Source organism: Carya illinoinensis, chromosome 12, assembly GCF_018687715.1.
Source record: "Carya illinoinensis cultivar Pawnee chromosome 12, C.illinoinensisPawnee_v1, whole genome shotgun sequence".
Taxonomy (NCBI): domain Eukaryota; kingdom Viridiplantae; phylum Streptophyta; class Magnoliopsida; order Fagales; family Juglandaceae; genus Carya; species Carya illinoinensis.
Window position 1 is genome coordinate 24,827,651 of NC_056763.1, and position 70,317 is coordinate 24,897,967.

The window sequence follows — 70,317 nt, forward strand, 5'->3', positions numbered from 1 at the left end:
AAGGTGATAGAACCAATCATATTTCACCTAAATTCTTTTATACTCATGAACTTCAAGAAAAAGGTGAAATTAAAGTCAAGCAGATACGATCAAGTGATAATCTGGCAGATTTATTCACAAAAGCATTACCAACTGCAACATTTAAGAAGATTGTGCAGAACATTGGAATGCGGAGACTTGAAGACCTTTTATCATGTATTTTTCAGGGGGAGTAACGTCTTGAAGACTTATGCTGATTGTACTTTTTTTCCTTCGCTAAGGTTTTATCCCACTGGGTTTTCCTTCGCAAGGTTTTAATGAGGCAATCTTAAAGCATTTTACGGTACACATGAATATTGTACTCTTTTTCTTTCGCCATTGGTTTTTTTTCCTACAGGGCTTTTCCTTGGCAAGATTTTAACGAGGCATATTCATTATATGTGGTCATCCAAAGGGGGAGTGTTGTAAAATAACATTGTAAAATTCTATGACCACCTTGAGCTAGCCGTCAAATGCACAGTGCATAGTGCCAGCATAGTACTGCATAGTAACTGGCATAGTAAATGGCCGACATAGCACAGTGTGCATAGTGTCAGCATAGTACTGCATAGTAACTAGCATAGTAAATGGTCGACATCGCACAGTGCATAGTGTCAGCATAGTATTGCATAGTAACTGGCATAGTAAATGGCCGACATAGCACAGTGTGCATAGTGCCAGCATAGTACTGCATAGTAACTGGCATAGTTCCCTTTATACGCCTATATATATCGTTGAATTCTTTAAGAAATTCATAAGTTTCATAACTTCTCTGAGTTCTATATCTCTCTTTCTCCTTTCGATAGTTTTATAACACACACTATACTTTTCATAATATATTTCACAATCATGTTTTACAATGAAGGGTATTATTGTAAAATATCATATAAAAGTAACACCACTTTACTAAAAGAACCTCATTTTATATTATGTGTTGTGAAATGTATTGTGAAGAGTGTTGTGTGTCTATCATTATTATAAATAAATAAGAAAGGGAAGGTTGACTAGTTGACTTTTAAATTTAATGCGAAGTTGGTACGATGTGGGATCGACTTCCCATGTTAAAGGGTAATTTTGGGAGATGTTTGGAGAATAAGGAAATATGAGAATTTTATGATATCATGATTTATGAATAATAATGAGATAGTTTGAATTAAGTATTTTTTAGGTTTTAAAAAATGAAAGAAAAAAATTGAATAAAAAATATAATAAAATTAAAATATTGTTAGACTATAATTTTTATTTTAGAATTTGAAAAAGTTAAATTATTTTGTTATTTTTTATTTGCAAATTTAGGAAAGTTATAATGATTAGTTTGAAAAATGTTTTAATTATTAGTTTAAAAATGTTTGTGTTTAAGTGATGTTTGTAAAAAAAAAAAAATGAAATGAGATAGGATAAGAATTATTTCCAAAGTCTCTTGTTGGTTCTTGTGGCCTTTTCTGATCCTTTTTTTTTTTTTTTGGGTTCTCTGAGAATCCATTGCTCTTGGTCTTGTTGGAATATCCCTTGTTGGAGGAAGAATAATTCAATCAGAATAAGCTGTTGTAAGTGTATCATTATTCTTGTTCAATTTTTCTATTTTCTTTTATGTGAAATTCTTCTTTTTTTTCCATTTTCTTTTAGGTGAAAATTTTCATCATCAATGATGAACTACAAAAGGTGGTATAATATTGTGATTCATTATAACTTTACACTTTGAATCTAACCACAAAGAGGATGTTTGCATCTTTAATTACAAGTTCATTTGTGGGGAGGTTTCATGTTTTATGGCCTCACCGGAAGATAATAAGATGAATTTGTAATTCTCCACTGTAGTAATTTAAAAAAAAAAAGAAAAGAAATGCAAATCCCTTTAATATGTTAAAGATGATATCAAATAAAAAATTATTCAAACATAATTGAGAAAATAAAAAATGTAGCGACGTTCAATGTCTTTTTTTTTTTTTCTTAGTCTCTCTTCTTCGTCTCTTTTTATATTGTATTAGTATCATAGCCTGTTAATGAGTGAGTAATATGATAAATGATAATTATAATTATAAAATACGTACAAACACTGCATATTTAAAAAAAATAAATAAATATAAGATCTATATAAAAAAATTATTTTGTAATGATGAATCACATTCATTTTTAAAAAAAATATGCGACGCTTGTATAATTTATGATTATATCTTGCATTACTTGTATAATATGTATGACTCCTAAGAGGTTGCCTGTGGCCTCTCGTCAAAGTTAGGCATTACTTGTCATCTATTTCTAAAAAGATTTATTCCTTTTTTGCTTTTAGAAAACTTTTCATCTCATTTAATATTATAATTATAATTTTTTTAAATTTTTATATAAAATAATATAAATAATTTAATTTTTTTAAATATTAAAATAAAAATTAATATTAAATAAATATATTATAAAAATATTTTATTTAATTTGTAATTTTTATTTCAACTAATTTCATCTCTACGAAAACAAACAAATCTAATTGATTTGAGAACGAGATTAACTCTGAAGAAGATTTGGAACGTATCGATTATAACGTCAAGTTTTTTGCAGTATCCTGGAATAACGTACGTAGGTAGGGAAGTCGTCTGGGCCACAAGCTTTTGATCATCAGGATAGAGCTAATTAATTTTCTTGATTTAGCGAAAATTAAGGTGAAAAGGTAATCAAGAGCTATAGATTAATCGTATTAGTATGACATTGATTAAAAGGCGACCGGAAACTGTAAGAAAGTAAAATGACACCAAAATAATTAGAACTTGAAAATAATGAGGGGAATTAATTTAGATAATTAGAATTTAGGCTTTATTTGGATATTAAAATACTTACTATCCTATCTAATTTTAATATCTAAACATTACAAATATAAATAATTTTTAATTTTTAATTTTTTCATCTAATCATTACAATTTTATCAAAACTTCTAAACAAAATATAAAAAATAATTCAATTTTTTCAAATTTTAAAACAAAAATTATATTATAACAATAGTTTAATTTTATAATATTTTTATTCAATTTTTTATATCTAATTTTTTAAAATCTCATAAAAGTATTAAGTTTATTATAATTTATAAATTATTTCACTACTATTTATATATCAACTCATCTTATTTCACTATATGAACCAGGTCTTGGTGACTCTTGCAAAACATCTCCTCGAGGTTTTGTCCAATTTGAAGCTTTTAAGTGAGGAGAGACATATGGAGTACTGGGTTGCATAATATTTACAGTTTACAAATATTTCGCATAACATTAAATGACTAATTAATCTATATGACCCACTTTACATGGAAATAGATTCCTTCAATTTATTACAAAGATCTCAAGTATGAGAGAAATAGAAATATAAATCAAGCCCTACAATATTTATTGATCCATACATGTACCATAAATGTTTCAAAAGGTATGAAACAAGTAGGGCTGAAAGTCGAACGGCCCGGACCGGAAAAATCGATCGGACCGGTCATTTTTGGACCGGACCGACCGAATAGATTAAAAAAAAATTATTATTTATATAATAGTTGAATTACTAATAGTCTAATACTAATACAATTATATAGTTATACTAATTATAAATTCATAATAACTAAATTATTGTAAGTCTATAACTATATTATATATATATTTAGTATCAATGTATTACTATATTCTTTAATATATAACTATTAACTATAATATATAGTATTAGTATAACCGATCAAAAAAAAATATAGTACTAGTATATATATTAATGTATTAACATATTATAAAAGTTATAGTATAAATTATAATATATCATATATTTGTAAATTTATAATAGTATTAGTATAGTTAACTTAATATGTAATATGTTAGCATTAAATCACTATAACTACATAGAATATTAGTAATAAGAGTATTACTATTATTTAATATAATATTACATATATTATCACTATCATTACATATATTTATTAGTTATAGTATTAGTACTAATAGACTAATAGTATTAGTTATTAATATTACATATAGTTACATATATTACATATATTACTATTATTATTACATGATATAGTTACATATATAATTATCACTATTACTAATAGTAGTAGTGTATTACTAATATATATAATAGTATAGTATATGTATATATATTAAATATGTCACAATATAATTACATAAGTATTAAACAAAATATTATTGAAAAAAAAAAAAAAAAAAAACTCATAGGGTGGATCGAACGGACCGACCGGACCGGACCGTATGAAGTTCGGTCCGGTCCAGGGTGGAAAAACCCTGGACCGAATAGGTCCGGTCCGGTCCGTAAAACCTCTTTGGACTGGACCGAATTCACCCCTAGAAACAAGTAATAAAGTTAATAATAGTTCACATAATCACATGTTTATTTATCTTTCACTTAAGACTTTTAAGTTTTGACAAAATCAGGAAGAAAGCTTAATCTTTTTACATATATATATTTTTTCTTTCAAGCCGAAACTTCAAGAATAAGATTTAGTTTGAATGTTGAAATAATATAAAAAATTTGTTAATATTATTGAAATAATATTATTTTTGTTTTAATATTGTAAAAAATTAAATTATTTTTATATTTTATTTAAAATTTTGTACAAGTTATAATAATAAAATAAAATAAAAATAAAAATATTGATGTTTTAATATTATTTAAAATTAGATAATGATTTCCAAAGTTAATCAATGTATCGAACAAACTGGAAAGTTAAAAAAATAAAAAATAAAAAAAAAATCGAAAAGTTAAAAGATGACAACCTCGTGTGTACGGAACGCATCTTGATGCAGTGACCAATATATTAATTATACCATTCCCACCCTCTTACTCCCACGCAATCTCTCTCTCTCTCTCTCTCTGCATATGTACCTACCTCACCTCGTAAGCCCAAAAGCCCGAAAGTCTAGAAAAGATTACCCTCTTTCTTATGTTTCAGCCGTCGAGCTCAATCGAAAGACAGAATCAAATGCGATCGATACCAGAACTAAAACCAGCGGCAGCCGCAACTCAATATGTAATACATCTCTCTCCACCAACATCTTCTCCAACAACAACAACATCAACATGCGAAGCACATGCTTGCAGGTGGCAGCCCTACTCTAATTCCAGAGATTTTGAAGCAAACGCTACTATAGTCCTCATCGTCCTCCTCTGCTCTCTCGTCTGTGCGCTGGCTCTCAATGCCACCATCCGCTGCTTCCTACGCGGCGGCCGAAGTCACCCACCACCTGACAGCAGCCTTCCCCAAAATGAACAGCAACAACATCATCAGCGGAAGACCTCCATGCAGAAAGATGCAGTTGAGGATCCATTGGTGGCAGCTCCCACGGTGGTCTTCTCGGTCGGGATGAATCTGGCTGGGGCGGAGGCCGAGTGTGCCATTTGCTTGTCGGAGTTCGTGGAGGGAGAGGGCATTCGGGTGTTGGTAAGGTGTAAGCATGGATTCCACGGGCAGTGCATCGAGGAGTGGTTGTCCTCCCGCTCCTCTTGCCCCACTTGTCGCAGCGGTTGTCTCCCTTCCCCTCCATCTTCACGAGAAGACACGGAACCCTGCCAAAGGAGTAGCATCCAACAAAACCTCCCAACCGCCTCCGCTGCAACTGCAACTCTCTCATGATTACGATTCGGAGGTGCTATATATGTATATTTCCATGTCCTACTGCAGCTGGCTCGCTAGCCAGCAATAATTACTAGGAGTAATAATAATTTGCATGATTTTCTTCCACTGGAGAAAGTAATGCTTATGCAATATTATCTTTGGCTATCAACTACATAAGCACAAAGAACCTGGAAATGTATCACATTTAAAGATCATCTATGTCGACATGAGTGAATTAACTTTGCTTTCCGACCATTTTAATCGTTTCGGGTTAAATAAGTACGGAATATGTTTGAGAAACTGATCCTTAAAATAGGAAGAAAGAAGGATCAGCAGTTTAAAGCTAAAACTCTCTGAACAGACAGGAATCGTTCCATCTTCACAGTAATCTGTAATGGTCAGAGAGCCATGTGAACACTAAGCGTTTCACCTTCAGTCGTTGTACAAACCGCATTCATGCATTATACCCAACACCTCAGACAGGCAAAGTAAAAGTAGTAGAAAAACGACAAGCAACTGTCAGTAGTACTGATTTTGTTGAACGTCCCAGTTGTCTCCGTCTGACACAACAGATCAACTACATCACCTTTCTGTTTCGGAGTTCCATTTGTGAGGTCTCGAATGTCTCGAAGACTGCAATTTGATCGTTTCCCGTGAGAAAGTGCAATCGGCCCTATCAGTTTGTTGGGATATTGGGCCGGAGAGATAAAATTATTTAATTCGATAATATTTAGACCTGTGCGAAGAGTACATTAATAAATTGTTTACGGAATATAATTTAATTAAGTAATCTATTCATTATTCAGATAGACAATTTCAAATATAACAATATTTTTTTATTAAATTTAAATCCATTAAATCAAGAGTAAAAGACAAAATAAAATTTAAAATAAAATTAATTTATTATGTAATTGTAAATAAATTGTTATACATTAGTAAATATATTATTTTTTAATTTAATTTAAAAGATAAAATTTAAATTTTATAAATTAAATCTTATATTTATGTAAATTACGCGTCAATTTGAAAATAGAACAAATCAAACAAACAAGATGCATTTTATAGAACAGTTAAATCCACTCCCCGCATTAATAATACAACGACGGAGATGCAATTAAACAGAGAAAGAAGAAGAAGATAATTAGTCGTTTCACTTGTCCTGGAATCCAGCCAACGGCACGGAACTCAAGAGACTCTAAACCCCACACCTTTATTTATTTTCGGGAGGAGGGATTAGACACATATATCAATGTAATCCTATAAATTAAGAAAAATAATAAACATATAATATTTTTTATAATATATTTCATAATTATGTTTTAAGGTAAAAGATATTATTGTTAAATATCATATAAAAGTAATACTATTTTATAAAAATATTCTCATTTTATATTATATATTGTAAAAAGTACTGTGAAGATTGTCGTGTATATGAATACTTATAAACTAACTCGAAACATATACTACCTGTATCTTATATTTTTTCTATCTCCCCTCCTCGCCTTCCCAGTTCCCTTCTCCAAACCCTCAAGCAACTGGCCTCTAACTAACGCTGCTGCTGCTACCCCTAACCAACATCGCCACCCCCACCTTCTTTGCCCCCATTGACGTCACTGTCGCACGCCTCACATTTCTCGCCCCACATCAATGTCGCTCCTCACTAGCAGTAGGTACGAGATATCTCTCTCTTTCTTCTCTCAATTAGGGTTAAGGGGGTGGGAGAGTAAAAGGTAAAAAAATATTAATTGGCGTGACATGTTCATGCTACGTCAGTTTGTAAAATCTCTTTATATTTATAGTATTTTTTTTCAAAAAATCATTGCTCGATAAGAGATATTAAAACAAAAATCTTATAATATCTTCTCGAGCAATGTTAAGTCGAAAAATATTTTTTCGTGTAAAATAAATTTGATAAATTAACAAAGATATATTAGTTTTTGAGCTTATTTTTGTAAATCGATCGAGTACTATTTTTCAATTTGTTCTCTCAAGTTTCTCCTTCATCGGTGGATGTAGATTCAACTTAGTTCTCTCCAACATGACCCCAAGGACGAAAAGTGGCATATTCAAAATTTTAAATTTGAAAACTTAAGTGACACGAAGTTAATCCTATGTATAATATAATTTATTGTTGTTAAAAAAAATAAAAAATAAAACAATAATTTATTGTTATTTATGTAAACTTTTTTTACAGTATTAAATACTCGATAAATATTGTTAGAGTTCATTTCATGTGTTTATGTTTATACCACTTGAGGCATTCAAATTCAAGTGAAAACTTGGTAAAATTTCCTTCCATGCAACATATCCTCAAGCATGTATTCTTGAGACAGTAGTACTTGTTATTTTGGACATCTGCGTATTTTGCATATCTAGAAGATGGTTGGAGAATAAGATAAAATGAGAATTTTGTAAATAATAATAAAATAGTTTTATAAATAGTAATAAAATCATTTAAGTTAATATGCTTGTTTTGGAAAAGGAGAGAGAATGTTGAATAAAAATATTATAAAGTTAAAATTATTTAGTCCCACTCAATCTAGTTTCCCATGCGTATACCTCCCAATGACATAACCATAAGATTGAAAATGCATTTCCTAACAGTATTGATGATTTTCTCCAACAATCAAGGGCACGTACACAAACTGTATCTAGATGTTGAAACCCAACCCCGTGTACAGGTATATACCGAACGGCCAATATCTTAAAAAAGTATTTTTTCTCTCCAAGAACTATTCATCGTTATAAATATTTTATATTAATTTTTCTCTCCTGCTATTGATTTTTTATTGAAAGAAAAATATTAAAAAATAAAATATTTAAATGATATGAAAAAATAGATAAATTGATGTATAATCTATTATAAAAATTATTATAAAAAAGAAAAAAAATATTTTAATAATATATTTTAAAAAATAAGATGAAAAATAAGAGTACTCTTAGAAATGGAAAAATTGTTCGATCTTGAAAAAAAAAAAAAAGAAGAAGTTAGGTTTGCGTTAAAATGTGATCTTTTCATAGATGGGTTTGCTTTAGTGGCTTTAATTTTTGCTTTAAAAAAGTACAGGTATAGAGGCTCTCGAAAAACGGCCAATTATCTTTTTTAATTATTGGAGGAGCTGAAAAAGCACTTGGAACAATAAGCTAAGAGGTGATTGTGAACCGTCACAACTCAACTACAGTGACCTCCAATGTTATTGATGGAGATGTGTATTGACGAGGAACAAGATGAGAATCAACCATTGCTATTAAAGAATTTAGTGCAAGTTTTAGAGAGGTTAGTCATAAAGTCAAAAGTTAAGGAGATAAAAGATTGATACAACCTATTTGGATAAGTTTTCAATGGTTATAGATCCTGATCTTAACTTGATTCTTGACTTTTTTAAATAAATTTTTAATTTAATTATAAGTTTAAGGGATTTCACTTTTATAGATTCACATCAGACCAGCATCTACAAACCTTTCAACTCATTCAATAGTATATGATGATAGTTGGGATACCTCTATTCTACATACACAAGGTTATTTAGATTTAAGCCCCCTTGTGGAAACTAGTGGAGCTCAAAGACCAACCGATCGAATTTACAGATAGCTGACGTTTGCTTACAATCTGGTTGGAAACTACAGAGATTGGAAGAGATGGTTGGAAATGAATTAACGAGACAAGTACTCTTATGCGAAGAATCTAATGTTAGGCGCTTGTGGTACGGGGCATACAATTACAACTAAAGTAGAAATGAGAAAGAATAAAAGAAATAATAAGGAACTTCAATTGTAGAAGAATTTCACTTATAGCAAAAGGATTACATGAATTTCTCTCTTGAATAAAGAGAGCACAATTGATAATACACTCTCTTATAAAATGAGAAAACTCACTCTTTCTTATAAAAGGAGAGACAATATATAGGAGAAACCTCACTATTTTTCTCTCTAAAACTCTCTCTCTTTCTCTAAATTTTTCTTTCAAAATGGGATAGATTTTTAAAAGCAAAAACATGTATTTATAGGAGTTAAAGGAGGTGGAAGATGGCGGAAGCAAGTGGAAGATGGCGGAAGCAAATGTGAACGCAAGCTTGATGTAGGTTGTCAACTAGCCACCATTTTTGACCCATAAAGGTGGCTTTGGCGGTGGAAGATGGCGGAAGCAAATGTGAACGCAAACTCAACTAGCCACCATTTTTGACCCATAAAAATTCATAAAAGTGGCTTTACCGCTACATAACTCCCACTTAAAGTCACTTTTGTAATCCTTCTATCTTTTCTACACTTTTCATCTCCATGCTGCTTACATATCTGCTAGGCCTAAGGAGGATCGACACCAGATAAACTTGTCATTATTAATTGGCTTTGTTAATATATCTGCTAGGTTGTCTTTTGTATGGATTTTTTGTATATCCACACTTCCTTTTTCCACCTTCTCACGAACGAAGTGATACTGAACTCGTATGTGCTTTGTCCTTGAATGAAATGCTGGATTCTTTGCCAAATGCAAAGCGCTCTGACTATCACAAAATAAATCAACCTTCTTTTGTACGTGTCCGAACTCTTTCAGTAGCATTTGCAACCATATTGCCTCTTTGCTAGCTTGTGTAGCTGCGACATATTCTGCCTCCGTTGTAGAAGTAGCCACGATAGACTGCAATTTTGAAACCCAGCTTACAGCTCCGCCAATAAGAGTAAACACATAACCTGAGGTGGACTTGCTCTTGTCAAGATCTCCTGCATAATCTGAATCAACATAGCCTCTGACAGTAAAGTCTGATCCTTCATAACAAAATGCAACATTTGAGGTACCCTTGACATATCTCAGGATCCTCTTTACAGCACTCCAATGCTCTTTACCAGGATTCGCCATGTATCGACTAACCACTCTCACTGGTTGTGCAATGTCTGGTCTTGTATAAATCATAGCGAACATTAAGCTACCCACTGCTGATGCATACGGTACTCGAGACATTTCCATTCTCTCTGCTTCATTGCTAGGACTCATACTTGAGGATAACTTGAAATTAATAGGAAGAGGGGTAGAAATTGGCTTACAATCTTGCATGTTGAAGCGTCGCAAGATTTTCTTCAAATAATTTTTCTGAGAAAGCCATATCTTCCTATTATTTCTGTGTCGGTAAATTTGCATCCCTAGAATCTTGTTTGCTGGTCCCAAGTCCTTCATTTCAAACTTCCTAGCCAACTGTGCCTTTAAGTCTGTAATACGATCTTTGTTGGGGCCTGCTACCAACATGTCGTCAACATACAACAACAGAATAATGAAATTACCATCACCAAATCTCTTATAGTAAACACAAGGATCTGAACTATGTCTGTTGTATCCAAGGCTCATGATAAAGGAATCAAATCTCTTATACCAACATCTCGGCGCCTGTTTGAGACTGTATAGAGATTTGTTCAACCTGCAAACCAAGTTCTCTTTTTCTTTTTCTTCAAAACCTTCTGGTTGGAGCATGTAAATTTCTTCTTCAATTTCTCCATGAAGAAATGCAGTTTTCAAGTCCAGTTATTCCAAGTACAAGTCAAATGTTGCACACATCGCAAGGACTGCTCGAACCGTTGAGAGTCAAACAACAGGAGAGAATATTTCGTTGAAGTCTATGCCTTCTTTCTGAGCAAATCCTTTCACCACCAATCTAGCACGATACCGCTCCACTTGGTCATTGCCATTTCGTTTGATCTTGTAAACCCATTTGTTTCCGATGACCTTTCTTCCTTGTGGTAGTGGTACAAGATCCCATGTTTTGTTTTTATGGAGAGCTTCAATTTCTTCTTGCATTGCAACCATCCACAGAGAAGCTTCTTGGCTATTTGTAGCCTCATGGAAAGTTGACGGTTCTCCATCTTCTGTTAGTAGACAGTATGCGACATTTCCCTCCATGATGTACTCTGAGTGCCAAGCTGGTTCTCTTCTCTTCCGAGTTGATCGTCGAACTTGTGGAATTGCACACTCAGCTTGTTCTTGTTCTTCGTGCTCTGATATTGCTTCAGAAGAATCTGGAACTTCTAATTCTTGTCTTTCTTCAACTTGAACTGTAGTAGTATCTGGTTTCTCTTTTGAAGTGCTATCATTTTCTTTTTCTTGTACCTTATCTCCTACAAATACAACATCCCTGCTGATTAGCACCTTGCGGGCAGTGGGATCCCACAGGCGATACCCCTTGACTCCATTAGCATACCCTAAGAAAATACATTTTCTGGATTTTGGATCTAGCTTTGATGTTTCTTGGGTGTTGTACATAACATAAACAGGACTTCCAAATGTATGTAAGTGAGAATAATCAGCTAACTTATCAGTCCACATCTCCATCGGCGTTTTCAGATCAATTGCGGTTGATGGTGACCGATTGATCACATAACAGGCAGTGTTGACTGCTTCTGCCCAAAATGACTTGGCCATTCCCGCAGTTCTCAACATCGCTCTTGTTCGTTCTAACAGGGTTCTGTTCATCCGCTCTGCTACTCCATTTTGTTGTGGAGTGTATGCCACCGTGAGCTGCCTTTTGATACCTTCTTGTTGACAGAAGCTATCAAATTCACTACCAGTATATTCTCCTCCATTGTCTGTCCTTAAACACTTGATCTTCTTTTCAGATTCAAGCTCAACCCGTGCTTTGAATATTTTGAAAACTGGAAATACATCTGCTTTATTTTTTATTGGATACACCCAACATCTCCTGGAGTAATCGTCAATAAATGACACAAAGTATTTTGCTCATCCTAGGGACAAAATTGGTGCTTGCCAAACATCAGAATGGATTAGTTCTAAGATAGCTTTACTTCTAGCAGAGGAACTACTGAATTTCAATCTGTGCTGCTTACTAGTAACACAATGCTCACAAAAGGGTAATGAAACCTTTTTGAGCCCTGGAAGAAGCTTTTGTTCAGCAAGAATCTTCAAACCTCGTTTCGACATGTGGCCAAGCTTACGGTGCCACATCATTGTTAATTCTTCTGCCGAACTTGTCAGCACAGTGGATGCTTCTCCTTCTTGTTGTGTTTCTCCTTTAAGCATGTACAAATTTGCAGCTATCTTTTCCGCTTTCATCATTACAAGCGCGCCTTTAACTATTTTCATGATCCCATCTTGAATATGGGTTTTACACTCACTATTATCTAATTGTCCTAAAGACAATAGATTTTTCTTCAGGCCTTTCACATGTCGTACCTCCTGAATGATGTGAACTGTACCGTCACACATCTTCAATTTGATGGTACCAATACCAGCAATCTCCAAGGCATGATCGTCTCCCATGAACACAGATCCTCCTGAGATAGGTTCATATTGATAGAACCATTCTCTCCGGGGAGTCATATGTCATGTTGCTCCTGAGTCAATAAGTCAGACATCAGCAAATCTTCTTCTACCTTCAGTAACTGTTGTTGCCTCACTGTATAAAATTTCACCATCATCTGAGGTGCTTGCTACACAACCCTGAGCTTTTGACAACTCAGGGCCTTTTCCTTTGGCTTCTTCGTTCTTTTTGAGATGCCAACACTCCCTTTTGTAGTGCCATTTCTTGCTACAGTGATGACACTTGACATTCTTCTTACTTCTGGATTTTGATCTACTCTGATTTTGACTCCCACTAGGGCCACGTTCCGTTGATCTCCCTCTCGTCATTACCAAAGCTTCAGCTTGTTGTGAACCTCCTGGTCTATCTTCTTTGCTTTTGCGCCGACTTTCTTCTTCAAGAACTGCAGCTGCAATATCATCGAAGACTAGAACTTCAATGTTGTTGGTTAAGTTGATGATGAGTTGATCATACGAATCAGGTAGACTTTGAAGTAGAATTTCAGCACGTTCACCCGTCTCTATGTTATGCCCCATTGTTGTGAGCTGTGAAAATAAAGTGTTGAGGGTGTTGATGTGGTCTGTCACCATAGTTGACTCCATCATCCGAAGGGTGTAGAGTTTTCTTCTCAAGAAAATTTTGTTGTGTAGTGATTTGGCTTCGTACAATTTTGTCAGAGTATCCCATATCTCTTTTGCTGTCTTTTTCTCCGCCACACTTGACAATACTCCATCAGCTAGTGCAAAGTGCAGATTAGCAATAACATTACCATCCATCTCGTTCCACTTGTCGTCATCAGTGATCTCATCGGGCCTATTATTGAAGATGCCTCCTTTCCACTAACTGGATCTAACTGTAGCACGAAAACCGGCTATAAACCTGATGCTTTGATACCACTGTTAGGCGTTTGTGGTACGGGGCATACAATTACAATTGAAGTAGAAATGAGAAAGAATAAAAGAAATAATAAGGAGCTCCAATTGTAGAAGAATTTCACTTATAGCAAAAGGATTACAAGAATTTCTCTCTTGAATAAGGAGAGCACAATTGACAATACCCTCTCTTATAAAAGGAGAAAACTCACTCTTTCTTATAAAAGGAGAGACAATATATAGGAGAAATCTCATTATTTTTCTCTCTAAAACTCTCTCTCTTTCTCTAAATTTTTCTTTCAAAATGGGATAGGTTTTTAAAAGCAAAAACATGTATTTATAGGAGTTAAAGGAGGTGGAAGATGGCGGAAGCAAATGTGAACGCAAGCTCAACTAGCCACAATTTTTGACCCATAAAAGTCCATAAAAGTGACTTTACCGCTACATCTAACGGCTGGAAGGGACATCTCACCATGGACTATGTCTCCTAAATCTCCTAAAAGGATCTTTCTCAACAAAATCTGCATGCCGGTTTTCTCGGATTCACAGTCAAAAGGTGGATAAATGGTTTTAGCACAATCTAATTCCTTGTAATATTTCCATCTTCACGTGGAGGGGTGCTTCCCAATACTTGTGGGTTCCTTTTGGCAACAATATAGTCCACTACTAGTGCTCTTAGCCTCAAAATATAACGACTGCAAGCACCCGAAATGTGAAGACATGGACTATTGTGATAGTTTTATGGAGAACGGACTTCGTCGGTTTGGGAAAGTAATAGAGATTGCAGGTTCCTGAAACGTCCCTATCCTTCTTTTATTTATTTTGCAAAAATAGTTTGGTGCTTTATAAATTAGGCCCCATTTCATGCTCATTGCATGCTCGTGCATGAGAGCTGCAAGCCTATAGAGAATCGTGAAGATTAGACATGGGTTCGTCACCGATTCAGCTTAGATCTCAGATAACATTTAGTCTCAGGCAATCTCAGCATTCAAAGATAAATTACATGAAAATTACTTTTTACCATTATTCAATATTCTATTATTACTTTTCACTTACTTTTTCACTACTATTCATAACATACCTCAACACTTCTCAACACCCAAACCCAACTGTGCCAGAGAAGAAATACGTATATGCACAGGGCAAACTTCACAGTGGAATGTATTGAATGAGCTCTTTTTTTCCTTTTTTTCTCAAATTCAACTTTCTTCTTCAAGTCATCAAATTCAAAGTTCAATAATACATGTGGCCATTACCAAGTAGCCAAGAACATGTTAGGGCTTGTTTGGGTAAATTCTTATCTCAAGATTTCTAATAATTTTCTTTCTAAACATCATTTAAACACAACGCTTTTCAATTTTAACTTTGCAATTTTTTGATCTAATCATTACTTAATCATTATTCAAGCATAAAAATCCAATACAAATTTTCTAAACTTCCAAACAAAACATAAAAAACAATATAATTTTTTCAAGTTTCAAAACAAAAATAATATTAAAAAATAACATTCAAACAATTTTTTTAACTTTATAACATTTAATTCAACTTTTTATATATTCGCAAAATCCAATAAAACATGTTAACTCTAACCATTTCATTACTATTTATAGAATTCTCATTTCATCCCATTACTCATCTCATCTCATTACTCAAACAAGCGTGTCCACAAGAATGTTGTCTATACAAAAAAGTTCTTCCTATCGAATAGTTCATAGTGTTCATGATACCAACATGCTGATGAGCTCTACAGCAAACTCATTTAGGATTTATTTTAAGAAGGTCCCAAAAACATTGCAATATTAACTCCATATTTGAAGTGCACAACTCTTACAACATTTTTGGGGAAGCCAACATTTTCTTGACAAGTAGAATTAAAAACGACTAGCGCTATTAAGCCATTGCTTACTTATAATAAAATGGGAATTAATCTTCCCCAGCTACTCTGCCTTTCTCACTGACATAGATACCATCAAGGAATTTCCTGATATCTTTGTTCTTGACATGGCATTTCTGTTTTCAAAAATGGAAAAAAAGTTTTCTCAGAGCAGGGAAGCCATGTAAAGTATAAACAAGATCCTTAATAAATAATTATTTTATCACTAATTATTTGCAAGCAGTCTCTTTGGTGGTCTCTCACATACACAAGCAAGTACAAAGGGAATGAGAGTACCTGGTTTATCAGGGCCGCGGAACGTGAAACAAGTTCGATATCATTCCCGTCCAAAATGAGTTCATCCTTCACCTTTTCAGATCGAAGGATTGAGACACCTTCAAGCATGTCCACTTTCCTGACCTGACATGACCCCAAAAACACGAGAACATGTACCAGGATGTGAATCAAACTTAGGTATCGCTTATTCCAGTCTGACGACATTAAGAAACAGCAAGTCCCGCACAACCTATATATTCCTATATATTCGTTAACGTTAACAAGCACAGAACAAGGATCGGGATGTAGCATCCAACTCTGTTAGAAAGATTTCGATTTTATGTTTATCCAATCGAATTGAGTCCAAAACAGTTGGAAACAGAGAAGAAAGAGAAAGAAACCTTCTTCTCGCCAAGGAAGTTACGGATCTCGATGGAGCGGTTGGAGTTGGTGATGGAGGCGTTGATGGGGAAGTGAGCGTAGACGAAGCGCATCTTGTAGCGGTAGCCCTTGGTGACGCCGGTGATGAGGTTATCGACGTGGCTGAGAGCGGTCCGAATGGCAGCGGAGGTCTTCCTGGAGCCGAACCATGCCTCGACTTTGAGCTTCTTCTTGCCTTCCTCGTCAGTGATCAGCTGGAAGTCCAAATTAAGGTGCTTGAAATTACGGGTCAGCTTGCCGCGCGGGCCCTCCACCTCTATCAACTTCGCTTTCACCTTTATCTTGACCCCTTCCGGGATCTCCATCGTCTCCGAAGACAGTATGCTCTTCATCTCCGACGCTTCTACTTCAGCTACTGCTGCCGCTGCGACTCCTCCACCACAGATGCAGATGCCCTGGTACAAAAAGAAGGTCACGGTTTAAAAGGGCTTGGATGTGTCTCGGGCCTAGGGCCCAACTTTCACGGGGCTTCTTAAGTACCATTTATGTTTTCACCATTTTAAAATTTATTATCTTAGTATTACCATATCCAACACATTTTTTAAAGAGAATTATTATAGATATAAAAAGATTACATAAAATAAATTCACAAATTAATATAGTTTCATGAAATTTATTAGATTTATTTTATAATAAAAATAACTTTACAATCTGACGTACCATATCAAACCACATCAGTTTGTGAGTTTACTTTTGTGTCATCTCTTTATAACTAAAATATTTTCTTTTTTAAAAGAGTCCATCTTCTCAATAGGTATGCCGTTCTCAATAGTTAAATGACAACAAATGAAATTCCAACACATCATCAATCCTCCTATAAATTTCATGAGCCACATTACAGGATAGTAAAATCAAATGCACTCCCTCCTGATTTCCACTACCCACCCTCCTGCAACCCCCTCTGCACTCCACACCACCGTAATCCCATTTGCACTCCACACCACAGCATTGTCGCAGCCTAGCAAATCTCTCTATCTTATCATAGCTAGCTTCTCTCCCCAGCCCGTCGCACCCTTCACTCGTCGCAGCACATTGCATCCTTCAGCCAGTCGCCCTCCTTTAGCCATCGCACATGGTAAATGATTTTCAGATCATATTAAGCATCATGTACTTCCTGTGTTTCATAGCAAACCAAGGCATTTTCAAATCGTATTAAGCATTACCTGCTTCTATTGTATTCGCAACAAAAATTGATAAGCCAAGTGTGGGGCTAGGGCTCGATGGGAGGGAAGGAGGGAGTGGCGCTCAAGCTCAAAGGGAGGGAATGAGGGGGTGGGGCTAGGGCTCGAGGGAGGGATTCGTGGTTCTTGAGGGAGAGGAGAGAGAGCGGGTGGGAGGAAAAATGAGATTTCAATCCTATACAGTGCGGCGCCTCTGTTTGTAAATGAAGTGTCTACGTGTAAACTTTCTATTGTATGCCATTTTTTAGGGGAGAGCGGAGTGACTTGCAAGAAGATATTCTCTTTTTAAAATAATATTTTCAAATTAAATAGTTGATTTTTTTATTATAAATTATTGTTTCCACCAATATCAATATTTACCATGTATCTCTAGTTAGCTCATATATCTAGGTTTGGCTGTTTTTCTTTTGAATATGTAATCCTAGGTGTCAAGATGTAATCACAGTATTCTTTCGTCATAAGTGAGAGCTATTAATAAATCTGAAATACCATCATCTTTTTAAAAAATAAAAAATAAAACACAAACAAATGGGCATATGACGGTGCCATGGCACAAAGTTGTATACCATAATTTGATTAATTATATATAAAAAGAAAAAAAATCAATATTCATTCAAGAAAAAACACAAATTTCATATTTACGAACGTCTTCACCCAATATGAAAGATATTGGATATGATTATAGTTGTGCAAGTACTACGCATTTCTATTGAAAAAAAGTGAGACTCATCATTATAATTTTTTATTTATTTAATTTTTATGTGAATCTCATATTTACTAATTTTTTCAAAATGAGTATGCGGTGCTTACGTACTCTATAACTATAAATATAATTGCTCTTTGTAAAGATAGGTTCGTATTTACCCCTGACCAAGTGTTTCGTTCCGCCACAACAACTTGTTAAAAACATGCATATTTTTTAGAGAAATACTACAAACATAAAGGAATTACATAAAAATAAACCTGTTAACAGGACGTGGTTTTATGTGATATATTACATTTACTTTATAATAAAATAACTTTACAATATAATGCATCGCATTAAGTTACGTTAATTTATGAATTTATTTTGGTATGATTTAGCTTATTTTATTGCAATTTTGGAATTGATTTTGGCCTTGAAGTTTGAACACTGGCGACGGTTGCTACTAGATCTAAGCAAAAATCTCAAAATCCGACTCCGCTCCGACTACAACTCCGTTAACGAAGATGGAGTCAGAATTATTATTATTTCAGTCGGAGTTAGAGGTGTTGCTGGACCAACTCCGACTCCAACTTTGCCCTCTGAATCAGACTCTAGTTTCGATATTGTACATATGTTATGAAAATATATATTTATTTATATATTTATCATATATACTAGTATAGCTATATAACTATAACTTCTATAGTTAAATTCAATAATATACTAGTACAAGCTAATCATTATAAAATAATATACTTATATTATAATATAAATAACTAAGAATAGTTTAGTATATATATATGTAAATATCAAGTATTACTATCATATATAATAAAGTATAAAAATAAGTTAGACACTAATATTGAAATAAGTCTAGTATAATAAGTTAATAATACATAATACTAATTTTCTAAAGTATACTAACGTGTAATTAGACACTAGAAAGTCTAATATATAATTAAGTTAGAAATAAGCTTGACATTAGTATAATAACATGCAATTAGACACTATAGAATAAGTTTTGTATAGGCATAAATTAGACACTAGTAGATAAATAACTAATATGTCTAGTACAATAAGTTAATAACACTTAATATTAGTTTACTAAAATATAATAACATGTAATTAGACACTAAAAATAAGTCTAGTATAAAAATAAGTTAAGCACTAGTATAATATAATAACATATAATAGTATAGTATCATAACATGTAATTAGACATTATAATATATATAAGTATTGTATAGAAATTTTTAGAGTGTTCGGGTTTTGATTTTTTTTTTCTAGTCTGATTCGAAACTCTCCCTTCTCTCTAAACAGCAAATCAGAAACTATTTCTAGAGGGAGGTGGGAGCCTCGGCTCCTCCCTCCCTCCCCTCTCGTTGGTTTTTTTGTTTAACTCTTCTTTGTTTTCTTTTCTTCCAGTCTTTTGTCTTGTTTTTGGGTGGTTTTTGCTTGCTTCTTCAGTCGGTGCTTATGGTTAGGGTGGCTTAGTTTCTTGCTCTCTATATAGAGCTGTCCCAAGGCGAGAATCTTTTGCAACCATATAGGTTTTGCCCCTGAACGCAACCCAGAATTTGGGTGGCACGTCACGAAGGAGATGCGAACAGAGGCATGATGGTTTTGCCGAGGGTGGAGGATCTGGACAGGGGTGAGAGGCTGGCTACCCTATTTTGATGGCACAAGACTGACGGCGAAGGACTATGGCGAGGCGAGGCGAGGCAAGGTTGGGCTGCTCGTCGGCGAGAAGCTTTTCTACTCTGTTTTTAACAGAGGTCTGATGGTACGAGCAGAGGTGCTGGATCACGACGGAAAGGCTGCTGGCCTTCCTTCTCTCTGATTTCGGCTGCCGATCGGTGTGCATGAAACCGTGTGGTCGGCATGGCTGATCAGTGCTGCACAGCATCTGGTACGAAAGAAGAAGGGGGGCGACGGGAGAGTTAGAGATGAAACCCTAGCCGGTCCTTGTGTTTCCTTCAGCCCATTGATCCACGTGTTTCCCTCTTGTTTTTAAGGATATTTTGGTTTGTTGGGCTGGGCCCAAGATGTATGCTTCAGTCCAATTGTATTTTTTCTATATCGTGTTTTTTGGAGTGTTATTATGTAATTTTTAGTTTGTATTAGGGAATGTTAGGAACTTTGTTTGTAGGACCTAGGGTCCGTAGAGTTTGTCTCTCTAAGACCTAGGGTTCGTAGAGCTTGTACTCCACTCTTTGGGATGGGGAGTTGTGTGGTCTATTTTAGACGGTGGTCTAAGATAGATGTGTGTCTCCTAGACGGTTAGTCTAGAGGTATGGGACAAGACCCTACTAGCCACAAAGAAATTTGTGGGCTGAAGAGCGTGAACTGTTAGATTTGGCTTGTATTTTCAAGTCAGAAGTTGTAATTGTCCGTTTATCAAATGAATGAAACATTTCACTTTTAAAAAAAAAAAAAAAGTATAGTATAGAAATAAGTTAGACACTAGTGTAAAAATAAGTCTAATATAATAAATTAATAACACATAATACTATAATATAATATTATGTAATTAGACATTAGAAAGAATATGTAATCAGTAGTACTATAATATGAAAATATATAATTAGACACTATAATATAAATCTAGTATAAAAATAAGTTAAATATTAATATAGAAGTAAAAAAATAGTGAATGATTTAATTTTAGTTTTTAATTTTATGAAAAACTAAAATTTGGAAGTCCACAATAAATTATTTTTTAAAAATTGGCTAAATATGAAGCTGAAAATAAAGCCCAAATTCGACTCAACTTAGACAAGTCGGAATTAAAGTCGAATTTAGGAGAATCCGACTCCAACCATGTTGGTGCTCACCCCTATCTGCTGCTTTTATTCACTTGGCAACTCAAAGCTGTTGAGGTCATATTTGAAGCACGAAGTTGATTTTTTTAGAAAAGTTTATTTGCTGATAAAATGTGGGAATTGAGCAAATGATTAAAATTAGATGTTCGAATTAGTTTCTCCTTAGATTATAATTTTAGGTTGCGTTTGGATGTTGAGACGATTTCTGATAATTTGAGTTGATTTGTAAATAATGTTTTATAGATTTGTTTGAGATATATTTGAATATAAATAAATTGAAATATATGTTTAATTGTATGGAATAAGTTGAAAATAGTTTTAACTTCTTTATTAGAAGTTGAAAAAGTGGGAAACCCCGTCAATAAATAGCTTGGGATGGATTGAGATTGCTTTAACAGCCAAGCATAGCTTATAATCTTCGGAGCTTTACTCCTGTTCTGTATAGCTATTACTCCATAAAAGTGTCCTCGTTGAAGAGTAGTTTTAAAGAATACAAAACTGCATGATCGATTTTATTGATATTGTTGTTGTTTTCTGGCCATGCCGAAAAGGTACATCCTTCATCGGACTATTCGGAATTCTTGTTTTGATTGCAGATTAATTGAATGAGTAATGTTAGATACAGTTTTAAGGAGTATAAATTTTACGCACTCTTTTTTTTAAAAAAAAATAGGGTCTAGTTCTACCCTTGAAAATTGTTTTCTTTTTTAATTGTAAATTCCAAATTTATCTACTTTATCTAAAAAGAATACACGGAAATTGAATATGCTAAGCTTATAAATATCATTCCTGAGGTAGAAATCACTGAAAATTGCTTCATCGTACAGATATGCTTCTCAGTATTTGTTCTGTTCTTAAGGTAGGAGATATGCTTCACAATCCAAATAATACAAAAACAGCCCACAGATAAATATCCTATTTTTTGTGATACATAATCAGAATAAAACAAACTGAATTATGAAAATTTATTATTTGAAACCATAGCAAGGATATGTATAAAACCTTCTCTAGCTCTTCTGGCCTCTGACTTTGTACTTTTATTATTCAGGAGGTCCCAATCAGAATGCACGGGATGGTGATCATTTTCAAGGTTTTTCTTCCCCTTTTTTTACATTTTTGTCTGGCCTATGGCCTTTGTTGTCGAAGTAGTGCGAGATGTCCAAATGAACACCTGGGTCGTTGGTGCCGTAGCTGCCACCCATCATGATTGAGTTGTTGATGGCCTGGAAATTGCTGTTCACGTAGGCGCTTAGCGTCTCAGGCTCCCCAAGCAAAAGCCCATCATGAGGAGATTTGGCTTTCTCGTCCATCTCGCTTCGAAGAGTGGCTCCTGTGTTGGTTCCGGCAAGGGTGACGATTCTTACGCCATGATGATCATCTTGATCATCGTCATCCTGCTGCTGCAGGTGATGGATCGAGTCTGATGTATGAAGATCAGCAACCCGACGAGTTATGGCAGAGACCATCTCCCTGATACCACGGTCGAGTTGCTTTTGCTTCTCTCCTTCAGCCAATGAAGCCTGGCTGGGCTTAACTGATTCAGAGCTCATGATTTTTCTTGCCTGCTATGCAGATAGAGATTTGGAGTAGGAACTTGAGATTAGCTGGTACTACACTTGGTTATATATACACACACACACACATACATCCATGTATTTATAGGTGGGTGTGTGTGTGTGTGTGTGTGTTGGAATAAAGGTAGGAGATGAGTTGCTTACATGGCAATTCAAGGACTTGAACCTATTCGGCTTCAAAAGAGGAGGATTACTTGACAAGAGGTTTTTCATGGTGCAACTTATATGCTTTTGTGAGCTTCAAGCTCCTGGTTTGGAGGGAAAGAATCAAACCGATACATGATTCGAGTGATAAGTCAGTCTACTCCCGTTTCTCTTTAACTGGGCATTTAGTTGTTCAATCCAAATGTGCAGTGATGATCCCTTTTGTTGCACTCACCACATTTATGAAATGCAGCCAAGTGGTTCTTCTGGTTAGAAGAGATGCTTGCTGTTACAAACCGATCTTTTCGTTTTTGAAAGAGTCACTGCTATCCTCAAAAGGGGGACACAGATGTTTCCTTCCCCCCGCGTAGGTAATGCTGCAAGAATTTCCTGTTACAATCTTCATGTTCAGTCCGTGATATTACAATCATCCTACTCAAATTTTTGATGGATATAGCTGTAATTAATCAATTTCCTTGTCCATCTTCTTCTTCTTCTTCACTCTTTCGCTTGTTTTATAAGGGGCTTCTTCAATTCTCTTAAGCTTCCATTGCTGAATCTCTGTCCCCATCGGTATCGATCTTCCTTTGCTACAACAAAGGGTTTTCCTTTTTCATATATATAGAAAAATTAAGGTCCTTTATCAATTGACTGCGAGATGGTTTTCAATAAATTCTGATTTTTTTCCACTTAATTTTTTTAAATATTTTTCAAGACATGTTTGGATGAAATGCCTGCAATTTTTTTTAAAAAAATATAATTGCAAGACCCATTCTTGAAAGCCAGCTTATCAAGCACACCAGTGATATAACAGAGCATGTCAAATTAATTCGCATAATAAACGTTTTTGATTCTGACTTCTTTTATAATAAGTGTAATGGGCAACACAGTATATACAATATTTATAGGTCAGCGTGTAAACAGGGTCAAAATATCCAAGAGTTGTCTGTCTCTCACAACAAAAGCGCTCTAGCTGAAATGATGAAGGGCAGAGGAGGTATTGTTTCTATGTTGAATCATATAAATACATACATGCGCATTTCCTTGGCAGAAAGTTGCTCTAATCAATATAGATTACCGAAAAACAAATGAAAAACTCTATTCGCATGCCATAATTTGACGAACCAAGACACCAGTGACGTCCCACAAGTGGTTTGTTGACATACAAGACTTGCAAGTGGAATAAGTCAAAACAAAAATGAACGACTAACAGAGTCTCAAAAGCAACATCAGAAATCCCCATTACCAACAAATTGAACGAAAATTTCCAACAAACTATAAGCCACATTCGGTTCTTGCTAGACTAGGCTTCTGGTAAAATCTACCAGTTTAAAACTATCAAACACTATCAAGCTGGAACGATAGTGATTATGTAACGATACAATATTAAGACGTAATAATTCATGTGAATGAAAAAACAATCAGAATGGAACCCATTACTTTTAAGTGCATGAGTTTCAAAATATGGTTTTTATGGCTCAACTGTAGTCACCTGCTGCCACTCCCCATCGACCGCTTCCTTCCACAATGTCACACTGTTGTTTCCATCAGCCACAGCCAATATGTTACCTGTCAACGACCAGGAGACACGCCAGACAGGAGTCTTAAAATCATTCAAAACTTTGCCTTCCCATTGATCCCCCTCCTTGGCCACAGTCCATATAATAACTTTGCCATCCTGTGAGGCACTAGCAATTGTGGATTTTGGAAGTCCTAAGTTGGGTGCCCAGGAAACATCACGAACCCAGTCTGTGTGCATCTGAAGAGCTGGAAAGCAATCCATCTTCCAATTCCCATTATAGAGCTTCCACACCTTCACAGTATTATCACAACCACCAGAGCAGAGCTTCTGAACCGGATCAAGCAAGCCGGAACCAACAAGCGCACCGGGTGCCATTGAGGGAGCCCATGAGACAGAGGTTACACCAACCGGGTGCGCTTGGTCAATCCTTGATGTGTCCCAACCACCATCTGGTCTTGCAGTGAAAACTGATATATTTCCATCAGAAGAACCACATGCTAGACTGAGACCCAGTTCATGAGGAGCCCATGCAATAGAATTGACAGACGACTTGTGGTCATTAAAGACATGGGCTTGGGTCCACTCATTCTGATTACCCTCCTTCCAGATTATCACACGCCCATCATAAGAACACGAAGCAAGTAAAGAGCCGAACTTTGGGTGAGCCCAGGCCACCTGCCAAACAGGTCCTTGGTGGGCAGTTAAGGTTGCAAGATGTTGAGAGGCCATATTGCTCACCCCAATAATCTTAATTGAATGGTCTGATGAGGCTGTCGCGACACGCTTACCATAGTAATCCATGGCCACATCGTGCACCACATCTTGATGACCAGTTTCTATCTTTTGTGAAGGCATTTTTTATGATTATCCACTGCTTCAAAACAGAAAGGTCACTGAATTTCAAAACCATCCATCCTTTCAACTGGTTTGCACAAAAATTCAAATAATCCTAAACAGTTGGTTGATCTAGATTTTTAACATACCACATATTTGGTTGCTGAGAAAGCAAGAAATAAGTAAAACCTTAAATTCTGCATTTCTGCTATATTAATTTCCATATCAACGAAGAAAATTTTAAAAATCCAGTGACTGCGTGAACTAGGTGAGCGACCATTTTTTCTAAGCTACCGAATTATATACATGAGAATCTCACCATCCTGGAGTTTTAGTTTGTGGTCTTAGGTCTATTCCTATATTTTCTCAGGCTGAAGTGAGACTCTGAGAGAGATGAGCACCAAGACGGGGGCGAAAATCCGCCCCACAAAACGGAGTGGATGTCGGATCTGACATTTCAAGTAAAATGTTTTTTAGCTCAGGCCGAACCACAAATCAATTTCCAAAAACCAATGAAAAGATCAAGATATGCAACTATAAAAGGAAAACATCCTCCTTCCGACGGATTGTATATAAATAAAAAACATAAAAATTCCACTCAGAATCCCAAAATCAACACACTTACTGCGAAATTCAACCGGGATCCGAAGGCCCAAATATTAAAAAAGAAAAAACTCCAAATCAAAATTTCAAACTAATAAACCCAAAATTGAGAAAACAAAATTACTAGAAAAAGAAAGTCTCTATGGACCTCTGGCCGAATGAGTACAGTAACAGAGGCGTAATCTTATAATATCTTATATGAGCTTTAAATCAAAACAAAAACCAAAAATAGCTCTGATTTGAGCCTAATGTAGATCTCTGTGACAAAGAGAGAGAAGGGGAGAGAGACCGAAAGAGATATCAGAGAGAGGAAGTACCTGGACTGACAACGAGACGGCGAGCAGCAGCGGTATAAGGCACAAGGGAGATGCGAGATAAGGCAGGAGGAAGTGAGGAACGGGAAAATAGGAAAAACCCGATCAATCTTGGCGTCTGATCGAGTATGGCCCTCGGGCAAGGGTAGGGTGGGGGCCGTGGTTCCGGCCTCCTGATACTGATTAGAAATTGGGCTGGGTTCGAGTCATGGGCTGGACTCAGATTCAAGGAAAGATAATGGGCAGCAAGTTTTTAATTTTGGGTTAAGCCCCCTATTTCGGCTTTGGTTTGGTACAATATCCAATAAAACTTACTTCTTTTATACCTTTTTATATATTTTATTAATATAATTAACTGTATCATTTTTTTAAATATAAAATAACAGATTTAATCGATCACATTAATAAAATAAAAAAAAAATATACAAAAAATACATAAGAAATATTACTCACCTAGTTCACACAGTCATCAATGTCTAATATATGATTTTTCAGTACTTGTGCAATTTCTTAATTTAGAGAAATGATTAGTACAGTTTTAGAGTATAAAACTTTGCTGTATATTTTGCTTAGAGTCGTAAACAATTTTTAAAAAATAGATATATATATAATTTATATAAAAATATTAAATTTTAACGATGCGTCACACTTTTTTTAGTTAATCGGAATGCACAAAAATTTGCACACTCTAAATTATATCTAGCATGAAAATGTTACAAGTAAACCTTACATCACAGACTTTTATCTAACTAATATGTGATTTGTCATTTTTATTATTTTATTTATATATATATTTAATATATAATAATAAAAATAAAAAATTATATATCAATTAAGTGAAGATGTTCGACTTTTACTTAAAATTTCTCGTCTAGCATTATTACTATCAGACTCATGGCAATTCAAGGACTTGAAGTTGAACCTATTCGGCTTCAAAAGAGGAGGATTACTTGACAAGAGGTTTTCCATGGTGCAACTTCTAAGCTTTTGTGAGCTTCAAGCTTCTGGTTTGGAGGGAAAGAATCAAACCGATACATGATTCGACTGGTAAGTCAGTCTACTCCCGTTTCTCTTTAATTGGGCATTTAGTTGTTCAATCCAAATGTGCAGTGATGATCCCTTTTGTTGCATTCACCACATTTCTGAAATGCAGCCAAGTGGTTCTGCTGATTAGAAGAGATGCTTGCTGTTGAAAAACCGATCTTTTCGTTTTTGAAATAATCACCATTATCCTCGAAGGGGGACAGATGGGTCCTTTCTGTTTTTCTGTTACAATCTTCATGTTCAGTCCGTGATCTTACAATCTTCCTACTCAAATTCTTGATGGATACAGCTGTAATTAATCAATTTCCCTGTCCATCTTCTTCTTCTTCACCCTTACGCTTGTTTTATAAGGTGCTTCTTCTACTCTCTTAAGCTTCCAAAGTTGAATCTCTGTCCCCATCGGTATCAATCTTCCTTTGCTACAACAAAGGGTTTTCCTTTTTCATATATATAGAAAAATTAAGGTCTTTTATCCATGAATACGACATGGTTTTCAATAAATTCTGATTTTTTTTCCACTTATTTTTTTTAAAGATTTTTCAAAGGTCTCTTAGCCCTTTGTTTGACCCATTTTTCAAGACATGTTTGGATGAAATGCCTGTATTTTTTTAAGAAAATATATAATTGCACGACCCATTCTTGAAAGCCAGCTTATCAAGCACATCCAGTGATATAACAAAGCATGTCACAGTAATTCGCATGGTAAAAGTTTTTGATTCTGACTTCTTTTATAATAAGTGTAATGGGCAACACAGCATATACAATATTTATCGTTCAGCGTGTAAACAGGGTCAAAATATCCAAGAGTTGTCTCTCACAACAAAAGCGCTCTAGCTGAAATGATGAAGGGCAGAGGAGGTATTGTTTCTGTGTTGAACCATATAAATACATACAAGTGCATTACCTTGGCAGAAAGTTGCTCTAATCAATATAGATTACCCCAAAACAAAAGAAAAACTCTATTTGCATGACATTTGACGAACCAAGACACACCAGTGACGTACCAGAAGTGGTTTGTTGACATACAAGACTTGCAAGTAGAATAATTCAAAACAAAAATGAAAGACTAACACAATCACAAAAGCAACATCAGAAATCCCCCATTACCAAAAACCAACAAATTGAACGAAAATTTCCAATAAACTATAAGCCACATTCGGCTCTTGCCAGTCTATGCTTCCGAGAAAATCTACCAGTTTAAAACTATCAAACACTATCAAGCTGGGTCCTAATATACATGATTATGTAACGATACAATATTAAGACGTAATGATACATGTGAATGAAAAAACAATCAGAATGGAACCCATTACTTTTAAGTGCATGAGTTTCAAAATATGGTTTTTATGGCTCAACTGTAGTCACCTGCTGCCATTCCCCATCGACCGCTTCCTTCCACAATGTCACACTGTTGTTTCCATCAGCCACAGCCAATATGTTACCTGTCAACGACCAGGAGACACGCCAGACAGGAGTCTTAAAATCATTCAAAACTATGCCTTCCCATTGATCCCCCTCCTTGGCCACAGTCCATATAATAACTTTGCCATCCTGCGAGGCACTAGCAATTGTGGATTTTGGAAGTCCTAAGTTGGGTGCCCAGGAAACATCACGAACCCAGTCTGTATGCATCTGAAGAGCTGGAAAGCAATCCATCTTCCAATTCCCATTATAGAGCTTCCACACCTTCACAGTATTATCACAACCACCAGAGCAGAGCTTCTGAACCGGATCAAGCGAGCCGGAACCAACCAGAGCACCGGGTGCCATTGAGGGAGCCCATGAGACAGAAGTTACACCGACCGGGTGCGCTTGGTCGATCCTTGAGGTGTCCCAACCACCATCTGGTCTTGCAGTGAAAACTGATATATTTCCATCAGAAGAACCACATGCTAGACTGAGACCCAGTTCATGAGGAGCCCAAGCAATAGAATTGACAGACGACTTGTGGTCATTAAAGACATGGGCTTGGGTCCACTCATTCTGATTACCCTCCTTCCAGATTATCACACACCCATCATAAGAACACGAAGCAAGTAAAGAGCCGAACTTTGGGTGAGCCCAGGCCACCTGCCAAACAGGTCCTTGGTGGGCAGTTAAGGTTGCAAGATGTTGAGAGGTCGTATTGCTCACCCCAATAATCTTAATTGAATGGTCTGATGAGGCTGTCGCGACACGCTTACCATAGTAATCCATAGCCACATCATGCACCACATCTTGATGACCAGTTTCTATCTTTTGTGAAGGCATTTTTTATGATTATCCACTGCTTCAAAACAGAAAGGTCACTGAATTTCAAAACCATCCATCCTTTCAACTGGTTTGCACAAAAATTCAAATAATCCTAAACAGTTGGATGATCTAGATTTTTAACATACCACATGTTTGGTTGCTGAGAAAGCAAGAAATAAGTAAAACCTTAAATTCTGCTATATTAATTTCCATATCAACGAAGAAAATTTAAAAAATTCAACGACTGCGTGAACTAGGTGAGCGACCATTGTTTTTCTAAGCTACCGAATTATATACATGCGAATCTCACCAACCTGGAGTTTTAGTTTGTGGTCTTAGGTCTATTCCTATATTTTCACGGGCTGAAGTGAGATCGTGAGAGAGATGAGCACCAAGACGGGCGAAAATCCGCTCCGCAAATCGGAGTGGATGTCGGATCTGAAATTTCAAGTAAAATTTTTTTTAGCTCTGGCCGAACCACAAACCAATTTCCAAAAACCAATGAAAAGATCAAGATATGCAACAATAAAAGGAAAACATCCTCATTCCGACGGATTGTATATACACAAAAATAAAAAATAAAAATTCCACTCAGAATCCCAAAATCAACACACTTACTGCGAAATTCAACCGGGATCCGAAGGCCCAAATATTAAAAAAGAAAAAACTCCAAATCAAAATTTCAAACTAATAAACCCAAAATTGAGAAAACAAAATTACTAGAAAAAGAAAGTCTCTATGGCCCTCTGGCCGAATGGATAAACTAACAGAGGCATAATCTTATAATATCTTATATGAGCTTTAAATCAAAACAATAACCAAAAAATAGCTCTGATTTGAGCCTAATGAAGATCTCTGCGAGAGAGAGAGGGAGAGAGAGACCGAAAAAGATATCAGAGAGAGGTAGTACCTGGACTGACAACAAGACGGCGAGCAGCAGCGGTATGAGGCACAAGGGAGATGCGAGAGAAGGCAGGAGGAACTGAGGAACGGGGAAAAATGGAAAAACCCAAGCAATCTTGGCTCTGATCGAGTATCGAGCGAGGGTAGGGTGGGGGCCGTGGTTCCTGCCTCCTGGTTACGGATTAGAAATTGGGCTGGGTTGGAGTCATGGGCTGGACTAAGATTCGGGTAAAGATAATGGGCAGCAAGTTTTTAATTTTGGGTTAGCCCTCTATTTTTAGCTTTTTGATATAATGTCTACCTTATTTTTACATATTTTTTATTTATTTTATTAATATAATTAATTATTAATTTTTTTAATATAAAATAACTGAGTTAACCTATCTTATAAGTAGAGTAGAAAAAAAACATGCAAATAGTGTGATTTTTCAGTACTTGTTGACGCAATTCCTCTTAGATCTCCACTTAATCTGATCTTTAACCTATCATAATAAGAAATTATTAACCAGTTCGTGGAAACTACGATGATTAAGTTAGTTAGTTCTTCTAGATGTTATAACAAGGTAGTAATTAGTTTAGAGAAAATGATTAGTACAGTTTTAGAGTATAAAAATTTGCTGTATATTTTGCTTTTTAAAAAGTAGATAAATATAAAATTTATATAAAAATAATAATTTTTTAATAATGTGTCTCACTTTTTTTATCGATAGAAATGCACAAAAATTTGCACACTCTAAATTATATCTAGCATGAAAATGTTACAAGTAAATCTTACATTGCAGGCTTCCACTTAACCAATATGTGATTTATCATTTTTATTATTTTATTTATATATATTTAACATATAATAATAAAAATAAAAAGCTACATATTAATTAAGCGAAGATATACGACTTTTACATAAATCTTCTGGTCTAGCATTCCTTGGTAGGTCTTGTTCATTTTCACAAAACTTTTTATATCGTTTTATCTTATTTCATTTAATAATTATAATTTTTTTAATTTTAAAATAAAAATAATATTAAAAAATACTTTAAAATTTTATCAGTAAAAACAATTGATGTGCCATTTACTTTCAAATTTTTGTACGGTACTAGCTCTCATATTTATACTTGCCTCGGTAACTAGGTTCCATTATTACAAGAGGTGTACCATGTGTCTCTAGCCGCCCACTAATTAGCAATATTTAACACGTGGAAAATAGGCTTGTTCGACCGCAGTACTTCATGGATTTGAATATATAATATATAGCGGACTTGTATACGTGCTTATTAATGGGATCTAGATTCTGTTTGTCATTACTCATCACTCATTAATATTGTCCCAATAATTTTTAGGTATTATTTGGTCATTTGAATTTTTTATTTTAAATATAAATTGCTCATCTCATTATTACAATTTTTTCAAATCTTCATATAAAATATAATAAACAATTCAACTTTTTTAAATCTTAAAATAATAATAATATTAAAATATAATATTTTAATATTTAATCTTAAAACTCAAAATTTTCATCTGAAAATTCTCAATGACCAAGCAAAATCTTATAAGAAAAAATTCAATTTTTCTTAAAACCTAAATTACCATATATGTATATGTATGTTAAATTACTTAAAATTCAAGTTGATAAAAGGAATTAAGTGTATATATTTTTGTTTTTTATACAATGGGGGTAAAGGGTTTCGAATGCAAAATTTTCATTTAGAGAAATAGGTCATATGTCATCAAGTTATAGATTCTTAACGAATTAAGTGAATTTATTCACTATATCATATATATATATAATTGCCTTGAACCAAAAAGAAGCAAGAGGCATATATCTCTTGCATATATATATATATATATATATCCAAGTTGGTTCAATTTCTACAAATAGAAAGCTGAATTTTCTATAAATATTGTATTTTGGTGATGTGTGAGTAAATGCTGCAAGAATAATGCCAATATGCCTAAGAATTCAATGGTTCTCGTCGTCATCAGACGCTAGCGTACGTATAGCAAGTATATTAAAATCTCCAATTTATTACTTTTTACTAAAAATTAAAATTAAAAATCATATTTGATGTCTTAAGAATTAAGATGTGTAATTTTAGCATACTTTCTTTTAAAAAAGTTGGTATAGTTGTAACTTACATAAAAGATTATTTTTTTAAAGAAAATGCACGCAGAAAGTTTACATGACTGTATCTAATATTACTCAATTAAAATATGATCGAAAGATTCCCTTTATCCCGAGGCTTGTTATAAAAAAATTGTCAAAACCTTTAATACTAGAAGATCGAGCTGGTGGCTAACTATAAGTACTACAATATTAATGGAATATGATCAATTTGTCATGAATGCTTTTTATATAGATATTGCATATGTATATATATATATATTAAAAAAATAACAATAAAAAGAAGAAGAAGAATTTTAGAATATTATCTTCTTCCCTTTGCATCGAAACCCAGCTTTCCTTCCTGGAGCTCATCCATATATTTCCCCATAAGACCCGATATTCCATTCCAAGTATAAGCAAAACCACATATGTATGCTAGCTAGCTAGCTTGACCCACATTTGAAGCATTAATGTCATGAGGGTTAGATACCATTCCCTGCCTAAAGGTTTTAAATAATTTTGGGAGACTTTATGATCATCTCGGCCTATAATAATTAATAAGTACTCCACTGAATTTAAGCCCAAGAAATTGATGGCTTGGAATAAGTAGACAGCTTTGGAATATTTTTTTGGAAGAGATTAGGCATTAAGGAAGCGATGCCAAGGTGAAGGCTGCATGCGGATCGAGGAATATCTTCTAGGGTTTGGTACGTTTGGCTTGGTTGGTCAATTTTCCCTTCTTATTAATTTCCTTGTATTTAAGGAACCCATATGCACATGCCATGGTTACCGATCGATCGAGAGCATTTGAGACCTTCATTTCTGCCGTTGCGTACTGTTACTACTTTTGCTATCGAGACAACCACAAATTCAGCGACAACTTAAACTACAACAACATGCCAAGGGGTCGACCCCTCTCCTTGCAGGTTTGCTACCTTTCCCTATTCTTTAGTTTTTGATCCTTTGAGGTATATATCTCGTTTTGGCTGTTGAGCTTTCATGAGTACCATGCATGCTTATTTTTTTAATGTTCAACTTTATATGAAGAAGAGTAGGATCTCTCTCTCTCTCTCTCTCTCTCTCTCTCTCTCATTTTAATTTTCATCCCGGCCACGATCTGCATGTCATAACTCACGATGACTAATTCTTTTTCTGTCTCTCGTAGAAGACGAGAACAGTAAAAGAAAACAAAGTGGGTAAATATGCTAGCTATTTTTCTTCTTCCTTCTGCTGTTTTTTTCTCTTTCATGTAGCGTTGATCATATATTGTGTGTGCAATTTATTTATTGTTAGTCTTTCATGATTTCGTCAACGATATATATATAATATACTGTCATCGAATTATATTGAGTGCAATTTATTTATTTCTCATTGTTATGTCCATGCTACGAATTAGAGAAAAGAGAAGAAAACATAGAGAAAAAACCCTATTCGAATATGGTGATCAAGTTATAAATATGCATGATCACTACGCAAAACCCAATTTCCAAAGTGCAAAATAATTATATATATATGCGGTATAATTAATAATAATAATAATAAATATTATTATTATTATTATTATGAGAATTGATTTATACAGTTTTAAGGTATGTAAGTCTTACATATTCATTATGAAAAAAGTAGTAAATATGAGAGAACAAACCCGTGATCTTTTGAACTAAATTGAAACCCCATGAGTTATTAAACAATAAATATTGGTACAACCTTCTTCATCACTTTCTCACTTTTGTTCATGATGCTTATTATATATAATCTCCAGCTTGAATCACATTGATACCTTTCACGCACGCAGTAGCTTTAGTTGCAAAAAGTTAAAGACATTAATGTTCCCAGCCTACTAGACATAAGAATCCATGACAATAAGATTAATTAACCTACACCGCACATGGCTTTTTGTAGTTCCCTTTAGTTTCCTATAATCAACCGCTCAAAGTGCAATGTTTTTAAAGGGGCCTATATGATTTTCAAAGGAATAAGTAGATAAAAAGGAAATTAAAGAACCTATGAATAACTTAGCAGCTAGCACCTGTAAAGTAGTAGTACCGTATTATTCCCTTTGGTAAAATTGCTCGTGCTAAAACCCTGTTTACTTTACAGACAGTGGAGCTCAAAGTAAGGATGTGCTGCACAGGGTGCGAAAGAGTGGTAAAAAACGCCATCCACAAGCTTAGAGGTACATGATCAATATTTCTTATCTTTCTATTCTTCTTTTCCCCGGCCCCCCCTTCTTAGAATTAGAAACATTTGCGATATCATTCCATATATACTTCATATATATTTTATGCTGATCGTATCTATTTCATTTGAAACGAAGACAGACCATACGTAATCCATTTTCATATGTCATTAGCTGGTCTTATCCATTTCTTTAATTACTTAGAAAAGATCAACATGGCCAAAAGCTTTTGGGCCATGCATGGGCGTCATTGCTCCTAAATCTAGGGAATAAAGTCATGATTTTTTTTTTTTTTTTGCAGTGTTTTCATAATGGCCACCATAAGAAAAATGAGCATTATGAAAATTTATTTGCGACGAAAATGATGAATTGTGATATTGCTGATAGACTCAGTTTAACATAAAATAATCATTTTAATAAAAAATAACTTATTACAAATGAGTAGTTTTCTGCAATAATGTCATTAATGTAGTAAATGTTTTCTACGGACATTGGTAGTACTTCATGAGAGAAATTGTCTAGTTTATAAGGTTCTACTTGGCCTTAAGAAATTTTTATCTCAAACATAAAATTCTCATCTCATCATTACAACTTTCTCAAATTTTCATATAAAATATAATAAACAATTTAACTTTTTCTGAACTTTTTCAAATTTCAATACAATAATAATATTAAAATATAATATTTTAATATTTAATCTTAAAACTCAAAATTCTCATCTGAAAATTCTCAGTGGCCAAACAAAACCTAACTCTCCTGAGCTTGGTTCAATTTGGAATTTACTGATCAGCATGATCATGACCCTTTTACCCGACATGGAGCCGAGCTAACAAATTGTTATGATGCATTACGTGTATATGATTTGTTAGGGATTGATTCGGTAGAGGTGGATCTAGAAAGGGAAAAGGTAACAGTAGTGGGATACGTTGATCGAAACAAGGTGCTCAAAACAGTGCGTAGGGCTGGAAAGAGAGCCGAGTTCTGGCCTTACCCAGAACCACCTCTGCACTTCACATCCTCCAATAACTATTTCAAAGACACAACCCACGAGTTCAAAGAGAGTTACAACTATTACAAGCATGGCTACAACGTCGGGGACCGGCACGGTAACATTCCCGTCAGTCACCGAGGAGACGACAAGGTCAGCAACATGTTCAACGACGACAATGTCAATGCCTGCTGCCTCATGTAAATTCATGTAACTCATGTAATATGTACGTGTATGTATATATGTATGTATGTATGTGTAGACAGTCGATCTGGATGCATGTATGTTTAGCAGCCATACTCGTGAACATCATCATGATGTGTAATATAACCATGCATGATTTGTGTGTGGTTTTGATATTGGAATGGAAATGACACGTGGATCGCTCTCGATCTTTCGTGGGCATATATGCACTGTACACGCAGTACTAGTGCTGCCGTGCAAGGCTTTTATTTGCATTATTGCTGGTTTGTGGGGAACATGTTCAGGGAAGGTTCCGAGCCAGTAAGGAGGTATTTTTTTTTTTTTTTTTTTAAAAGGAAGTTGTGAAATACCAAGGTCTCAAATTTTCATTTCTTAATTTACAATAAGGTATTAACTTTAATTATATGTGGATGACAATACATGTATATACACTATGAATATTTGTGACGAATTATATGCGATCAAAATAATTATTTATAATCAAAACAGTCTCATTTTGATAGAAAATAATCATTTTTTCAAGAAGTAATTGGCCATAACTGAACAGTATTCTTATAATGATATATGGATGTGTTTGGATTAAACACATAAAATTTTCCTTTTCAGCTATATATCGGACATTATATATGCAAATTTATTAGATTATCGAAATTGAAACATAGCATATTCCTTTAACTATTAGAATTTGACAAATAGAGCCTACCATTAATATAACATGATATATATTAATATGGCTATCAAAACTGAAATATATATGTATATCCTCTAACAATTACAAATTGACAAAATATGGCACCTATCATTAATACATGATGACAGTCAAAATTATGTTACATTACTTATTTAATTTCATCACCATAATATATATGGTCATACTTGGATGAATGATGTAGTAGTTGGTATGTAATGTGTCAATATTAATAGTTTATGGTGCAAAATATAAAAACTTGACACTCGAGAAGTACAAAACACTTTAATTTCATTTGATTACACAGTTCAGATGAGATGTTTTGTTAAAAAAATTAAATTATTTATTATATTTTGCATAAGAATTTGAAAATTTTGTAATAATTATATGAGATGAGATAATTTAGTTTTGTGTTACTAATTTTAACCAATTAACTATTTATTTGGTTTTTTAATCATTAACGTGTACACGTGATTCTCCATCTTCTCCAAATAATGAAAAATGAAAAGAGAAAAACAAAGAAAAATTTCGATACCAACATTTTTTTCATCGGGGATAACCATCACCAAAATTCGTAGGCCATTAAAATAGTCTTGAGATGTCTTTGCTGAGAAAACGATTTTGATATAAACGTGTAAATGATATACGACACTTTCTATATAATATTAGAGTAATGCTACATATAGTTATTTTTGCGTACTCCTTGCGCACTCTACTGATATGATTGATTGGATTAAATTTTTTTTAATACATAACCAATCATATTACTGGAATGCATAAAAGAGTGCACAAAAGTGACTGCACATAGAATTTTTGATAATATTATAACTATATTTTAAAATAAGATATTTATATAAAGTGGATGGTTTATAAGTGTGAGGAAAAATTTCGCCTGATCTTGAGCTTAACTTTTGAGGTTGAGAGAGATCTAAGACTACCAACACTAATATCAGTCTATCAAAGTCTAAGTTTATCAATATTTTTAGACTCAACAATCTACAAGAGAAATGAATTGTCTCTGCTCCGACTTATGGTCTGATGTATGAGGAGGAGATTGCTAAAGTTGTTTCATATTGGTTGTAAAAGGGGTTGATGGTCAATTTATAAATATGAGAAAAAAATCATCTCTTAAATTAATTTTTGAGATTGAGAGAGATTAAGATTGCCCAATATTTCTTTTATTGGAAACATAATTATATAAAAAATTGTAAAGGGAGCCCTACAAGCCGGATGTTGTGTAATTAGAAGACTTACACCCTCCAATGGGAGGGTGAGACGTGTCAGGCATTGTAGATTTACAATAGATGCGAATTGAGTTTATCAGAGGAAGATGAAAGGTTAACACTGTTCGAAACTTAGCACGGAAGGCATGAAGAGCCTAGACTGACCGTTGGATTCAAAGGGAACAAAAAATATACATATATCGAGGGTGGGGTGGGTGCACTCAACGTGTATGAACCAGACACAGGTCCATCCGTCTACCAATCACAGTTCAGACCCCATTGTCAATTGATATTGCAAAAAGTTCCAAACTTTTATTTTTTATTCCCTCAGTTTCTTTAGGAATGCAACAATGCCAACAATTTACTCAGATTTTCAACTTTATCCATAATTTCAACTTTCAAGGAATCCAAACGATAATTCAAAGAATAAAATGATAATCACACAAACTTAAGGGACCGTGTTAAAGAGTTCACAGAATCACAACTGTGCAGCATTGAACGTCCGTAATATACAGAAGTAGGAGGCCCCTTTATAAAAACACACGGAGAAGGCGTCCTTGTCTTTCCTAGTCGGTCTGGACTTCTGAACTTCAACATCATCGGAACCTGCAACATTAAAAATTTGAAGGCAGAGGAAAAGCCCGGTAACCTCCTCGGTATGTTATTTTTAGCTCACTGATTTGCTCGGAATGTTCAGAAAATCTGTTTTTTTATCTGTTTCATCGACTTTTTAATTCATGCTTAAATGATCTGTGCTACAATTATTGGCTTTGCGCCATTGTTGATGTTGCTTTCCTGATGTTTGATTGTTGTATTATCTTTTGCGTCTCTGTGTCCGACGAACTAGAAAGCAATTCTGCAGCATATGAGGCCCAGAACAAAAAACAGCCCTTTGTAGCTTAATGGCTCGTTTGCTACCATAAACAACCACTTTTGACTCTCTCTCTCTCTCTCTCTGTTCTGTTGCTGCGGCGGGGTTGTTTTGATCAGTTGGTTGGCTGCGTTCTTTCAGCTTTTGAAACAAAATGGAGGGTCACGGAGATAGAGGGTCTTCGACACTGCCGTTCCGTTTGTCAGCTTTTGCTCAGCCCTTCAATCCCCAACCCTCTTTGAATTGGGTGGCAAACTCATGCCAGCAGCCTTGTAGACCTTCACAAGACGGTTCTCAGAGTTCCGACTCTTCTTTTTCATTGGTCGGTTCCTGTCCTGATCTCAATTTGGAAGGAGACTCGGTATTGGTGGATGCGCCTCGGAATGCCTCTAAATATTGTGGCCATCTGTCTGAAATGGGTATCATAGATTTCCCATCTGATAATCCCTCTGGTTTTGATTTTGATGGGCAATCTATTTATTCTTCATGTCACCCATCATTAGCATTGCAAGAAAACGGTATGTCTGCTGTGCCTTATGACTCGGACTTTGATGCAATGTTATTAACCGAGTCCTCGGTGCCTAGCTACACCCAGAACTTGTCGGGTTTTGATAATCAAGGGAGTCTCGTCTGGAAGGCAGGTTCAAAGGCCTGCGGGAACTTTCCAAAACAAGGTATCTGTCTCTTATTTGCGTGACTTCATAGCAATATAGCATATGAATGTACCTTTGGATTCCCATTCTTATAGCTAAGCTCGATGATATTGCATGTTTTGATTATATTCCGATACAGCATGTCTGGTTGCTGGATCCTACCCTTTTGTACAGGCTGCTATAGATGTAGCTTAGTGGTGTCTTGAGACTTAAAAGGCACATAGTTTTATTGATTAAACTAGAACATCTTTCCCTTTTGTGTGGTATGTTATTGATGCAAACAATGATTTAACTTTTTCGGCTAGGTAGCTGAGTACAACAATTTTTTTTATTAATAGATTTTTTTTTTTTTTCTATATTTTTGGAGTACATATATGTGCCAATGTATAGCTTTAATTTTTATAGCAACACGTTGTCCATTGTGTCCTTTCATTTGGAACTTAGGCATCTCTTGGTCACTAATATTGACTAACACGTTTTACATGATTGCTATTATCGACTATGATAATACTTCCAGTTGTACTTCTATTTCGCGTGTATATTAAACAAGGATTAGAACCATTTCTGTCATGATCTAGAGAAGAGTTAAGTCACATATGTGTTATACCCTAAGAACCACATATCCATGTGAGACTTTGCACATACAACATCCTTACAATGTGGTCCAATCCATTAGGTGGTACCACAATTTCATTTGGCTTAAATATAAAGAGATCAATGGGGGGGAGGGTGGTGTTGTAGATGCAATGTAGTCTTGGAGGGACACTAATTACCAAGGAAACATGATGTGGCATCTGATTTAGGTACTACCAGATGGATAGAAATAATACTGGTCCTTGAGATCTATAACTAGGTCTGCGATCTAAGGAAGATAGAGTTATCTTCAGTATGTCTATCTTTATGACCAGAGTTTTCTTCAATATGTCTATGTTTATAATCAGGCCTTCATCTTGCACCTTTCTTAAATTTATGATAGAAATTGCTAAATAAATGACAAGTACATTTGGGAGACCTGGAAACGAGTACTTTCTAAAACTTTCTGTAAACAGACGTTTCTAGCATCGGATGGATGAAAGAAAAATATGAACTATGCACCGAAACTTGTCTACAGAGAATCTTGAAGAGTTGCCTTTAATGCTGATGTTTAAGAATTATAAGGAAATCCTAAAGTAAAATCAATATAACTTTTGTCCTTGTACATCAAAGCATACAAAATTTTGATATATTAGCATTTTCAATTTTCTTTTTGGCCATTAGTATAAACGTACATATCTTGACAGCAATGTGAGGTGATGCTTCGTATAGAACTGGTGAAGTTGATTTGAAAAGGAAAAACAAAAGATGAAGAGTACAAGTAAATGATAACTATATTTTGCAATTGTGACAGCCCTGCAAAAAAAAGTAAAAGTGATAGCCCCACAAGAAAAGGTGATTGTGACAGCCCCAAAACAAGCATTGCATGCTACTAAAGGGTTGAATCCTTGTGGTGAAACTTCTTATAATATCAACAAGTGTGGAAACTTAACTGTTAAGATCCTAGGAGGAGATAATCAGATGAAATCTGGAGGCGTGGAATGGGAAACTGCTGAATCTTTTCCAAAGCCAAAGTCTATGGTCACCCCTTTTAAGTTCTCAACATCGTCAGATATGTGCTCTGCTGCAACTCTGCAAAACATTCCTCAAGGTCAGTGGTTATAACCAATGCCAGCATTTAGTGGGAGCAGTTGTGATAGTGTTTCTCTTTCACTGAAAAAAAAAAAAATCTTTGCCAGCTCTATCATTTGAATCACCAAGCACTAGCACAATTGTTTCAGTCCTTAATCCTGTTTTTTCAGTGAATGCAGATTTACCGGGCATTAATTCCCTCAACAACAATGGTATTTCGTCTGGTTGTAATCCAGAAGAATTATCTGGGCTGAATGGTTGTAATCCAATCAGCCTAAAAAAGCCGCATGTCCTGCTGAATACCAAAGGCAAAGAGGTCTACCTAGATAAAAGCTTGATTGAAAATGGTGATGAAATAAAAGGTGATAAGCTTATCTCTGATGACGGTTTGGAACCCTTATGCATGGTAAAATCTGAGCTGCAACATCATGGAATAAAACCCAGTGTTTCCGTTGAAATTTCTAAAACACTGGATGAGAATGACTCTGATGTAGATTCACCCTGCTGGAAAGGAACCAACCCTTGTTGGCAATCTCCATTTGGAGTTTCTGAATCTGTGAGTTCACAATGTCTTGAAAAGACGCTAAAAACCAGTAACATTTTGAATCCTCGGGCGCCTCATTTTTTCCCCAGTAATGCTAAAGGAAGTATAGACTACCACCATGAAAATGAATGTGGTATTAGTGATTTCTTATCTTTCGACAAGGGTGAATCCTCAGCTGTGTATTTTGGAAATGCGGGTTCTACCAATGTGGGATCAAATCATTCTGGATTGAGCTATGGAATTGATACTGAATGTTCTATTGACATCAATGAATCAAAAAAGGAATATTCTTTGGTCAACAATTCGAGAAGTAGCTCTTTGCTGAATTCTTCTCACATATTTCAACCATCTCTGGTGGAAGATTGCTGCGCATCTAATGGCAGGTTTGTCATTGGGGAAAATGCTGAACACTCTTTGAAGGGTATCAAGGATGTTGTGCATAGTGGTTCAACAAGGGTGCCTGTCCTTGCAAAGGAGCATGACCTCGGTCCATCATCTTCTTCTGGCGTTGGTCTTCTTAATGACCTTAATGAAACACATCAGAGTGTATCTAAGTCTTTATCTGCACCTCTTAAAATAGATGTCCAGACATTGATCAATGCAGTGCGTAATCTGTCAGAGTTGCTTGTACAAAACTGTTCAAATGGTTTATATTCATTGAATGAGCATGAGCATGACACAATCCAACTTATAATCGATAAGCTTCATGTGCTTTCCAGAAATAGGGTTGGGCAAGGGGCTCCAATGCCTGAATCAATTCAAAGAGGCACTCCATACTCTCCTTGTAAGGCTACAGAACACTGCAAGGTATGGCGAGTGTGTGTGTTTGTTTGATTATATGTTAATGAACTTATCTGAAGGAAGTTGTGAATCAATTTACCAACAAGAATGAACCTTTTCCTCCTTCTAAGATTATAAAGTACACTTCTATTTGAATTCCTCTGGCATAGATTCTTATTGAATGTGTGTTCAGCATGCTGGAATTATATTAGCATGATTGATCAGAATTACTGTTAGAACCACTTAGTTTTATTCTCTGAGGGCAAGAACCTTCATTTTGCTCGAGGCTAGGGAAAGTGTTTTGTCCCGAAGTTTTCTAGCATTGATTAATGGATAGATCTCCTAGCCTGACGTGATTAAAATTATGTTGATCATCATCATCTTTTTTATTATTAGTGGATCTCGTGGGGAATGGGAGAGTTGTTCATAGACACAAACATGCATATTTTGTTTGCCTGTGAGAACCTGAATGATGTCATTTTCAGTCCTCCAGTATGCAATTTAGAGTAGCATGGACAAAGACTATGTCTGTTCCAGATGAGCCTGAAAATCAGAATCACCACAATGGGCAAAAGAGTTGTTATACTGCCTTCACTGAGAAAGGGCTGAATTGTTTTTCTTCATACAGTGGTGTAGGTGTTGAGAAGAGCGATGAAATCATTCAGGTATCATTGGTTGTCGTACGCTCATACTTATTATTATGTTAGTACTTGGTGTCTTCTCTCTCTCTCTCTTGGCCGTTGGATGTTTATAGATTGCAGTGAAACCAAATCTTTTTGTTACTTATAATAAAATGCAGGTTATTTCAAAGGGTCTGACAGAAAACCATCAGATTGTGGAAGATATGCATCCACAAGCTTTAGTGTACAGGAATTTATGGCTTGAGGCTGAAGCAGCATTATGCGGCCAGAAATATAGAACTTGTGCCTTGAGCATGAAATCTAATGGGATGGATGGATATGAAACAATCAAAAGGAGGTAAGGTGAACTGCATTGATCCTGAATCTTTTCTCCATTTTATAAATTTGACTCTTTCTCTGCTCTGTTAGGTGTTAGGAAAGCTTGCTCAAAAACACAAGGAGTCAGGAAAGTTCTCCAAACGCAGAGAATGATGGAGTGTGTAATGTTCCACTCGAGCCAAGCATGGTTATTCTTGTTCGAGGCCAAAGCTACAAATTCTACTCCCATATATGAGAATGGTATCACTATCTTTAGTTTGTTTAAAGATGGGATGGTATGTATAATATAAGTCATGCATGTATAATGGAGATACTGTCGGGGACATGTGGAGTGCAAATGCAGGTTGATTCTAACACAGGTAAAATCATGGAAGCTTGATTCTTCAGGATCTTAGAGAGGCGACAAACCATTGGTGTTTTTACCGATGACAAAATTTGAGGCTGTATTTAGGAAATGGGAGTTGAACTTGAAATTCAACATCGTTGATTTTTAGTACAATGGTGAAAAGTTAGACCCCGAGTTAATATCCCGTGAAGGTGATGATGAAAGTTGTGACTGGTTTACTGTGATTGGGTGAAGAATGATTTGCCTTGCATGTTCTCGTGGGATTGGCGCAAGCTGGATATGTGAATGGCATTGATAGAATCGAGTGTATTGACTAGCTCAGGTAGTGTAGACCTTTTTTTTTGGGTCCAATAGGCAGAATTCTGGTAAATTAGTATTTTTGTGGAAGGCCCATTTGACTGGCCAGTTCTGCCTAGCCTGTCCTTATTCGGGTGGTTTGGGCCCATTAAGCATATCCAGTAGCATGGTGCAAAATAAAAAGTCCAAACCACCCAAATAAGGACGGACCAGGCTTTGGCCGAATACCTTTCCTGTTTGTTTTCTGGGTGGGACCTAGTGGAGGGTTATTGAACCTATTACTAGAAAACAAGGTCCTAGTCTTTTTCCCTACCTTAAATTTCTTTCTTTGTTGAGGTGGGCAGGCTCTGATCTTAGGCCTCTTGTTCACGAGGAGAGAACTCATGTGTTGAGCCAATTCAAGTCTTATGTTGATTTGCAGGATTGAGGGTTTGGACTGTGCTAGGTACTAGTTATAGGTTAACCATAAGGAGCTTAAAGCTTAGTAGTAGATTGCCTAAGCTCAAGTTTGTCTACATCTAATCAGGGAATTAAAAAAATACCCTGAAAATAACTCTTACCGTTTAGCCCATGAACTAAATGGATGTTTATTGGGAGAAAATGTTGAGAAATATAAGGAGGGTGTTACATTTTAAACAATGTTTAATTTAAACAGGTAGTTTATAAAATCACTTAAAATGTATCATATCAGCGGATTTGACTAAGGTGAGGTTTGGATAGTGAGATGAGATTAGATAATTTTAGATGAAAATTGAATTGAATATTATTAGAATATTATTTTTTAATATTATTATTGTTTTGGGATTTGAAAAAAATTAAATTTTTTATTATATTTTGGTATGAAAATTTTAAAAAATATATAATAATAAAATGAGATGAGTTGAAATCATCTTTATATCCAAATCTAGTATAAAAATGATAAAATTAAGAACGAACAGTAGCATTGTACTTTCACAAATCCCAAAAAATAAAACACAGGCACATGTATATCACTACCACAAATGAAGGCCAAATATTGTAACGTACTTGTAAAACAAGAGTCCAAAAAGCCTTTAAACCGGTCTTCCTCCTTCAACTAGAGGTTGGCCATGCAATGGCGGTTGGGGCTGGGAACATGATGCATGGTCACATTCAGAGTATTTACTTCTCTCTGGTTTTAATTACTGTTACCACATGAAACATTGATTGCAGGGTTAGATGCCGACTACCCAGTTGGAAGTACTTGGATACAACACCTAATTGTAGCCATTCCAGGACAAAAGGTGACCAGTCAGGGAAGTGGGGGACCTATAAATTTGGCATTTTGCTATCTTCTTCTTTCTTTTATTTTTATTTATTTTTTTACCATATATAACACCTCAAACTATCTATAACATCATATTACTATTTTAGTTTAACGACAACCAAATTAATAATAATAATAATTAAAATAGGGTAAAACATAAATGATGAATAAAGCACTCTGAAAGGAGAAAGAAGGCAGGTAGGTAAAGTAGTGAAAGAGAAATATGGAGTGGAAAGAGGTTGCTAAAATAATAGAAACAATATGAAGACAAGAATAGGCCAGCCGGCCGGGTTAAGATCAGGATTCAGGAGACGAAAAGGAAAGGGTTTGGACTTTGGAGGGAAGATAGAGGAGGTGGGGTAGAGAGAGGGAGGGAACTGATAAGGCATTTGTTGCAGCATTGCATATAATGCAGTTTTTGAACTTTTGATACCTTAGCATGAATCTGGGTGCTCGGCATTAAATGAGGGAGAGCACTGGATCAGGACAAAATATATATCAGATCATGAGACCCATGCATCTCAACATTGCCTCGATCCCCATTCCTTCCATCTAGGTGGGTCAGAATACTCTCTCACCACCCTCATGCCTCATGCCATTTCCTGTCTTCTTTTCCCCATCTTTCATTTGCTTCATCATCAATATACATGGGAGCATCACATCTAAAACACACAACTCTAAAAGACACACGATGATATATGTGGAGAGATCAGTTTTAAAATATTTGTTATTTTTATTGTTGTTATTATTATTATTATTATTATTTAATATTATCTAAAATATTTATAATACAGACGTACAATAAATATTAATAAGATATATCATCATGTGTACATCTCTTTTTAAGTTATAATTCTCGAATCAGAACAAAAACTCGAAAGGATGTTATCATATTAATTAGTGTATTATATATATATATATATATATACGGCTCATGTGGTGTTGTGAAGTGTGTGCAGTCCATGACATGTAGCTATCGTCCGGCCCCCTTATATTTCACCATAATTACGGTTGTTTTTTGGGATCGGCTGCCACTCCTGTCATTGTTAATGCTCTGTCACGAAATATGAAATCCGTAGCAGTACAGTGAGCAGCTGCAGCCCCAACTACCCTTTCCCCCCGCCATTCTTAATTTCCTCCTTCATTTTGGCTACCCTTTCGCTTCCTCTTTTGTTCTCTGCTGCTGCTGCTGCTTCTTCTTCTATTTTCTTTCTTCTTTTTTCCCTTGTAACATGATTTGATCTGCAGCTAGCATCGCATTACGATCTTAAATAACGAAATAAAAAATGTAATCCCAATATATCTTCTTTAATTCATTCCTTCGTGGAGGTTATAGGGGTGCATCCGGACCGGAAAAAAATCGATAAAAAATGAAAAATAAGTTGAAGTTAGACCTATGAGTTCGAACCAATTTGCGCCATACGAGCCGGCCTTTGAAAAATAGTACCTAAGATGGGTCTCAATCGAAATAATTATCTTATGATATTTTCTTTAACATTTGAGAAATAATTATGAATAATAATTGTATATCTTTTGTCTTCTCATCGATCTCCAACCATATCAATTGATGTATAGTATTCAATTGAATTATTATTTAAGTAATTGATATAATAATTCATTTAAGTAGGATCATATTTAATAAAAAAAATTAAAAAAAGTGCTATAACTATAAAGAGATTTCACAAAAATAAATTTATAAATTGATATGATTTCTTATGATATTTTAGATGATCTATATTATAATAAAAATAGTTTTATAATCTAACGTACCATATCAAATAATGTCAGTTTATAAATTTATTTTTATGAGATTTATTTGTGACTAAAAAAATATTTTTCTAAAATTTAAAATAAAAAATAACATTACTTATAATATATAATATATTTATTTCAGCAAGAAATATAACATGCATGCACTTAAAAGGTATCACAAGTACTGCATGTCACTCAAGATATATAGTAACCAAAGCCCTGCTTTTGACGCTAATACCACATGACCAAACACCCAATCTGAGTGGCGACACTTGGCTAACTTAAAAAGAAAATCTGAATCTTTATGGCTATAACAAGGAAGGAATGACACCGACATTAAAGTCAGAAATACATTGATCATTACTACTCTTTATAAATTCCTCCATATCTCTCCCCTCTCATAACTAATTTGACAATATTCGAGCTGTCCCTGATCAAAACAGTTAGATGTCTGTGATGATCATCATCATCTCTTAAACCTCAACATCATGAGTACATGGCCTGCCAGGTAATTTCACGGCTTGACAACAAAATGTATTATTCACTTCTCCTACATCTTTCAAATATATATAGCTTAAAAAAAAGTGTTACATCCACAAATGATAAATCTATACATTAGTATGATTTTATATGATATGTTAAATCTATTTTAAAATAAAAATAATTTTATAATATAATGTTTGACATCAAAATATGCTAGTTTGTAGATTTTTTTGTAGCAAAAATATTTCTGTCTATATCTTATCTTTTAAAAAAAAAAAAAAACTTTTGGGTACATGTAATGTTTAGTGATGAATAGATATGACTTATGAGGATAGAAAGCGTGGCATATGCCATTTGATCTCTCTACTTTATATTGATGAGTACACCTTTCATTTTCACCACGAAAAATGTTTTAAAAGAAACTACATATAGAGCCAAGGGAGGAGGGACGTAGAGACAGAGAGAGAGAGAGAGAGAGAGAGAATGTATATCACGGGAATAGGGTGCATTAAAACGAAAGAAAAATCAACGTGGTCCATGCAGTGCAGGGAGTGGGAGGGTATTGCACGCGTCCTACGGGCGGAGCCAAAGTCTTCAAAGAGAGAGAGAGATACAAACAGACAGGCAGACAGAGAGACAGGGCAAGAAGAGAATTAAACGACGAAACCCACTTTTCCTTTACAGTACTACTATTTGTATGTGTGCGCGCGCGCATATTGTATATATATATATATATAAACGTGTTATTTTTTTATTGCCGTCATTGATTACGCCTATTAACCCTAAAACGAGCAGCACTATTACATGAAGTCGCTCGATCGATCTCTCTTTATAGGTAGGGTGGGGATGAGTCTCCTTCTGTTCAGGGCATGCCCGGCCGTACGAATGCCTAGCCAGCCAGCCAGCTAGCTAGCTAGCTGCTTGATTATTTGTTTCGTTTTTTTATTTATCATCATCCTGCTTTGCTTTGCTGCTAGCTAGTTTGGTCAGTACTGGTATTCATGTCTCTTATAAATTAAACTTTGGGCTCGAATACGTACGTGTCATCCTTTTTCTTTCTCCGCCCGCCTGTCCATTAACTGTTCATAGCACCAGAAATATAGAAAAATTGACACTTGCAAAAGCTGATCAATCCATATCCATTCATGATCTCTCTTCCCCATATATATATAGATATATGTACACACTGTACTAGCTAGCGTCGTCATCATCATCCAGCTCATCACCTACCACCTGTTAGGGAGATAATCACGTTGGAAGTGATATTTTTGTCAAATGTGGAGACATTCATCCGTGTATATATAGTAGGCACACGAGATAAATACTTTAATTAGAAAGGTATTACGTAAAAATAATTTTATTAATTAATAAAATTATTTTTATTATAAACTAAATAGATTTAACGTGGTGGTAAAACTCAATACAAATTAATAATAGGGTGTTATGTGTCAATTTACAGCGACCAATTCCTCAATTTGCATTAAATTATTAATTAGGATGATCGAATTAATTAGAAAATGAGTGTACAAATTGAAATTGGCCTAGCTAGCTAGCTACATGACATATAACACCGCAAAGTCCTGGCATGCAAGTCAGTCCCATTCGGAAAAGAGAAGATGATGGAGGCAGGCGGGATTAGGTTCACAGTTTCTGATTGTACGTACGTACAATAGTGATTTGCCAAAAGACGCGCGCGTGATAGCTAGTCAAAAGTGGATATACATACATATATATATATATATGCATGCGGAAATTAACGCAGTTTGGTTGCAGGTATCAGAGCAGTTTCCATGCATTTGTAACTCTCTCTACTTCTCTCTCTCTCTCTACATATATAAATATGTGTAAAACGGGATTACTGTACAACGTTTCGTAATATGCTAGCAGCTTGTCTGGGCTACAAATGAGCTCTATTGAGCTATATATATATTTAGCTAGCTTGAAGATCAGTTATGGTAGCTGCTACAGGGATGCACCAAGCAATTTTGTATCTTTAATACTGACTCATCCAGTGGATGCCGATGAGACTGTGGATCATAGCCTTTGGCTACATTCAAGTACTAGATCCTAGAATCTAGATGCTACGCTACTACGTACTTTACTAGGGTCAGGGTCCACTTCTACAGCATCCATCAATTATATATATATATATATAGAGAGAGAGATACATGATGATCGATCAGAAGATGAAAGACTATTTAATTAGTTGGTATATATATATATATAGGATTAAGGAGACGAAATTGTAATTCTTCAGTCCAATAATGTAATTGTCTTCATCTATCTGTTCACAGAACCTATATATATATATATATATATATGAAAAAATCTGTTCACCATCATTTCTATTAAGGAGACGAAATATAAATTATAATAAAAAAATCTGTCCAAGGCCATGTTTTCAGTCGTACTACTCTATTCAAAGGATAAGATGGAATGCTGGCTAGGTTTAGAGATTGGTCATGTCTTTGGAAAATCAATCACTAGTACTCCCAACAGCATATATACATACCATAGGATTCGTATAAATTTCCTTCAGTTCGTACTATATCTTTCAGTACTCTGATCCTTCTATCTATATATAGGATCCATCATGATTATCATCATCCACCACATGATGACCATGCATGAATGTGATCCTGATCTCAAAAGGAAGATGCAATTTAATTAATTGTGCCTATATATATATATCAAATTTTCTTCGTGAAGCCAACCAATCCCAACTAATTACATGGAAAGAAAGTCAGCTAAAGATCAAAGGTGAAATTGATTAACCATCATCTCAATTGGGATGGAATATTATAATATGCAGGCGGGTTGCTTCAATTGGCCGCCATTAATATGGAAAAGTAGTCATATATATACTGATCAATACTAGGGAAGTTGCAGGTTGAATTAGACGAAGAGAACGGGAAAAAATAAACAAATAAAGAAAATAGGGCTTAATAATTTACTAATTCATGTATATATAATATTTAATAACCATAAGTCTAATTAGTTCATTAACATGGAGGATAATCATTTTTCCGGAAAATGGTTCCATGCATGGCAGGCAAGGTGATGGATCATGTCATGTAGGTTACCATTAGAACAAATAAATAAATGGTTATTTATAAATATGATATTATTTGATCATGTTGCATGCAGTAGTGATCTGAAAAGGGTACTTAAAAGCTCGCGATGATCAATCGAACAAGATCACTGTATATAATGTTGTAAAGACTAAAGACACATGCTTAAATATAAATAATTAGTTGATCTGAAAATATGAGAGAGAGAGAGAGAGAGAGAGAGAGAGAGAGAGAGAGAGAGAGAGAGAGAGAGAGAGAGAGAGAGAGAGAGAGAGAGATTTTGAACAAGTACTAGCTACTTCCAGTCGCATATATATATATATATATATATATATTTCTCAGATTATTTGATTGCTCATGACATGAAGACAATATTGATGTGAGACTTGATCATATAATTAATCCCCAAAATGAAGAATGATAGTTGTTAAAGTTGGATGCCATGAGGGGCATTGGTTCAAGATAACACGAGTATAATTTTCAGCAGTACTACTACTGTCCATATATATCCAAGTTGCAGAAGAATGCATCAGAAAATGGCCGGGTATATATATATAAACACAAACATGGCCGGGCAGCTTCGTGAACCTGCAGGAAATAGCCTTAACTCAATCAGACAGAGAAAACTTGGCACAACACTAGTACCATCAAATTATACATATCATTCTACATATAATAAAAAAAATAACCTATAAATAATAAGTATTAATATTCATTACAAATCTAAACTGTAACCCTATATTAATGCTTGCTTAATATATAATAATATCATCATCGGAGGACAATTTCCTTCAGTGATGATCACCACAGATACTGCGATACCTACTACTGATCATCATCTGTAGATATTATTCTTTATGCAAATGATCATGCCCGGCCCCTTCAAACCCAGTAAAATTACAGAATATATATATAGAAGTATCCAATTAATTTGGTTAACCATGACAAGCCATATAGCTAGTTCGTATATACTCAATAAACATGCATATATAATCTAGTACTGATCATCAGCTCATGCTTTATACACATGACATACATATATATCTATAATATATGTAAGCTGAAATCCTTCATCATGTTTTTGGCTTCTGCATCTATGGAATTAAGCTCATGCATCATGCACGGGTACTCTTGTTTAACATATAAAAACCTAATGATCTTGAGCAGATCTTAATGATCAGTTAGTGAAAATCACAATCAGATATTTCTGATCTCGGCCAACAATATCCCTTTGTCCCAGTCAAAGAAAAGAAACAAGAGGATAACTTAATTATAACCATTCATTTCTGTACGTGAAAATTGTAAAACCAATTAACTGTTTTCAACTTAGCTAGCTAGCTAGCTATATTTGATTTAATACTTGCATGGATTACAAATTAATCTCGTGATTGAATGTAGAGTCTTTCTCAAACATAATGCTTCCGCATGAGTACTTTACCATGCGATATGCAAGCCGGATATGATAAATGTATTTCTAGTATAGTAAACGAAAAGAAAAAGGGGGGAAAAGTTCTTAATTTTTAAGGCAAACATGCATGCTAGTAATTGCAGACTGATTGCAATATTGATCCCTAATTCCCTGCAGATATAGTTCAATCTGTGATATTATGAAAAATTAACATGAGGAGTATAACTAGTAGCTAGTGCACTGGTCACCTCTCTCTCTCTCTCTCTCTCTCTCTCTCTCTCTCTCTCTCTATATATATATATATTATATATATATATATGTATATGTATATACACACACACTATATCTAGCTTAAACTAAGAAGTATTTTAATTAATTCACTTGTCAGCATGATATATAATCTGAAATGATCAAAAGTCTGATCAATGTTTCCCACTATATGTATTATATCCATTAATCTCAAGTGTAATGGAGAAGTTCATATATATTCTCCTTAATGGGGAAGATGTCTAAAAATTATGCTGCTTGATCAGTCATTCAATGAGTGTATATAAATATATATGTAGAGAGAGAGAGAGAGAGAGATGCTAGATACAAGCCTTATTTATGAAGTTGATCTTGTACATGATTCTCTGGCCTCTTAAGCATTAATATTTTTGGCACCATGCCATTACTCTTTATTGGCTTACTAGTAACATGAACTAGTTTATCAATAACATGATCATCAACTCAGTTAGTTATAAAATGTTAACACAGGCGATTATAACTAGGTAATGCACATATTCTAGAAAGAGGAAAAAAATCCTTCTTTTCTAATGTCATCTAATTAATTATGCAGTATTCAAATTACAGAATTATATATACATACTAGATCATATATATTTAGGCAAACATAACACCAAGTGATTTCTAAGATCACGAAGCTAGCAAATATTGGTCAGTTTTGTCCTGATTGGTGAGACAATATTATGAGTTTCATGAGATTTTCAAAGCAAGGCATGGCTCAATTTGTAATATCCAATTTAATTATTCTAAGGTTCTCAATTAATTTGATCAGTTTTGACAGTTGTTAACGCGAGTAGGTACTACATTAATAACGCATGTACAATACCCTATATATATATATTACATACTTATAATTTCAATTTGATATTGCCTGTGAGCACGTTATATAATTAATGCATGTGATGCGACATGATGGGATCAAATTAATAGGAATGTACGTATAAACTGTACACCCATAGGTAAATTTGGTGCGGCCTGCATGCACAGATTATCGAATTCCAACACATGCGAATTGGGTACTTTCTACGTGGCTAGCTAGAGGTTCATGCATCAATATTTACCCTCATTTCGATGGCTTTGTACAAGCGCAGCTGGTTGTACATAATATATAATAAAGTCCTCGGAATGTTGGTGGAAAATAAAAAATAAAAAATAAAAGGCTGCTTAACTGTTTAGTTCGTGACCAGTACTACTAGAACCAACCAGAATAATTAATCGATAACCTTCCTTTCAAAGACGACATGGAGATAGGTTACGACAAAAGACAACTCTAATGTAAACGAAGCAAAACTCAAAAGATCATGAAGATCAAACTGCTAAAATTCTAATGTTCAGCACTCATCATCATGCAAGTGATCCCTTTTGTTTTGCAGCGCAAGTGATGATCATGAATGGTGTTTCTAATTGATTAATGAGAGGGCATATATACGTACAGTGAATGAACAGTTTTTGAGGAAGAAGTTGGAAGTTCTACAGTGAGTTGAGAAGGGCAAGAGATCATCGATCGGCGAGAGACTACTCAGGCTAAATATATAGTAATAAAAGCAAAACAAGCTGGAATGATATAATATTAATATAATGGATATATACTCAACCCCCTCCCAAAAAAAGAGAGACAAAGATATTGCAGAGATATCAGATAGTAATGGTACCTTTTAAGGCTCTGAAATCTTTTTCTGCAACACCTGCGGGGTGTGCCCAACGAAGCGGCGACAAGAACAGCAACCTAACAGGGTATAATACAAGACTTCAATAACATCGGGCGGCCGGGTAGCTTGCCACTGCACACGTTGGCTTGATCAGAAGCCAGGAAAAGTTGTTATAAGCAGCTTAATTAAAGAGCGTTATTGTAAACAGAGAGGGCAGTAGAGAGATCAAGAGATCAATAGTTGGTATCCAAAGAGAACAAAAGATACATGTTTGGAAATAATTCGAATTCAGTGGGAAACCATGGCGCGCCATGGCTGGGATACAGATTGGGGAAATTAGGCCCTGCAGAAGCTGGAACAAAGCATGAAATTGGGGAGCAATAATGATAGGTGGTACTCTACATCTTCATCCGGCCAATATATAATATTTATCTATATATTATGAAAATTATGTGTCATAAATATTTTTACATGAAGTTTATAAAAAGAAGACAATTGATCATGGATAATATAGTGGCTCGCTTCGATCTATCGATCTCCAATGGCCTCTAATTTGCTTATATATGCTGGCTAGCTAATTCTTCATAAACGTACTGATCATTAATCCTTGATCAAAACCCGCCTTCTCATGTACGAAACTGAATCAAAATCAAACATTGTGGATCCCGTTGTGCATTGTGCATTTTGTAGGTCTTGATCATGAGCATTGAGGGACAAAATAATCAAATCCAGTTAAACAAACTTGAAAGTGATTCGGCTGCATGACTCCTGGTATTCTCTTGTGTAGTACTCATTTAAGACCTCTTGAATTCGGTGGCGTCTCTAGATATCGAAATCTAAGGACATTGAAGCCTTCCCTTTATCGAGCAAGTCCGTGGGCACAGTTGGTAGTGTTGTACCATTGAATGGCCTGAATGGGAGAGCAGATTGAGACGAAGAAGAAAGTTGGGAAGGCTGCAATGTCATAGTAGCATGGGGGCCTCCTATTGTGGTGGAGGACAATATCACGTCGCATGCATCCGACTCCGATATTGGGCAGTCCATGTTTACCCCAAATAGCCTCAGTCGCTTGGCTGCCACTTTTCCTTGTACGACCGGCAGCGACTCGAACACCAAGGGTGGTTCATCCGCATTAATGTTCCGCACCAGCCCTAGTTGTTGTGGTTGATCCTGATGGTGGCGGTGGTGCTGCTGTGGGGATACTGCAGCTGCGGCCGATCTCATGTAAATCAGTGATGGGTTTACCATATAATTACAGTAAGCGCTATTCATGGCGTAGCTGTGCCGGTAAGGATGTTGAAGATTGACATTATTGCTGTTATTCACATTCATCATCTGCTGCGACGACAGGTGCAAGTGGTCCCTCGGTCGCATTAGCAAATTAGGAGTGCTAGTACTCCAGGCAGAGGGGATAGAGCGGTGGAAAGAAAAGTAGTGGCTCGGCAGATTGGGAAGAGATGCCATCGGGTCAGGCGCTTCAGGGCGGCGCCTCCAGTCAATGTAGAGACGATCTCTGCCTTGCTCTCCAACTCCGCGCTGAAAGGACACGGTGTCCCCCGCATCGAGCTTCTTCTCCTTCACGAAGCGGCTCCAGCCTTTGGTCATGACGTAGCTCTGGCTGCTGTTCCAGTAAGAGTAGCGGAACCGCCAGGGCTTGCCGTTGCGATCCTCGAAGTTGAGAAGGAGGCCTTTCTCATTGGTTGTAGAGTCGAGCGGGAAGTATTTCTCGGCGTGCTGCTTAGGGATTACCAGGCGATTGAGTTTGCCCACATCGCTGGGAGTTACAACCTTATCAAACATATGCTCTTTCTCCATGATGTTGTTGCCTCGGCCGGTAATAGTGCTCCCGGATCCAAGGCCATCGTCCTGGGAGTCCCCACGTCTGACATCATCGTCCTCGTTTCTTGGGGACATGTCCATGAGCTCGTGAAGCTTATTGACATGATCGGAAGCAGCTTCGTAGGAGGGAGAGGAGGAGGAGTAGGAGAAAGGGAGCTTACCTCTCACCATATGATGCTCATGTCCTTCACAAGACAAGTCTTCTCTGGGTGGCCTCAAATCCATGTTTTGTACTCGCCAATTTGAGCTTCTCTTGCTGGATCTGCAAAATTGAAGTTACTTGAATAAGAAAAATGGAGAGACCAGGAAGACGGTGGGCTTTGGAGGTGCTAAAGCGAGCAACACGACCTTACCAAGTCGTCTTCTCCCAGTTCTCAAGGTAAAATCTTTATTTTTTTTTATTTTTTGATTTATTAATGTTTTGTAGGGTTAAGATTGTGATCGAAAGCACAGAGACAGACCAAAGAGTAACACAAGGGTAGCTAGCTCTCAATACAATGACGGTCGGTGCATTCTTGTTTGACCAAGAACATTTCAACACGAAACTATACACCCCATGGACATTTCAAAGAGTGTAAAATTCCTCTTGTTGTTGACCTTGGGAACGGAGAGAGACTAGAGAGAGAGAGAGACTGAAAGTAGTAAGGTGTTGCTGTGATTTTCTTACCAGGGTTCCTCCCTGGAAGCTTCTCAAGTTAGGCGATTTCTTTCTTTTTCCTTCTGCTGGATAAATTCTTTCCTTTCTATCTTTTCTCTTTAACAGAGCGAGAAGAACAAGGGAGACTGGGAGAGAGAAAGTATACGTAGGACCCATGTATTATCTGGTTGGGCTCATGTGAGCTTGTCCCTGTCATCATCCTGGGTACTGTACATGCTATGATCATACTCTTTCTATAATTTCTCTCCTTTTTTTTTTTAATTTATTTTTTAAAAAATTTCCCCCTAACAATGTTATTGATAAAGCCCAAATAGCCAGCCAGCCAGCTGTTTTGAAGGGCACGAACAGCTCGTAATTGAATTCCCCAACTTGGATTTAATTGGAGAATCATATATTCTTTTTTACCCCTTATCATCTATATCCTTCCAATTTTGGTGTTTTTTACTTCTACTCGATCGATCTTCTTCCTTTGTGTTTGAGGTTGGCTGTGATGCAATAAAATTTTATAAAAATAAATTTATAAATTACATGACTTAATATAATATATTAAATCTATTTAATAATAAAAATCATTTTATAATTTAATATATTTTATCAAACCACGTCAATTTATAATAATTTTGACTTAGTTTCAATTATTCTAGACGGACAATCCTCATGAGTATCTAAATATGACAACCAAGCAAGATGAAAAATATTAGAGCTATTAATGCAAAGCAAGTATATAAATATATATATATATATATAGCGAAACAGCTCTCTCTCTCTCTCTCTATGTCTATATCTCTCTCTCTCTTCATAAGTTTTGATCTCTAACAAAAGGTCCAATATTTAATTATGTGATATATGGTCCAAATTAAGACACTGATGGATAGTTGTACAACAGTAATAATAATAATGAGACATGCATGTGGCACTATATATCTATACTTTGGCCCTATCGAAAAGCAAGTTGCGAGCGATCACTTTGCTAAATTAGCAGTAGTACTGTTACTATTAATTATTACTCGAGTCTCCATCATCATGTGATCACTTCTCCTTCTTTTTTATTTTCCAATTAATGTTTATACAACTACGAGTGCTTTACGTTTGGGTTTATTGATCAAGAGCTAATTAATTGTATGATCACGCACTTATATTTTACGATCGAATTAAAGCGCTCCCTCGATCAATTAGGTATATATATGCATTACAAGAAAATTAGATAATTATTGTCAATTTTTTGCTGTAAAAATAATTATTTATTGTTAAAATGGGCATGCTTTAGTAGGAAATAGTCATTTTCGTAAAAAAATAAGTGACAATAATTGTCTAGTTTTCTTGTAGTGATGATCATGTAACGAAAATATCATCTTAGATTGCAGATCATTATACTTGCTTGACATAATTGTTCTCCATTAATTAATTCTCTCCAAATTAACATGCAAGAAATCGGTTTATTTGTGATCAGAACGTTATTTTCTATTAAAATAAATAGAATGTTATTATAAATAATCATCCCAAATAACTCATTATAAATATTCATTTTTCTTATAGTGAGATGTTATTTTGCTTGAAAGTAATCAGATCGATCACCTAACAAACAAAGATCATGAAAATAGGGCTATATATATATATATATAAATAATGGTATTTCTTCTGGCCAAATTAATATTTATTAGGTTCAGATCATATAAATTAAATTGTATCTGATCATGTATACGTACTGATCGATCTATGATCTCCAGCTTTATACCTTCCAATATTTATGATTTTAAAATGGTAATGATCGATATTGTTCATAAAATTGATGAACATCACCTACTCAACTTGTGGATCGAAATCATGGCAAGCTATCTTCTCAGTACAAACGTAGTCGTACTGAGAAACAGGAATTAAATTTACTACTTGTTCAGATCAGATACAGATCATTAATAAGATAATTAACAACATATATATGTGCATATATATAGTCTGCCTTGTGTCATGGCCGGATCGGAGATTAATTCTAGCAAGCTAAGCTAGCACTTGGAATTACTTAATAAGTTAGACCTCCATTATAAACTCCTCATGCATCATTATTAAGTGGTATTAAAACGAGGCCGTACTCATGGATACGTACGTGTATATATATACCCCCCATGAAAAAAAAAAAAAAAAAAACGTAACATGAAGCTCTAGCTAGCTAACTAGCTACTTGTTTGAGGCATCGATCGATCCAACCTGGCCTGCAGGGACGTTGCTTGTATTATATATATATATATATAATATTAATATTATTCCTCAATCGGTCAATTTAACTACTTCCCTGTCTTAGTATTGTGATTAGGACAGTACTGGCGATAACAAGGTTGTATTATATGCTTGCAAGAAACTTCTCGGAAGAAGAAGTACACTTGTCTTATATATATGTATATATACATATATATATATATGTATGTATATATGTATGTATGTATGTATAAGTAATTTCATTGATTGAGTTAAATCAAATTTACCTAGTTGAATAAGTACACGCGTACGTACCCATTTCTGCAATGATTTTGGTTTCGATCTTCGTTAGTATACGTACCTAGCAACGAGATAATAGATCAGCTCCCGGCCACAAAGATAATCAGCGTGATCTCCTTAAGTACTATTAAGTAAGTACCTAGCCTTGGAGATAAACAACTCAAGCATGGCATGAAAAAGGCCGCATGCATCGACATGATGCAAATCCAAGTTGAAGGAACAATGGTTTCGTACGTTCAAGATTTGATGATCTCCAGATAAGATTTGCGCGCATCGTAATTAAGCCATGATATTCCTCCAGATAAGAAGCTGCATGCGAATTTGATGCATCATCACCACCAACCAAATCGAACCGTCCACGGCCGGTCTACGTGCTTCCACGCCGGCCACTATCATAAACTGTCCCCATTAATCTGGCCACCAATCACATGCATGCCATGCCATTTGGTCCAACCCTATATATGGTCCACTTCATGCTACTGTGGTCTCTACTATCTTTGAAGATTCTCAATATATATATATATATATATATATTTATATTTATACTGAATTGAATTAAGAACCTTATGTTACAAAAGTTACCTTTTTGTTCGCAAAAACTGAGGTAGTAGCTGAACCTTACTGCTGCAATATTATATATATGTTGGCAATTAAATAGAGATTATATATTATATATATATAAATTATGCGTTCCTTGTACTGCGCATATAGGTTTCATGTGTACGTTTGATGTATCATTCATGCATGCATGCAGGCGCCTACGATGGTTGTACTTATTTAATTATCTGCATTAACAGATACTAGTTTTCTTTTAATCTTCATCATATAATATTATACAATATATTATATATCAAAATTATAACATATATATATACTAATTAGTATCTTATCCGCTCATTGATATTTCGCCATAGAGAAATGATATATACAAGTTTCAAATAGACAAGTCTCGTATAATAATATTGCTTTATTTTTTGGAAGAAAAACTGAGGACATCATATAATAAAAATGGGAAAAAAAAAAATTATGAACTTCTTGATCTTCTGAAAATTTATCCATCTATTTTGAGACAACCCAGAAAAAATGTATCATGTCTTGAATATTATAATACACCTATAGCTAGCTAGTTTTAATTATTTTCCCCGAAAAAATAAGTACATGTATGTATATATCTACAGTACTTAGATTTTATTAAGGAATTTGATCAGTACAATATATAGCCATAGGCCAGCCGTATGCACATTTCTTTCTTCTTTTTTTTTGGCCCTTTTTATCCTTTTTGTACTAGTAATTTGCAGCTAGTCATTAATTATAGATCAATACAATTCCAACTAGTACTCTAAAATAAGAAGAATGTGTATAAACTATAAATAGCCAGGCACGCATACATGTGATTTTTGTAAGTACATAGCCATAGGTTTGATATATATATATATATATACACACTGGGTCAGGAGCACGTGCAAAGCATGTTTACCTAGTTAGGTTAAACATGTTTTTTACAAAAATAATATGATTTTTTTTAGAAAAAACTTGATTAATGAATAATTTAATGTATAGAAAAAATTTTTTTAGCAAATATCTTTGGATAATGATAGATCGGTAAGTATAATAATTATATATTTAGATACATTAAAACATAAAAAGATTAGTTCAAAATTAAAGTCAAGATACATTATTAGAATAATATAGACAAATAAAAATAGCATAATTGTCACCACAATAAATACTACTATCACACTTAAATAACGCATAAGATTTGAGATTTTTTGGGATATTGAACGATAAATCTAAATCATGTGTTTTGATATAATTTTTTTTTAGTTTCAACATATTTGAACAAATCTTGTTTAGATCTGAGTTACTATAGCAGTCAGATAGCCACTTATTATAATAGAATAAATATATGGTTTCAAACCACTTTCAAGCCGAATTAATGACCTGATCGTGCCTATATATTATATAATTTATCATAGCATGAAGGTGTACAAGTCTCGTGCATTCTGACATTAACTCTAAGGTTCGAGGAGGCAATGTGGAAATATATGTTTTCCTCCGCCAGGTATCTAGTTGTAACCATAGTTTTCTTCCGCTATAAGTAAAGGCATTCAATAAAATTTGGGATATCGTCCTATTTAAAAAAAAAAAAAAAGTCTCATGCATTCTCTTTAAAAAAGAGTATTGGGTCCACTATTAATTAATTTTTCACGTTAGTCACTACATATTTATCCATTTTTTTCAAATAAAATGTTCAAGATCACTTGCACACCTTACGCTTATGATTGCAAATATCATTTTTTATTATAATATATATTAATTTTAATTTCTTCAGCTTGAAAGTTGAGACATGGCATTAATATATCATTTAATATAAGTGGGTAAAATGTTATGCGGAATTAATTAGCTTGTAATTTTGTAGGTGGTGGATGTGATTTCTTGACTACTGATCGATCAATAATAATGTTAGGGTAGAGGACTATATAACTCAATTAGCTAGACTAATCACTTAATTAATTAGCTGCTATATATTGGAAAGTCATCGTTTGTATTTTCTTAATTAGCCCATGATCTGGATTTACGCAGTACTTAATTATATATAGAGAGAGAATATTCTGATCTAGATATCCTCGTGAGAGAAAAAGGTCGATTTTGACGTAATCTTTTGCTAGGGTTTCTACTCAAGAAAAAATAGCTAGCCATTTAGCTAGTGAAGCATTAATATTGTACATTCATTATTTAGGGCTTACGTCAATTCGGGGGTGGACTAAAATGGTTTCCAGCGTAAATCTGATGAGGAAGGATCGAAGAGATCAGAAAATTCGGGAGGATCTAGCTGCTCTACCGTTTGGTGAACTAGACTGGTTATATCCTCATGATCAACTTGAAAAGAAAATGGACAACCACTCATGCAAACTAAAAAGTGAAGCATCCTTTCAAATTAAAGAAAAAGGAAGAGAAAAGGGAACAGTACGTTAAAGTCTACAGGCGGTAATGTGTACGCCGAGCTAGCATGCATGTTTGAGTGATACAGGCAACATGGAGAGGAATGGGGAGATGGACACGGACTGTGATGTCTCACCTGTTGTAGTAATTAATGGACCCCTGCCTAAGCTCATTGGCATGCATATATATATATATATATATACATATATGTATATATATGTAGAGTTAGCCTTGGAAAGGATTTCATGCCTCTTTCAGCTTTCCGGCCAGTACTTAAGTTGTGGTTTTCCTTTTATCACAGATCAAAGAAAGTTTAGGTTGGGATTGAGGTGCATAGACTCAGCACCGTGTCATTTTAGATAGGGGGGCTGTACTTCTATATAGACGCTTAAAATAGGGTCATATTCTCTAAGTGGTATGTTATATTAATGTCATTATTGTGGAAAAAATTAGTGGTAAGAAAAACTGACAAGAATACCATCCCCAAGTTTACTTGATCTATTTCTCAGTATAGTACTAGCTGTGTGGGCTTTCTGCATGTACAGGGAAGCTTTGGGGACCTCTCTCTCTGTCTCTCCGCAATTAAAAACTCTACCCACTTAGGTAAGCATGGAACCATGGGGAGTAAGAGCCAGAACAGAACAGCTGAACAGGAAATGAAATAGAAATAATAACTAATGACATATTTAGCAGCTCCAATAAGTCAGCAAGTTGGCTCAACATTTAGTTACCAGCTCGTGGTTCTCATCATGATGACAGAAATAAAATTAACACTAGCCCTGGAGATCAGAAAAAGAAAAAGAATGATCATTATTCAGAAACAATACAACGAAGTCAAGCATCTAATTCAGTACGTATTTTCTTATCTTTTTGGAGCATGTTGCAGACTCTTGCTGTGTAGAAAGGTAAGATACAGGACCACCAGCTTCCTCCACCCAACAAAACACTGTGATATTGGACCACCATGTATGCACTACAGCATGACTCTACCCTCCAGTTGGCGGCTCCCTTGTCTTACATTTCTAATTGTCCCATCTCAAAGCGCGGGTCTATATATGCCTCCTTTTCCTTGGCCCTATTACAGATTATTTCCACGGTACTACTCCAAATCCCCAAAACCACCCACAATGGCCAAGGCCTCTAGCTATATCTAGATAGATAGCCGGCCCTATAAACCCTCAAATTAACAGTAGTATATAAATATATATATATATAGTCCCCCAAAGTTTCATTTGCATGTTGGGTTTGCTGAGGTGTGTGTCTGCATTATGCATGTCTGGCCTAGTACTGGATTTAGCATATATTTAAGACAGAATAATGTTAACACAGGTGCTATCCAGATCTAGAGAATTTTTTTAGATTGGGCTGGCATATCATGTAGCTAGGGAATGAGCTGGGAGATATATCTCATATTATTTTATACCATTTGAATATTTATATATAGGTTTAATAGGCTACTGATTAACTAGGCTATGCATTATTAACTTTCTCAGCAATTAAATTATTAATTCTTTTCTTAATAATGTAGTTTATGGTTGCATAAATAATGACATTTATTGTGGTTTCAGAACTTTTATGAGATACTTAATCACTTTATACCTTAGCCCCCCAACAACATAAACAACAAAGGTACTGATAATGCAACATTAAAAAGTGAGACTAATTACCACACACACACACACACTCACTTTGCAACTTTATTCTGTGTGTGATGCAATGCAAGGGCATGACCTTTCCTAGGCCGGTTGCTTTTCATCAGTTCATAGGGCACCTATATATCTATATATCATATATAGAGAGAGAGCTGCATCCTCCTCCTATTACATGATTCTGATGAATTAACGTTGTTTCTTTTTTGTAGGGCATGCAGCCTTCGTAAGGCTGATTTTCTGTAGTAGGATCTTCTAGGATGAGATAGCTTAGGATCAGATTTAAAACCTCTTAGCTCAACAGACATCATCATGATTTCACCTTCCAAATCATTCAAGTCTCAACTTGCTTTGTATTTGGGCTGAGGTTAAATTTAGGATGGGCCGACAAAACATCCAAGATTTTTGTAAATTTTCCACTGCTTGGACTCACTCCACCGGGCCAGGAAAGTGCAGGCCGTTTCTTAGCCCAAAAATCAATAAACATGCATAAGCCCAGCGTTAACCATCTAAAACTACAAATTACAAAACAGTGTTGTGTGGTATGAGAAAGCTTTTGAAGGGTTCTGGTCGGTGTTGTTGATTAGGGCTTAGGAGGCGGCCGAGGCTTCGCAGTGCAGTGCTGTAAGGTGAAGAAAGCGGTGGAAGAAGAGTTGCAGACAGAAGGGCAATGGATGCGTTTTCGTCATCGCCGTCAAGTGGGTCGCCATCTCAGCAGTTCTCGGCCTCGGATTTCAAGGACCAGCTCAAGACCCAGCTTGCCCAGGCTTATGCCGAGGAGTTCCTCGAGGTATTTATCTTTTATCTTTTAGGGTTTCGTGTTCTGGGTTCTGACATTTGTTGGTGAACGCTCTCATTCTTGTGGTAAAGACTTGATTTGTTCCTCTGGATAAATTATGGAACGAAAAAAAAAATGAAGCTTTGTGACTTGTGGTTAATTAATGTTGTGAATTTCTTTTTGTATGAAGTTAATGCGTCATCTGTCTAACAAATTCTTAGATACATATTCGGTTGGCTACATGAATGACAGTCATCTTCTGGTCTTTGTATCCTCGATCGGATGCTATATGTTCATTCAACTGCGTAAGCTGAAAATTTTTCAAGTCAGCATTTTTTCCCTTTCAATTTAACTTGGTGCATAAAATTCTCCAACTCACTTCAATATTTAAGTTTGTCAACAAATTCTGTAATTAGCCTTATATTTGTTACCTATTGAAAAAAATTGTTACCGATAAAAAAAAAAAAAATGTTCGTCAATGAGGTGCCAGGCATATTTCCTTTTCACGGTAAAAATGATATGAAGATGCGATGAGTCCTGAGCATTAGGATTATATGTGTGTGCGCGCCCGTGCGTTTACATATATATATATATATATATATATATATTTGTGGAGGAGTAGTGTTGATGAATAGGCTAAAAGAACATTTTGTTCTAACCCTGACGCTCCTCAAGTCATGTTTTGCCTAGGGACGCCTAGTGATAGGCGATCTATTCATTGCCTAGAGGCTTAGAATTTTGTCCCTGTAGTTTTAAATAAGCTAAAGGAATCTTCTTATTGACATAAATGGGATTAGAAGACTATGTTTCTTAGTTTGAAAGGCGGTGCAGTATCTAAAGTTGAAGTGTACTTAGAATCTCCTTGTGAAGGTGAACTTGCCGTGCAGTGTGTTTGTTAAGTGTGGTGTTTGTTAAGGTAAGTTTCTTTTGTGCTTCCATAGCCCCTTAGATCACCTCATTCGAACACCATCGTCTTAGTTCTTATGTGCTAGTGTTTGTTAAGTGTGGAAGTTTAGGCAGTTAGGTATATAGAGTTGTGCTCTGTTTACACTGGCTGTGTGTTCAGAAATTGATCTAAGGTGCCTTACTTGATGACTTTAGCTGATATTAACTGTACATAAGAAGTTCCTATGCATATGTATGAACTCGGAATTGCCAATTATGAATCTTGGGTGTCACCACATTACTGTTATAATGTGGTGATCAAACCTTCCTTGGATGATCATATTGCCGATGTTCTAGAAAAGCTAACTAACTGCTAGAGAAGGGAGAATACATAAGATGTATTCCAAAAGGTATTAAGAATTGCCTGGTTTGCTAGATTCTTAAGAACTATTTGAGGCTTTGATGCTACATAACACTTTGATAGCTTGAATTCTCGTTTGGCAAAGGAGAGTAGATATTCTAACTAGAGACTAGCTTCAGATGGCATGCTGAACCTTTTTTACTCCTTTTCAGTTTATATTTTTTTATTGTTTGACTTACATGTGTACTTTTTTTTCCACTTTTCATGCAGACCATAAGGGTGAAGTGCTTTGATAAGTGTATTACAAAACCAGGGTCAAGCCTCAGTGGGAGTGAGAGTAGCTGCATATCTAGGTGTGTGGATCGCTACATTGAGGCTACTGGCATTGTTAGCAAATCTCTCTTTAGTGCACAACACTGATTTTTTGGAGGGGAGAATTTCTTGAAGAATGTCAAATTTGCATAATTTCAGAGAAACTATAGTTAGACAGGTAGAGGTCCTGTGTGGTATTCTATACCAACTCTGGTATCATTCATGCGGGAAATTTTCTTCACATTAAGAACTGATTTACGTACTCAAAATTTTATCCCCTGCAAACTTTGTAACTCTTTGCATTTTGCCTGTGCTGTTTTGGAACTAAATGCTTGGATGGTGTTGAATTGTTGTGCGCTTTAGATGTTTTATAAAATATTGTAACTGATTATAGTTTTTTATTGGATTGCTAGAGATACTAAATAATAAATAAAAATTACAGTTACAAAAAGAGCAACTTCAAATGATGCCCGAAACTACCCATTAAGGTTTCCTGGAACTCCTTTGCCTCATCACCTCTTTGTTGCTTCTCATGTTGGTGGAAACCTGTTCAACTTCAAACTGATATTTGTACTCCGGAAGCTGTATAGAGCACGATTCAGAACCTCTAATTTCCATTAACACTTGTGCCCGTTAGGTCCTCATTCTGTAGGGACTCAGTCGAAACATCTCTAGCAAACCATGTAGCAAACTGCCTGTATTCTGTCTGTCGCATATTTGGACACACTCTACTTTCTTTTGGCTCGCACAAGTTGCATCTAATTATGATTTTGCACGTAGTCCTCATTAAAGGGCTAGTTTATTTGTCCTAATAGTGGCTTCCAGTTTGAGAAATTTACAGTTTTTCCCTTCCTATTTCCCAGCAGCAGCCAGCTTAACCTAAGGTTCTCCTTTAGCTTTTTGCAGTGATCATCTCTTAGTCTTCCATCCTCTGCCACTAATATGGATGGAAGACCCTCTTTCTTCATTATAGCATTCTGTCCGTTGTCCTGATCCCTCGTGCTCGTTGTTGGCATAGCTGAGTTGATTTTCAAAGCCAGCGTCTTAATCATAGTTAAGGGCTCAGTGATAAATAGCTCTCCTTTAAATGGGCAATCTGAGTCCCATTTGATTTGCAAGGATCATCGGAACTCACATCCCATTTGACGCTGTCTATCATCGTCAACATTCATTGCATGGGGTATGCCATCTTCTAATACTTCAGAGAGAACAGTTTTCCTTCCCTTTTCGGTTGCCACAAGGAGGGAAAGAGTAAATAAAATGTTGGGCATCTTGAAGTGCAGAAAAGAGCCAAGTAGACTGAAATAACTGCTGCCTCCATAACTTTTGGTCTCGAGCTGCATCGGTGAGAGCAAGCGCAGGCAGCACTCAGCAGTATCAAGGATTGAACCATCAAACAGAACCATGACCGTGCCCCTCTGCCCAGTGCCCTCGTCCTTTGGGCCACAGCTCTGCGACTCATTACATTAACATGTGGACGTGCACCGAAAGGAAAAGATAAACTAAAAGAGAAATTCATGTACTAGTTAGTAACATGTCTCATTTCTTATGGTTCCGAATCTGAAGTGCAAAATTCCTAATTATTTGAGGACGTAGAGATATATTTATCCGGTAAGTATATATCCATGACTAGTTACTTCAACTAGACCCCAATTTCTTTCTTAGGCTTTATTAGATTACACAGATGAGATGAAAAATATGTATATAATAGTGAAATAATTTGTGAATCGTAATAGTTAAGATCATGTTTGATGAGATCTTGGTAAAATGAGAGAGAAAAAGTTAAATAAAAATATTATAAAGTTAAAATACTATTAGAATATAATTTTTTTAATATTATTCTTGTTTTGAAATTTGAGAAAGTTGAATTATTTTTTATGTTTTGTTTGAAAGTTTGAAAAAATTATAATGATTAGAAGAAAAATTTGAAAAGTTAAAAATTTCAAATTGAAAAATGTTTGTATTTGAATAATATTTGGATATTGAGATAAGATGAGATGAAATGGGTTGGGACCATTTATGAAATTAAACAGCCAAGGCCTAAAAAGTCATTCAATTTTTTTTTTTAAAAAATAGCAATTGCTTTCTTTTTAAAAAAGGACCGTGCTACTCGAACCGATAAGAAATTCGACCAATAAGTGTAAATGCAATTTTTTACCTTTTCTTTCAATCATCTTTTATACATCTTTAAACTTTTTTAAAAATAAAAAAATATTAAATCACTAATAATCACTTTTTTAATCATTAAGTAAAAAAATAAAAAATAAAAATTCAATCGGTCATATTTATTGGTTCAATTAGTATTTTACTTTAGAATAGGGACTTGTTTAGAAATAGATTTCATCACAAAATTCTCATCCCATCTCATCTTTTTTCCAAACATAATTCATATGAAAATTAATCATTACATCTTTCTCATACTTTCAAACAAAAAATCAAAAAAAAAAATCAAATTTTTTTAAATTCTTAAATAAAAATAAAATTTTAAAATTATATTCTAATAATATTTTAACTTTATAATATTTTTTATTCAATTTTTTTCTTTAATTTTTTAAAATTAAAAAAATAGTCAACTTAAATGATCTCATTACTATTTATAAAATAATATTTTACTATTATTTATAAAATTTTCATCTCATTTCACTCCGCAAACTAATATAATAAGAAAGTATAAGAAACCCTCGTGAAATGCTTTTTTAGATTTTATTTTTTTATTTTTTATAAAAAAATGTTTGCTTCAGTCATTTTGTTTAAAAATTATTCCTTTGCACCACGGGACTATTGCGTCGATTACGGAAAATAGAGACAATGCATAGAGTCGTTTGTGACTGTAGTTTCTAACCATGGAAAAGCTCGGTCGGTACAAGCTGGTCCCCGCATGTAGCTATATTCGAATTAATTAGTAACAGCGAGTGTGGCTGTGGGGACGGCCGTGCCACTTGCTGTTTTTAATTAGGATAATGATAGACCACCTACCGCTTTACAACTTCTTTAATCCTCACGTGTTTTTTTTTTTTATATTTCTTTTTATCAAAAGTGAATCGGCTCTGAGTTTAAATTATTTCACAAAAATTTCTACTGTATACTATCCCGTGTTCTCCCGAGTTTCCTCTCTAGTGTCGTCTCTCCATCATCTTCACTCATCACCACCGTTTGGCGCCATATCAGGTGAGTCTCTCTTTTTCCCCCTGTCCTCTACTCCCACCATGACTCTCTCTCTCTCCATTTTGAGCAAAAATGGTAACGTGTACAATTATAGCTACCGTTATTTTCATCATCTCGACTCCAGCATTGCCATATACAGACTCCAGCATTACGTGTATAGATTTTGTTCCCATTCCTGAGTCTACGGTATCCAATTCTCTTAACACTTCATGGCAAGTCATTCACTCACCTACTGAACAACCCAAGGTCAAGCTCTCTTTCACAACCCAATGAGCTATTTAGGGAACAATAGTCCAACAATGAACAAACATCCCAAGAATTACAAGTTGTAGAAACAAACCCATAAGAGCAGGTTATACCTTAACCAACCATAAGAGAAGAGGAACGCCATAGAAGTATGCGAACTAACTATAAATAGTCAAAAAGCAAGTAAATTAACAACTACCCATTATTCAAAAGCCAGCAAAATTCACAAAGCAGCATAAAAAACAACAACAACAACTAATGCCTATTGAAAGCCAAAAATTCGGGGTTGCATTAACATTGCAACACTTGAAAGTTAGAAAACACTTATGAATAGAGAAAATCCAAACTATTATGAGTGTCTAAAGCTTCTTACATGACGGTGATACAATTTGTTACTGGAAATAAAAGGTGAGACTTTTAAATCTTATCTTATGACAGTGTGTTATCTTGCTCATGGATAGAAATTTCTAGACGTGATTGCTCAATTGGCTCCGGATTGACTTGATCTGAAGCCAACCAAACCACTTTGAATTTGCCTGCGTGCACTTTGCTTGTGAACTGAGAACCATTGTGATACCTCCTTTATACTTGTATTTTTTTTTTATTGAACGATTGTTTTAATTTAATTAAAATATTAGTTCTTTTGTTTTAAATTCATCAGATTTTAGTTAGATTTATTTAGTTGTGAAATTTATTTTGAGGTGTTTTATTAATAATAATTATTGTTTTGTATTTAAATTGATTTTTAAATTAAATTAGTTTATTTTTAGATTTTAAAATTATTGTGTTTTAGATTTTATTATTTTATTTTATTTAATCACTACGTTTGAATTATTTTATTTAATTTATTATTTTGAAAATAATTTTTGTTGTATCAGTTTCGTAACCCAAGTTGTGAGGGTTGGACTTGACTTCTTTCATTCTCTTTTTCTTTTTCCTTTTTTCTTATTCTCTTTTTTTTTTCTTCTTTCTTTTTCTTTCTTTTTTCTTTCCTTCCCCCCAAGCGACCTGTTTCCCCTTCCTTTCCGTTCGTTTTCTTCCTCTCGCCCAGCACTGCCGCCTGCACCACTGTGAGCCACACCACCCCTCCCATCCTCTTCCTCTCCGACCGGTGAACACCCCCACCAATTTTTAGACCACCTAGCGTCGCCGTTAAGCCGCACGAGCTCCTCCAAGCCGCGGCGTTCAAGTGCTCCAGTACTACCGTAGTTCTATCTCCAGCCACCATTTCTTCACTACTTCATCACCAATCTCTTGACGACCTAATCCACCCATTTGTAGCTCCGATCCGTCGCCGAAGCAACCACCACGAGCTCAACTTCGTTTAGGCCATT

At 35.1% G+C, this 70,317-nt stretch overlaps 9 protein-coding genes across 20 annotated transcripts; 4 read left to right on the forward strand and 5 right to left on the reverse strand.

Annotated features, from left to right (window-relative positions):
- The first annotated feature begins 4,817 nt into the window (after positions 1-4,817).
- Positions 4,818-6,085, forward strand: LOC122289453 (RING-H2 finger protein ATL79-like). The gene has a single exon (XM_043096439.1). The coding sequence runs from the start codon at positions 4,934-4,936 to the stop codon at positions 5,621-5,623; it is 690 nt and encodes a 229-aa protein (XP_042952373.1). The 5' UTR covers positions 4,818-4,933; the 3' UTR covers positions 5,624-6,085.
- Positions 6,086-15,396: 9,311 nt separating this feature from the next.
- Positions 15,397-16,769, reverse strand: LOC122288905 (60S ribosomal protein L9-like). The gene is made up of 3 exons (XM_043095726.1): positions 16,329-16,769; positions 15,949-16,071; positions 15,397-15,788 (listed from the first exon to the last, which is right to left on the reverse strand). The coding sequence occupies exons 1-3, from the start codon at positions 16,698-16,700 to the stop codon at positions 15,702-15,704; spliced, it is 582 nt and encodes a 193-aa protein (XP_042951660.1). The 5' UTR covers positions 16,701-16,769; the 3' UTR covers positions 15,397-15,701.
- A 5,120-nt stretch (positions 16,770-21,889) lies between these two features.
- Positions 21,890-23,841, reverse strand: LOC122289475. The gene is made up of 2 exons (XM_043096489.1): positions 22,775-23,841; positions 21,890-22,618 (listed from the first exon to the last, which is right to left on the reverse strand). The coding sequence occupies exons 1-2, from the start codon at positions 22,841-22,843 to the stop codon at positions 22,142-22,144; spliced, it is 546 nt and encodes a 181-aa protein (XP_042952423.1). The 5' UTR covers positions 22,844-23,841; the 3' UTR covers positions 21,890-22,141.
- A 150-nt stretch (positions 23,842-23,991) lies between these two features.
- On the reverse strand, positions 23,992-26,205 carry LOC122289473 (protein transport protein SEC13 homolog B). 4 transcript variants are annotated; one of them, XM_043096483.1, is made up of 3 exons: positions 26,051-26,183; positions 25,454-25,579; positions 23,992-25,167 (listed from the first exon to the last, which is right to left on the reverse strand). In XM_043096483.1, the coding sequence occupies exon 3, from the start codon at positions 25,149-25,151 to the stop codon at positions 24,246-24,248; it is 906 nt and encodes a 301-aa protein (XP_042952417.1). In that variant the 5' UTR covers positions 25,152-25,167; positions 25,454-25,579; positions 26,051-26,183; the 3' UTR covers positions 23,992-24,245. The 4 variants fall into 4 exon arrangements, with proteins under 4 accessions (XP_042952417.1, XP_042952416.1, XP_042952414.1 ...); XM_043096482.1 differs by having other exon boundaries at positions 25,450-25,579; XM_043096480.1 differs by lacking the exon at positions 25,454-25,579 and having other exon boundaries at positions 26,051-26,205.
- Positions 26,206-28,171: 1,966 nt separating this feature from the next.
- LOC122289474 (protein transport protein SEC13 homolog B-like) lies at positions 28,172-30,394 on the reverse strand. Of its 4 annotated transcripts, none has more exons than XM_043096486.1 (3): positions 30,234-30,394; positions 29,638-29,761; positions 28,172-29,360 (listed from the first exon to the last, which is right to left on the reverse strand). In XM_043096486.1, the coding sequence occupies exon 3, from the start codon at positions 29,339-29,341 to the stop codon at positions 28,436-28,438; it is 906 nt and encodes a 301-aa protein (XP_042952420.1). In that variant the 5' UTR covers positions 29,342-29,360; positions 29,638-29,761; positions 30,234-30,394; the 3' UTR covers positions 28,172-28,435. The 4 variants fall into 4 exon arrangements, with proteins under 4 accessions (XP_042952420.1, XP_042952419.1, XP_042952421.1 ...); XM_043096485.1 differs by having other exon boundaries at positions 28,172-29,357; positions 30,234-30,393; XM_043096487.1 differs by lacking the exon at positions 29,638-29,761 and having other exon boundaries at positions 28,172-29,357; positions 30,234-30,392.
- Positions 30,395-32,785: 2,391 nt separating this feature from the next.
- LOC122289155 (heavy metal-associated isoprenylated plant protein 30-like) lies at positions 32,786-35,901 on the forward strand. The gene is made up of 3 exons (XM_043096108.1): positions 32,786-33,253; positions 34,428-34,503; positions 35,376-35,901. The coding sequence occupies exons 1-3, from the start codon at positions 33,110-33,112 to the stop codon at positions 35,696-35,698; spliced, it is 543 nt and encodes a 180-aa protein (XP_042952042.1). The 5' UTR covers positions 32,786-33,109; the 3' UTR covers positions 35,699-35,901.
- A 2,052-nt stretch (positions 35,902-37,953) lies between these two features.
- On the forward strand, positions 37,954-43,677 carry LOC122290242. Of its 4 annotated transcripts, none has more exons than XM_043097846.1 (7): positions 37,954-38,265; positions 38,622-39,154; positions 40,521-40,817; positions 40,969-42,149; positions 42,608-42,787; positions 42,922-43,100; positions 43,172-43,677. In XM_043097846.1, exons 2-7 carry the CDS (start codon positions 38,635-38,637, stop codon positions 43,176-43,178), a joined length of 2,364 nt encoding a protein of 787 aa, XP_042953780.1. In that variant the 5' UTR covers positions 37,954-38,265; positions 38,622-38,634; the 3' UTR covers positions 43,179-43,677. The 4 variants fall into 4 exon arrangements, with proteins under 4 accessions (XP_042953780.1, XP_042953778.1, XP_042953779.1 ...); XM_043097844.1 differs by having other exon boundaries at positions 37,955-38,265; positions 38,457-39,154; XM_043097845.1 differs by having other exon boundaries at positions 37,955-38,265; positions 38,461-39,154.
- Positions 43,678-54,062: 10,385 nt separating this feature from the next.
- LOC122290491 (B3 domain-containing protein Os03g0120900-like) lies at positions 54,063-56,323 on the reverse strand. 3 transcript variants are annotated; one of them, XM_043098225.1, is made up of 2 exons: positions 56,164-56,323; positions 54,063-55,758 (listed from the first exon to the last, which is right to left on the reverse strand). In XM_043098225.1, the coding sequence occupies exon 2, from the start codon at positions 55,719-55,721 to the stop codon at positions 54,480-54,482; it is 1,242 nt and encodes a 413-aa protein (XP_042954159.1). In that variant the 5' UTR covers positions 55,722-55,758; positions 56,164-56,323; the 3' UTR covers positions 54,063-54,479. The 3 variants fall into 3 exon arrangements, with proteins under 3 accessions (XP_042954159.1, XP_042954161.1, XP_042954160.1); XM_043098227.1 differs by lacking the exon at positions 56,164-56,323 and adding an exon at positions 55,958-56,148; XM_043098226.1 differs by lacking the exon at positions 56,164-56,323 and adding an exon at positions 55,850-56,148.
- A 7,443-nt stretch (positions 56,324-63,766) lies between these two features.
- Positions 63,767-65,919, forward strand: LOC122288858 (mitochondrial import inner membrane translocase subunit Tim13). Its single transcript, XM_043095665.1, has 2 exons — positions 63,767-64,026; positions 65,531-65,919. The coding sequence occupies exons 1-2, from the start codon at positions 63,907-63,909 to the stop codon at positions 65,678-65,680; spliced, it is 270 nt and encodes an 89-aa protein (XP_042951599.1). The 5' UTR covers positions 63,767-63,906; the 3' UTR covers positions 65,681-65,919.
- The last annotated feature ends 4,398 nt before the right edge of the window (positions 65,920-70,317 follow it).

Excerpts from the sequence above, each read along its gene's own strand:
- LOC122290242 (XM_043097846.1), top strand. The coding sequence starts at position 38,635 with ATGGAGGGTCACGGAGATAGAGGGTCTTCGACACTGCCGTTCCGTTTG. Across the intron at positions 42,150-42,607 it reads AGGCTACAGAACACTGCAAG|TCCTCCAGTATGCAATTTAG; the intron begins GTATGGCGAGTG and ends TGTCATTTTCAG. Across the intron at positions 42,788-42,921 it reads AGAGCGATGAAATCATTCAG|GTTATTTCAAAGGGTCTGAC; the intron begins GTATCATTGGTT and ends AATAAAATGCAG.
- LOC122289475 (XM_043096489.1), bottom strand. The coding sequence starts at position 22,843 with ATGAAAAACCTCTTGTCAAGTAATCCTCCTCTTTTGAAGCCGAATAGG. Across the intron at positions 22,619-22,774 it reads TCAAGTCCTTGAATTGCCAT|GCAAGAAAAATCATGAGCTC; the intron begins GTAAGCAACTCA and ends TCTGCATAGCAG.
- LOC122288858 (XM_043095665.1), top strand. The coding sequence starts at position 63,907 with ATGGATGCGTTTTCGTCATCGCCGTCAAGTGGGTCGCCATCTCAGCAG. Across the intron at positions 64,027-65,530 it reads ATGCCGAGGAGTTCCTCGAG|ACCATAAGGGTGAAGTGCTT; the intron begins GTATTTATCTTT and ends CTTTTCATGCAG.
- LOC122289155 (XM_043096108.1), top strand. The coding sequence starts at position 33,110 with ATGGTTACCGATCGATCGAGAGCATTTGAGACCTTCATTTCTGCCGTT. Across the intron at positions 33,254-34,427 it reads GTCGACCCCTCTCCTTGCAG|ACAGTGGAGCTCAAAGTAAG; the intron begins GTTTGCTACCTT and ends TTTACTTTACAG. Across the intron at positions 34,504-35,375 it reads CGCCATCCACAAGCTTAGAG|GGATTGATTCGGTAGAGGTG; the intron begins GTACATGATCAA and ends ATGATTTGTTAG.
- LOC122289474 (XM_043096486.1), bottom strand. The coding sequence starts at position 29,341 with ATGCCTTCACAAAAGATAGAAACTGGTCATCAAGATGTGGTGCATGAT.
- LOC122289453 (XM_043096439.1), top strand. The coding sequence starts at position 4,934 with ATGTTTCAGCCGTCGAGCTCAATCGAAAGACAGAATCAAATGCGATCG.
- LOC122290491 (XM_043098225.1), bottom strand. The coding sequence starts at position 55,721 with ATGGATTTGAGGCCACCCAGAGAAGACTTGTCTTGTGAAGGACATGAG.
- LOC122289473 (XM_043096480.1), bottom strand. The coding sequence starts at position 25,151 with ATGCCTTCACAAAAGATAGAAACTGGTCATCAAGATGTGGTGCACGAT.
- LOC122288905 (XM_043095726.1), bottom strand. The coding sequence starts at position 16,700 with ATGAAGAGCATACTGTCTTCGGAGACGATGGAGATCCCGGAAGGGGTC. Across the intron at positions 16,072-16,328 it reads ACTTCCTTGGCGAGAAGAAG|GTCAGGAAAGTGGACATGCT; the intron begins GTTTCTTTCTCT and ends GGGTCATGTCAG. Across the intron at positions 15,789-15,948 it reads CCGCGGCCCTGATAAACCAG|AAATGCCATGTCAAGAACAA; the intron begins GTACTCTCATTC and ends TTTTGAAAACAG.